The 60,948-nt window shown below is 47.2% G+C and overlaps 2 protein-coding genes and 1 long non-coding RNA gene across 6 annotated transcripts; 1 reads left to right on the top strand and 2 right to left on the bottom strand.

Annotated features, from left to right (window-relative positions):
- Nucleotides 1-227: 227 nt before the first annotated feature.
- Nucleotides 228-4,290, bottom strand: LOC311600681. The gene is made up of 2 exons (XR_014780310.1): nucleotides 4,158-4,290; nucleotides 228-2,156 (listed from the first exon to the last, which is right to left on the bottom strand). It is a non-coding gene; the product is annotated as an uncharacterized lncRNA (long non-coding RNA).
- A 769-nt stretch (nucleotides 4,291-5,059) lies between these two features.
- On the top strand, nucleotides 5,060-45,175 carry ZCCHC17 (zinc finger CCHC-type containing 17). 4 transcript variants are annotated; one of them, XM_084787672.1, is made up of 8 exons: nucleotides 5,060-5,188; nucleotides 9,930-10,050; nucleotides 18,003-18,060; nucleotides 27,596-27,696; nucleotides 30,007-30,098; nucleotides 37,053-37,153; nucleotides 39,087-39,232; nucleotides 44,222-45,175. In XM_084787672.1, the coding sequence occupies exons 2-8, from the start codon at nucleotides 9,985-9,987 to the stop codon at nucleotides 44,378-44,380; spliced, it is 723 nt and encodes a 240-aa protein (XP_084643798.1). In that variant the 5' UTR covers nucleotides 5,060-5,188; nucleotides 9,930-9,984; the 3' UTR covers nucleotides 44,381-45,175. The 4 variants fall into 4 exon arrangements, with proteins under 4 accessions (XP_084643798.1, XP_084643797.1, XP_084643800.1 ...); XM_084787671.1 differs by lacking the exon at nucleotides 9,930-10,050 and having other exon boundaries at nucleotides 5,112-5,188; XM_084787674.1 differs by lacking the exons at nucleotides 9,930-10,050; nucleotides 27,596-27,696 and having other exon boundaries at nucleotides 5,136-5,188.
- Nucleotides 45,176-45,518: 343 nt separating this feature from the next.
- Nucleotides 45,519-52,477, bottom strand: FABP3 (fatty acid binding protein 3). Its single transcript, XM_084787677.1, has 4 exons — nucleotides 52,324-52,477; nucleotides 48,772-48,944; nucleotides 47,003-47,104; nucleotides 45,519-45,788 (listed from the first exon to the last, which is right to left on the bottom strand). Exons 1-4 carry the CDS (start codon nucleotides 52,394-52,396, stop codon nucleotides 45,738-45,740), a joined length of 399 nt encoding a protein of 132 aa, XP_084643803.1. The 5' UTR covers nucleotides 52,397-52,477; the 3' UTR covers nucleotides 45,519-45,737.
- Between the last annotated feature and the right edge of the window lie 8,471 nt (nucleotides 52,478-60,948).

The raw sequence follows: 60,948 nt of genomic DNA, 5'->3' as shown, positions 1-60,948 counted from the left end.
AAGTGGGGGCCAGCCTGGGCTACAGTAAACTCTATTTAAAAACAAAACCCAAAACCAAATGAGCCAGGGCAATTAGTTACACCTTTAATCCCAGCAATCTGAAGGCAGAGCCAGACAGCTCAAAGTCAGCCTAGTCTACAGAGTGAGTTCCAGGATAGCCAAAGCTACACTGTGAGACTCTGTCTCCAAACAATCACCCAAAATACCAAAGTAAAAGTTCACAGAACTCAGGAAAAACCATTTACTTTCTTTTGCTGGTTACAATGAGATGAGAAGTCCAACTCAGCAGCAACAGTGGAAGGGACCCATAGGAGAGGTGTGAGCAGAGGGAGGAGAAGGTGTTGGTGCACTCACCAGGTCTACCCAGCATGCTCTGCAGCAACCCCTGAGCTCCATGACTGTCCACGTCCACAGGGACTGTTCCTCAGGGCCCTCTCCACCTGCTCCTTCATTCCCAGCTTTGGAGTTGGACGGATGGCACTGAAGTCCCTGCCCTCTCATCACTCAATGACCCACCCTGACCAGAGACTCAGATAATCATGGTTTACGGATTCTTTGCTAGGAACAAGGAGAAAGACCAAAACAGTACACATATGAACACACTCACATAGATATATACACACAGATATGTATTTTTAGTTTCTGTTATTATTATTGGCCTTCATGGGTGTTCCGGTGCACATGTGGAGGTCAGAGGGCAATTTCTGGGAGTCAGTTCTCTTTTCTCCACCCCCAAGATGCTGTCTGTTTTTTCTGCCTGGCTGCATACTCCAGGCTGGCTGGCCTGTGAGCTTGCAGGTGACTTCCCTGTCTCTGCCTCCCACTGCACAGTAGGAGTGCTGGGCCTCCATGTGTGGTTGTGTGTGTGTCTGCCAGGGCTGGAGGTCAGGCCCTCAGGCTTGCATCCAATTAGCTGCTGAGCCAGCTTGTTGTCATTTTTAATTTATTTGAACAAGATCTCACACTGTATATTGGGCAGCACCCACTGTACTCTTCCTACCCTAGGGTCCAGGTGATGAGATTATGGGTGTGCACTGGCCCATCCAGCCAAGTGCATTTTCTTTCTTTCTTTCTTTTTTTCATTTATTATTATGTATACAGTGCTCTGCCTGCATGTACATCTGCAGGCAGAGGAGGACATCAGATCACATTATAGATGATTGTGAGCCACCATGTGGTTGCTGGGACTTGAACTCAAGACCTCCGGTAGAGCAGACAACACTCTTAACTGTTGAGCTATCTCTTCAGCCCCACCAAACGCATTTTCATGGTTTATATTTATGTTTGTAGTCCAATACATTAGCTGCTGACTTTTTATTTTAACAATTAAATGTAAAATAGCTATCCTGCTGGTGACTGTCATAGTAAGAGCAGAGTCTGCTACAAGTACATATAGGAACAAATTAAAGTAGTGTGGAAAGAAAGTGCGGGAGACTGCTTTGAATTCACCTAAGCCATTCAGATGGCTGAGGGCCTAGTACAATGTCTGAGATATAGTGGATAGTCAGTGAGTCTTGTAGCATAAATACACAAATTCAAGTCCTGCACTAGTTTGACATGGGAAAATCACTTGGTTTTTGAGTCTTTAGTTTCCTCATAATGAGGGAGAAACTGTGAGCTTTAATCCTAGCATCTTGTGTAGTTTTGGTGGAAAACTTGAGTGGTTGACTTTCCTACAGTGTGTCTAGCTCCTCCAGGTGGGGGATGTCATTAGGTCTTGCCTTTGAAGGCCCAATTATATATAATATTCATTTATATTTATATTATATATATTTATGTGTTATCAGTATATAAATAAAAGCTGCAGAATGGGGCTGATGTTCCTATTTTAGACTCTGGTTATTTGATTGACAACACTGTTTTTCCTCCATCCTCTGACCCATTTTTGCTTGCAATGAAGTGTTAGTAAGTGTTTGACTGCATCTCTAATCCCAATAGATAAAGGGCCTGGAAGCACTGACTTCTCTGCCTGTGCTGTTGTCACATGCCACTCACTGGAGATGGCTCCCTGCAGCAGTCTAGAGAGGAAAGTGCAGTGTCTGTAGATGGAGTGTTGATTATGTCATGTTTTGGGCTGTCCCACTCTCTCTCGGATTGACAGTCTCACCATCTTGTTCTCCAACCAGTGGAAGTTGTGAAAGAGGTGACCGTTGAGCCTAAAACAATGGAAAGAACATTCTAAGATGTTTGGGTAACAAACTTACTCTCTCCCTCCCTCCCTTTCTCCGTCTCTCTCTGTGATTGAGGAGCCAGCTCTTTGCAAGGGTCAGGGTTGTGTCATTTTCTTTTATGGCAGACATTCAGTTGTGACTCCCTCTGTTTAAGCCTTGTTGGGTTTATTGAACATATGATGGATTTGATTTGCCTTTGGGCATTTGTAGCTTCATGTCATAAATCCTGGCACTGAAGACAGAGTAAAGCTCAGTGGAGCAGTGCTTGCCTTGTCTGCACAAGGCTCAGGATTCAGTCTCAGGAGAGACTGGAACTCAGAGAATCCATCTTCCTCTGCCTCCTGAGCACTGGGATTAAAGGTGTATACCATCACCAACATCACCACCACAACCACCTCCACCAGCACCAACACCAGAACCACTGCCACCATCATCACCACCACCAACCAGCTACATTTCTTACATTTTCAACATTCATAGAAAATACCTTAAATGGTTTTGGCCATGCATTTTTGCCTCTACTGATTTCTTTTTCTTTTTCTTTTTGGTTTTATTTTGTTTTTGTTTGAAACAGGATCTCTCTGTGTAGCCTTGGCTGTTCTGGACTCATTTTGTGGACCAGGCTGATCTTAAACTCAGAATCCTCCTGCCTCCCAAGTGCTGGGATTAAAGGTATATGCCACCATGCCCCGCTTAATTCCCCCCTTTGGGAATAGTTCCAACGATAATTTTCTATCAAATGCATGAATACCTTGGCCAGGGGTAGCATCTGACTAGCATGTGCAAGGCCCCAGAAGGAGAAAGGATAAACACCACAGAAGGAGAAAGTCAAAGGTGCAGCACCTTTACACCTGTGCTTTTACAGGAGCTCACCAAGTTGCCTTTCTGTCTGCTGCTCTGTGTGAATGGGGCTGAGTAGGTGGCTCAGCAGTTAGAGCAGTCGCTGCTCCTGCAGAGGACCTGAGTTTGTTTCTCAGCAGCCATGTTGGCTGCTCACAGCTCCCTGTAGTTCCAGCTCCAGGGCATCTGGTGCCCTCTTCTAGCCTCTCTGGGCACCTGCACATACAGACACACACTCAGACACCTGTGTGCAAACATGCATATGCATAATTAAAAATAAATCCTGTGAGGGGTTGGGGATGTAGCTCAGTGGCAGAATGCCTGCCTAGCGTGCAGGAGACTCGTGTTCAATCCCCAATACCACAGCAAACAAAACTCAGCGCTGTGCTGATGTGTTATCTTCTTGTATGTTTCACTTACCTTTCCCTCCCATCTTTTTGTGCTAGGAGCTGAACGCCCAGCCTAGTACAGACTAAGCCCATCTTCTCCTGCTGAGCTCTATCTACCGCAGCCTACAGTTATTGAACCAACGTTTATTGGGGCTGGAGAGACAGCTGGGTGTTTTAGAGCACTGGCTGTTCTTCCAGAGGACCAGGGTGTGGTTCCCAGCACCCACACGGCAGCTCACGGCTGTAACTCCAGTTCCAGGAGATCTAGCGCCCTCTTCAAGCACATACATCATGTACAGACATATATGCAGGCAAAACTCATATACATAAAGTAAAATAAAATGTAACCAGTGTTGGTTGGTTGATTAGGTTAAAGGATGCCTGTTCTCCACGCCACCAGCCCCGATTTAAACGGTGCTCTTAAGTTGTTTCAGTTTGTAGTTTCAATCTATGAAAATTTTTTCATTGAAAATTTAAAACTTTCCTTTAATCCCAGCACTCGGGAGGCAGAAGCAGGCAGATCGCTGAGAGTTCAAGGCCAGCCTGGTCTACAAAGTTAGTCCAGGACAGGCAAGGCTACACAAAGAATCCTTGTCTCGAAAAAACAAACAAACAAACAAAAACAAAAAAAAGAAAGAAAAGAAAATTTAAAACTTTCCCTGTATACCTCAACTCCTATCTTTTTTCCTACGCATGCATTCAGAGTACTAGTTTTTCTTTCTCTTTCTTGTGTTCAGGTCTGGTCCACCGAACTCACATGTCATCCTGTCGAGTGGATAAGCCTTCTGAGATAGTAGATGTTGGAGACAAAGTGTGGGTAAAGCTTACTGGCTGAGAGGTAAAGCTTCCTGTAATGCCATGTGGTTTGAAAGGATTATAAAAAGCTGGCGTTCCATTGGAATTCTGTGATGGTGCGTTTGTAAACGTCCATGGTGGCTGACATTCTTATTTTTAAATCTTGCCCCCGTCATCTGTCTGAAGCTTGAATCTTCTGGTTGTCTGTCCTGCAGTTTAGGAGAAACAGTATGAAGTACGGTGCAGGCGTGTGTGTAGAGGAATTTTAACTTAGAACATGGCTGCTCTGGCAAGAGATCACATCCAAAGACCCCCTAGATCTGTGTGATTTGGCTTGAATACAAATACACCTTTAAACTGGGCATGGTGGTGCACACCTGTAATCCCAGCACTCACGAGGCAGAGACTAGTCAATCACTACGAGTTCGAAGCCAGCCTGGTCCTCGAAGCGAGTCCAGAACAGCAAAGTTGCACAGAGAAACCCTGTCTCGACAGAACAAAAACAAACAAAACGCAAACACACCATGGATCCAGGAGACAGAGTTAGTTTGAGGCCAAGCAGAAAAATTTAGAGGCTAAGAGAAAAACCAGGTTGAGTAAATTAGCTGGGAGAGGAGTTTGAGCCAGAACAGCTCAGTTGAGCTAGCCAGCCCAGAGCGCAGTAAGAACAAGAAAGGACGAGTTTATTCTAAGTCTCAGAGGCTAAAAACGTTCGTGGACTAAGTTAGACTGGATGGAAGTTCCGACAGAGCTCTTCCTCCAGAACTTCCGGAGATGAGCGACCAATCCGTTTGCAGCATTTCCTTCTGTACCGCCCTCTGAACGCACTCTTGCGATTGGACCGTCATGATGACGTCACGAGGACGCAATTCTGGGATTGGAGCGCGGAGCTGGCGTCCCCTCCAAGGCGCCCGGTGCATTGTGGGTGAGAACGAGCAGAACCGTTTTGGCGTTCCTGGCGATGGAGCTGCTTCCCGGCTAGAAGCGCGCACAGTGAGTGTGTGGTGACCCCGCAGGGTGACTGTTGCGTACTGGAAGCCGCGAGTCGGTGTTAGGCCTGAGCCTGCCATTTTGAGCTGAGAACCCTGCCAGCTTGGGGGCAAGAGGGGTCCGGGAAAGAGTAGTCCCATGGCAGGCTGGAGCGGAGCTTTGGCATCTCTGGCCGCAGGACTCGGAACTGCACAAAGCCGATTCTGTGTCCAGCTCTCTGCTGGGTTTCCCAGCGACGGACTCGACTCCCGGCCTTCTGGCTTCCGTGCTGGCTTTGGCTCAGGAGGTCGATTTAGTTTTTGTTACTGGTCTAGCGGGCTTTTTTTTTTTTTTTAAAGGGTGTAATTTATGCCCCGATTCAGATAGCGATGAGGGAACTAGCCGATAGCTCCTCCAAAGCACAATTTTTGTGGAGTAATCTAAGATTCATGCTGAAGGACTAGGCCTTTTTGTAAATTATGGTGCAGAGGGTTGGGAGACACACTGAAGAAACACGGCCCCCAACCTCAGGGCGTGGGAAACGTGTTAAACAAATCTCACCAGTTGATTGGAAGACTAGTTAAGACAGTGATGCCTCATGCCGCGAGTAAACTAGTGTAAGCTGAAGGCTTTTCAGAGGAAACGGTGTCTGAGCTGTTGCTCTCTGATGGGACTATTCTTAATTAGGAGAGGGGAGGAAGGGAGACCTTTCCTCACAGAACAGCATGTGCGGTGGGCCCTGTCCCCTGGAAAGAGGATGACCCCCCTTCCCCCCCCCAGACACAAAGAGGCTTCAAGGGGGTGTGGTGCTTGTTGAGAGCGGGGGTCATGAAGATTTGCAGGAACTTGAAGCTTTTACTTTAAAATTAATAGGAAACCAGTGAGAGTTTCCTCTCTATGCCGGGGCTTGGGATGTGGTGGAGGAGGAGGAGGTGACTTTACTTCTCAGGCTTAGTGGGGTGGTGAGATTTGGAGACATGGGGGCATGTTTACTGGAGGCAAGCAAACCAGTTTGGGAGCACACACAGCAGTTCTGATCAGCAGTGTCAGTGAGCGCCCAGCTGGAGGTGGGACTGAAGACACTTTAACAGTATCTTGGCATAGCTGGGAAGTAAATGGGATAGGATTTGCTGATGGGTTGGATGCAAGAGAGGATTCTGCTCTTAGTCCTGACACTGGAGGCTGAGGCAGGAGGATTGCTACAAAATCAAAGCTGGCCTGGGCAATATTGTGGTTTTTTTTTTTTTCAACGCCCCCCCAAATTGCATAGAGAATCATATGTGGTTTGTGCCTGTGACCCCAGCCCTTGGAGGCAAGACAGAGGGTTTGAGTCTTGTTTTTGTTTTTTCGAGACAGAGTTTCTCTGTGTAGCCTTGGCTGTCCTGGACTCACTTTGTAGACCAGGCTGGCCTCGAACTCACAGCAATCGCCTGCCTCTGCCTCCCAAGTGCTGGGATTACATGCGTGGGCCACCACCCCTGGCAGAAGATTTGAGTTTTAAGCCAGCTTGTGGTACAGAGTGTTCTCCCCCCCCCCCCCCGCCCCCTTTAAAGCTTTTTATTTTCCTTTAAAAATCTTCCTTCCTTCCTTCCTTCCTTCCTTCCTTCCTTTCTTTCTAATTTATATGTGTGAGTGTCCTGGCTCATTTCATGTCAACTTGTGAGAAGATAAGGTCATCTGAGAGGAGAGAACCTCAATTGAGAAAGTGCCTCCATAGAGAATTCCGTAGGGCCCTTCCTTTCCTTCCTTCCTTTCTTTTGGCTTTTCCTTTTTTTCCGCTCAGACAGGGTCTCACTTTGCAGCTCTGGCTGTCCTGGAACTCACTAATGTAGACAAGGCTGGCCTTGAACTCAGAAGTCAGCCTGCTTCTGCCACCCAGGTCCATGCATGTCTTTGTACTTTGTGAATGCCTGGTGCTAGCAGCAGTCAGAAGAGACGTCAGATGTCTTGGGATTGTATTTGTGAGTCGCCCTGTAGGTGCTAGTAACCCTAACCTCAAGTCCTTTGCAAGAGGAACAAGTGCTCTCAACCTCGGAGCCTTCTCTCTAGCTCCTGCATAGTGAGATTCTAGCTGACAAAACCAGGGGCTGGGGATGTGACCTCTGGGTTCAATCCTTAGTACTTCAAAAAGAAAATCAAGACCCTCCCTATTTAAAAAAAAAACTGCTTAAGGTTTCTGTTCTGTGATAAAGGAACTTTAGGGCAGGTGTAGTGCTTTCACACCTTTAGTTGGAGCACTCAGGAGGCGAAGGCAGGTAGATATCTGTGATGTCAAGGCTAGTCAATGCAGTTCCAGGACATCCAGAGCTACATAGAGATAAGTCTGTCTCAAAAGAGAGAGCTCTTTTTGTTTTCTTTTGTTTTTCGAGACAGGGTTTCTCTGTGTAGCCTTGGCTGTCCTGGACTCGCTTTACAGGCTGGCCTTGAACTCACAGGGATCTGCCTGCCTCTGCCTCCTGAGTGCTGAGATTAAAGGCCTGTGCCACCAGGCCCAGCTGATATAGCTCTTTATAACCTAATTTTTTAGAAAAAAAAATATGGATGTTTTGCCTGAAATTATATATGTGGACCATGTATAAGCCTGGTGCCTAAGGAGGTCAGAAAAAAAGGCATAAACCTGGTTCCATCAGAAGAGCAGTCAGTGCCTTTACCTGCTGAAGCTCTCTCTTCAGCCCTCTTCTGCTCTCACAGCCTAATTTTGCAAGGAACAACCTAGTGTAGTACTCTTTCCATGACTTTGTGTGGATGAGGGGAACTACAGGGTCCACTCATCACAGTTGCGCCAGTGCTAGTATAGATTCTACAGTTCATTTCTGCTGCCCCAGTGCTAGTATAGATTCTATAGTTCACTAATTAGCTTTCCAAGGGTTGGAGGGATTAGGAAAGGTCTCTTAATAGAACCATTGAGTTCAAATTATTAACACCTGCTCTGGCATGGTAGGCCAGGGATGCTGGGCAAAGGAAGGCAAAATCTGGACATGAGACTACATAGCTGGGAAATCAGAGAGGTGGGGTCCATTTCTCAAGAACGTGCAGACCAGCCTCCATCCTGTGCACTATTGTTAGTGTGCACATGTTCCTGTGCGCAGGTGGGCATGCATGCATGTGTATGTATGGAGATGAGAGATTGACATCACATATCTCTTTCAGTTGCTCTCCACTGTATTTACTGAGATGCTCTCTCTCACTAACCCTGATGCTCCCTGATTCCACTAGATTTGCTGGCCACCTAGTAATAAAAAGAATGAAACCCACCCAGGTGTGATGTTTATCCTATAGCAGTTATTTAGGATGATAAGGTAGGAAGGTCACTTCATCTCAGGAGTTCAGCAGGTTCTAGAGCTAGCCTGGGCAATATAGTGAGACGGCATCTCAAAACAGTGGCGGTGGGCATGAGTCCAGTGGTTAAGGCAACCTCCTAACACTAAATGTGAGGGAATAAGGATGGAGAGGAAAGAAACAGTGGCGGTGGACATAAAGTTCACTGGTCCAGTCCTACGTAGCATGTACAGGGTTTTAGAGTTGATATTATTATAAACAAAAACTGGTCGGGAGCAAAGCCAAGCATGGCCACACATGCCTGTAATTCCAGCACGGAGGAGGCAGATGCAAGGTGTCTCCACAAGCTAAAGGACACCCTGAGCTACATAGGGAAACTCCTGTCTCAAGAAACTAGGCTAGGAAGATGGTTCAGCAGGGCAGGATAATTGCTGCGCAAGTGCGAGGGCCTGAGTTCCAAACCCCAGAGTGTACATAAGAAGCCAACACTGGTTCCTTGGATCTGTGAGTGTGGTGCTGTGAGGGAGGAAAGGGTCCACGGGGCTTGCCGGCCGCCTGCCTCGCTCCAGCGTGAGTGAGAGGCCCTGACTCGAGGGAATGGAATGGAGGGTGATGGAGCAGGAGCCTGACTTCCTCTGGCTCCGTGCACAGCAGCATACAGGCACGCCCATACACCACACACACTAATCAATATGCACAAAAGTAACAACATCCCAGACAAACTAGCCAGCCAACCAAACCAGCCCCCTACTTAGGCTGAAATTCCAGTAGCCTAGTGACTTTGGGTAAGTAACAGATCAGAAAGAAGTGACATCCAGGTTCCCAAATGACCCACAATTTGGTGCTGAGATGTGGATTAGAGTGCACGGTGTGGCCTAATGGCGTTACTTTTTGGAGAATATCCATGGGCTGTCTGTGCATTTCTTACTCTCTTTGTGTTTCTGGGCATGAACTTAGGGTTTGAGGCTGCGTGGTAGGCAACTTCTCTGCCACTCACCTCCTTATCCAGCCTCATTTGTTATTCCTTGTGTGTGTGTGATGTATATGCTCGTGTGTGTGTGTGTGTGTGTGTGTGTGTGTGTGTGTGTTTGTGTTTGAGACAGGGTCTCACTGTGTGTTTTTGGCTGTCATAGAACTCATGTAGACCAGGTTGACCTGGAACTTGCAGAGATCTGCCTGCTTCTGCCTTCGGAGTACTGGGATTAAAGGTGCACACCACCACCACCACCGCCGCCACCACTGGCCTCTTTTGAGACACAGTTGCCCACTGAACCTAGGGTTCAGCCTGGTAGGCTGTCTGGCCAGTAGGTCACTGACTTGGGATCCATCTCTCTCTGTCCCCTGCCACAGGGGTTACAGACATGTGCCTGGCTTTGTGTGGATCTGAACTTAGGTCCTGATGGTTGTGCAGTGGGCTCTTTAATGGTTGGGTCATCCTTTCTTCTCTAATACAGATGTCTCTCTAATTGTTGTTTCTTTCTGAAAGGACGTTTGAATTAGCTTTAGCAGAAGAGAAATGGAGGAGCCATAGAATATTAAGGATGAATTCAGGAAGGCCCGAGACCATGGAAAACCTGCCTGCACTCTATTCTATTTTTCAAGGAGAGGTATGTTTTGTACTTTGAAACTTCCCTTTTAGAGAGAACTAAGAGTGTGTTGTGGGAAACATCTGGGGTTATTCTCCTGTCCGTTTGAAAGTGTCTTGAATGGGAAGGCCATGGGCCTCCTCCAAGCTACACACTTCTGTGTACTCAACACCTTCGTTTTGGTGCCTCAAAGAATCTCTGACTTAGATTTTAAACTTTTTTTTTTTTTTGGTCACAAAACAGGTTTCTCTCCCAGGTTTTTTGTTTGTTTGTTTTATTTTAGCAGATGGGACTGTTATCCATTTGGTTCCAAAGCTAGAAATCTGGTCATTGTACTTGATTTCATCCTTTGACTTGGTCTTGAGTTTCCCTCTCTAGTTCCTTCATGAGTTCTAATTGTATCTCCAGTCTCCATGGTTACTTATGCCTCTGCTACCTCTTATCCGAGCTCTACATATTGTTTTGGTTTTTTTTTCAAGATAGGGTTTCTCTGTGTAGCCTTTGCTGTCCTAGACTCACTTTGTAAACCAGGCTGGCCTCGAACTCACAGCGATCCGCCTGCCTTTGCCTCCCGAGTGCTGGGATTACAGGCATGTGCCACCATGTCTGGCTCTACATCTCTTTCTTGGCTCTGACTGGAATTTCCTGCTTCTGTTGCAGCCCCTCCCCAATTTGTTCGTGACACTGCACTCAGAATAGCAGTTCAAAAACAGGTCATTGTTAGGAATGTGGCTCAGTTGGCAGAGTGCTTGCCCAGCATGCAGGAGACCCTTGAGGTTCATCCCAGCAGCACAGAAACAGGTGTTGGTGGTGCACGCCTGTAATCCCCTCTGAGGAGATGGAGGCGGGAGGGTTAGGAGTTCAGCTCAGGTTGCCGGCTTGGTGGCAAGCCCTGCACCTGCTTGCCATCCCTGTTGTTGTTTAGTTTTGAGACACGGTCTCGCTCTTTAACTTAGACTGATCCCAAACTTACTTTGTAGTCAAGCCTTGGACTCAACTTACAGCGATCCTCCTGTATTAGCCTTCCACATGTTGTAATTACAAGCGTGAACTACTTCACGTGGCCTAATATATGTTTTTATGTTACCATTAAGAAGTGAAGGAGGGTCTTTGCAGCCCTGGATGGTCTAGAACCTGCTATTTAGACCAGGCTGGCCTCTGTCTCCTGAGTGTGGGGATTAAAGGCGGATGTCATCACCACGCCCGGCCTCTTTTTGTTTTTTTCTTTGTTTTTGACACAGGGTCTCTCTAGGTATTTGAGCTTGTCTTACTTAGGATTTCTGTTGCTGTGGTAAAACACCATGACCAAGAGCAACTTAGGGAGGAGAGGGTTTGTTTCACTTGTACTCCATATCACAGTCCATACAAGCAATCAGGACAGAAGCTCAGTGTAGGATGCTGGAAATAGGAACGGAAGCAGAGGCCAGGGAAGAATGCTGCTTTTGGCTTGCTCAACCTGCTTTCTTTCCTAATTAAAAAAAAGAATTATTTATTTTTAATTTATATGCATTGGTGTTTTGCCTTGCTTGTATGTCTGTGTGAGGGTGTCCGATCCTGGAGTTACAACAGTTATGAGCTGTCATAAGGATGCTGGAAATTGAACCTGGGTCGTCTGGAAGAGCAGCCTGTTCTTACCTCCTGAGCTGTCTCTCTAGCCCCTCAACCTGCTTTCTTATACATCTCAGGACCGCCTGCCCAGGGGTGGCACCACCCACAGTGGAATGGGCCGTCATTAATCAAGAAAATGTTCCACACGTCTGTCTGATAAGGGGCATTTTCTCAGTTGAGGGTCCTTCCTGAATGACTCTAGCTTGTGCTATGTTGACACCAGACTAGACAATCTAGAAGTCACTGTGCAGGCTAGGCCAAGTTGGAACTTGTGGTTGCCTTCCCTCTACCTCCATAGCTTTGAATGCCTTTTTAGCAGCTCATGGTGTAAGGTTGTCCAGACATACTTTTGCATGCTTGTAATTCCAGCCCTGGGGAAGTGCAGGCAAGAGGATCATATCTGTCCATGTCAGCTTGGGCTACAGAGTGAGGGCCTGTCTTGATCAAACCAATTAAAAAACAAGCCAGGCATGGTAGTGTACACTTTTAATTCCAGAGTGGCAGAGGCAGGTAGATCTCTGAGTTTGAGGTCAACCTGGTCTACAGAGTGAGTTCATCGGCTAGTATTAAATGGAGGACCAGTTACGTTAAGATTGAAAACAATTGGGGGCTGGAGAGGTAGCTCAGCAGTTTAAGGGCACTGACTGCTCCTCCAGAGGTCCTGAGTTCAATTCCCAGCAACCACATGGTGGCTCCCAACCATCTATAATGTAATTTGCTGCCCTCTTCTGGCCTGCAGGTGTGCATGCAGGCAGAGCACTGTATACATAATAATAAATAACTTTTAAAAAAAAGATTGAAAACAATGGCCCAGTGTGGTGGCTCACGCCTTTAATCCTGCACTTGGAAGGCAGAGGCAGGAGTTTGAGGCCAGCTTGGTCTTCAAAGTGAGTCCATGACAACCAAGGCTAATACAGAGAGACCATCTCTTGAAACTGCCCCCCCCACCAAAAAAAAAAAAAAGATTGAAAACAATGGCCAGGTGTAGTACCTCATCTTTTCATCCCAGCATTTGGAGGCAGAGGCAGCCTGATCTCTAGTGTACATAGTAAGTTCTAGGCCAGCCAGAGCTACACAGTAAGACCCTATTTAAAAACAAACTCAGAAACAAAATTGAAAAAAAGAGATTGAACTCCTAAAGTGAGTTAGTGCACACAAACATACATATGTGTACACACACATTGCACACTATATGAACGCAGGTCGTTATAAATATCTCCATAAAACTAACTCCTTCCAGAGGGTAAGGAGGCTCTTCCTAGAAGCTCAGGAATCGCCCATGGGTAACAAATGGCCAAGCTGGCTTCTCAGTCTTCCAAGTCTGCTCCTGCCAGGCTCTAGCTGGGGTAGCAGGAGCTCACTGAAGTTCAAGGAGGAACCGGAAGCTGCATGAGAGAAGGCTGTAAGTGAGCGGTGGTGTGGAGCGGGCATTTGCTACTCTGTGGGTTCTTCTTTCTTCCACTCTTCTCCACCCATTTACCTCCCAACACTAGAAATGAGAGAGGAAAAGGATAGAGGGGAAAGGGAGAGATCCCTGAATAAAGTCAGGGTCAGAAAAGGGGTGAAGTTACCTTCAGATTAGGAGTGTCGAGCTCCTCGAGGCCAGTTTAATCTTCACCATCAGGTTATCTAATAATTTGCTGTTTACTTAATAAACTATGACCAACAGCAGCCAACAACCCACCTATTGGAGCTCTAGCATTTATATACCCTCTGAAAAAAACCCCAGATTTCCAGATGTCACAGCTGCAGAAACCGTCTGCAGCAGGAACTGTTTGCTAGAGCAAACCATAGTTAGCCATATCCCCACACCTGAGGTTAGAGCGAAAACGTTTTCTTACAATATTTCTGTGGTTTTGATTTTGGTTTTAGTTTTATGAGACATGGTTTCTCTGTGTAACTCCCTTGTCTGTCCTGGAACTCTCTTTGTAGATCAGACTGGCCTGAAACTCACAGAGATCTGCCCGCCTCTGCCTTTGCCTCCTAAGTGCTGGGAATAAAGGTATGTGCTATCTTGCCCGACTATTTCTGCTTTGTTTTTGCTTTAAAAAAAAAAATTATTCATTACATATACAGTGTTCTGCCTCCATGTTGCCTGCAGGCCAGGAGAGGACAACAGATCTAATTTTAGATGGTTGTGAGCCACCATGTGATTGCTGGGAATTGAACTCAGGACCTCTGGAAAAGCAACCAGTGCTCTTAATCTCTGAGCCATCTCTACAGCCCAAATTTCTGTGGTTTTTGTTTGTTGGTTTTGTTTTGTTTTTGTTTTTGTTTTGAGACAGGGTTTCTCTTCGGAGCCTTGACTGTCCTAGACTTACTTTGTAGACCAGGCCTCTGCCTCCCTGAATGCTAGGATTACAGGCTTGTGGCAACACCAACCACCCCCACTCCCCAGCTATTTCTGTTTTTGTTTGTTTGTTTGTTTTTTTGTTTTCCCCTGAGATAGGGATCTCACAGAGATCCACCTGCCTCTGCCCCCCAAGTACTGGGATTACAGGCTTGCTCCACCACACTGAGCTCTATTTGTGTATTGTTTTAAAAGATTTATTATTTATTATTATGTTTACAGAGCTCTGCCTACATGTACATCTGCAGGCCAGAGGAGGGTATCAGATCATATTATAGATGGCTGTGGGCCACCATGTGGTTGCTGGGAATTGAACTCATGACCTCTGGAAGAACAGTCAGTGCTCTTAACCACGGAGCCACCTCTCCAGCCCCTATTTCTGTATTTTTAAAGAAACTAAAATTCTAAAATTTTCACTGTAGCAGTGCATAGTAGATAGTAGGTATGCTTCTGTTATAGCGTTTATCAGAGTAACAGTTTAACTTCACTAACTGTGTATAATGATTTATCTTGGGCAGTCTGTATTCTTTTAATAACTGGCTAGGCAGCTTCTAATTTTTTTTGTTTTGTTTGTTTTGTTGTTGTTGTTGATATTGTTTCATTTTGTTTCTTTGAAATAGGGTTTCTTTCTTTCTTTCTTTTTGTTTTTTGAGACAGGGTTTCTCTGTGTAGACTTAGCTATCCTACACCAGGCTGGCCTCTAACTCACAGCAATCTGCTTGCCTCTGCCTCCCAAGTGCTCAGATTAAAGATGTGTGCCACCACAGCCTGGCTGAAATAGGATTTCTTTGTTTAGCCCTGGCTATCCTAGAACTAGCTTTGAGACCAGGCTGGCCTGGAACTCAGTGATCTGCTTGCCCCTGCCTCCTGCGTGCTGGAATTAAAGGTTTGTACCACCATCTCCAGAGAGGCATCTATTTCCACCCCCATCCCCCAGACAGGGTCTCTCTGTGTAGCCTTGGCGGTCCTAGTCTCACTTTGTAGACCAGGCTGGCCTTGAAGTCACCAAGATCCACCTGAGGCATCTATTTTTTAAAAGTTGTTTCTATTTCATACGCTCTGGCTTGGTACCTGGCACAAATAGCTGCTGTATACATATTAGCAAATGCCTGTGCCTCCAGCTGGTAGGGCCAGTTGTCCTTGAAGAAACTGGTCCAAATTATGTTGTAGCATTCATCTCTAATAGGCTTACCAGGGATGGGGGCATTGTGCAGTGACAGCGTAGATGAGAAAGAAGCCAATATCCGTCTTCTCCTCACCCTCTGAGATCTCGCCGCCAGTATCTATGGAGTGTGGTATAAGGAGAGCAGTGGGAGCCAGAGTTTGTCTTAGACTTCCACAGTCAAAAGAAATGCTTGAGGGTGATTAGTGTTGGCTAGGTAGAAATGTCATTGAGGTAAAATTTGAGATGCTCTCTGCCTGGATGAGCTCCTTTCTAACTTTGGCCCAGGAGCGCTGAGCCTCAGGCTCATCATTTGCATTAGGGGCAGCACAGGTTTCAAGGCCCACGCAGGCTCTTCTTTAAAGGTGGAAATTCATTTAGCCCAGGCCTGAGTTTCAGCTGAGATAATTTCTGAATTTCTCCCATCCACCCTCCTGTGTCACTTGAGTGATTATTCTTGGGCCCCAGGAAGACTGTGCCCATCTATGGCAGGTGTCATCCTGCTAATTTCCACTCTGATGGGAACCCTAGGATACACAGTGGAGGAGACACCTGGGGCAGGAGCCGGACAATACTGGAGAGCTGAAAGCCTCTCTTCTGAAGCGCACTAACATTTCCTTCTGGGAGAGGCCAAACTTAGGTCTTTCATTACCTCTGAAGACACTAAGTGAGCCTGCAGCCTCAGGAGTGGGAAGTTCTTTTGTCCTACTTTACAGCAGCAAGGTGGTTTGGGCCCTGACTTCCAGTGCTGCTGTGAAGTTTGTCAGCTAACTGCTTCTTAATAATGCCATGCTGTATGTGAGCTCGTCCTGTTCTTAGTGTCCTAGAGCAAATGCCACTCCAAGGGCTTTAGGTGAGACAGAAAGAAGACATGGAAAGACTTGGGGCTGGAAAGACGGCCCAGTGGGTAAGAGCACTTACTGCCCTTACAGAAGACACGGGTTCGTCCCCTGGAACCTGCATGGTGGCACATACTCATCTGTAACTTCAGTTGCAGGTGACCCAGTGTCCTTCTGTGTCCTCCCTAGACACCAGGCATGTGTATAGTGCACACACATGCATATAGGCCAAATATTCATTCATAAAATAAATAAAGGGTTTCTCTGTGTAACCTTGACTATCCTGGACTCGCTTTCTAGACCAGGCTAGCCTTCAACTCACAGCAATCTACCTGCCTCTGCCTCCCAAGTGCTGGGATTAAAGGTAAGGTGTGTGCCACTACCTCCCAGCGAAGTGAGTGTTTTTAAAAAAAGATAGCAGGCTAGAAAGATGGCTCAGTGGTTGAAATCACTGGCTGCTCTTCCAGAAGACCCAAGTTCAATTCCCAGCGCCCGTGTGGTATCTCACAACCATCTGTAACTCCAGTTCCAGGGGACACCTGTTTCTGGCTCTGTGGGCTCTGCATGCACATGGTATACTGACGTACATGCAAACAAAACACCTATACCGTACACATAATAGGAATAAAATAAAATTTTTTGTAAAAGTGTGAATGCCTTTAACCCCAGCACTTGGGAAAGCAAAGGCAGGCATATGTCTGGTTTGAAGGCCAGACTGGTCTACAAAGTGATTTCCAGGCCAAGCAGACCTACATAGTGAGATCCTGTCTCAGAAAACAACATGCAGAAAACCAGTTGTGGCTTGAGCATGCCTTCTCAGCACCTGAGGTTCTGAATTGAGTAATGCTGAAGTTTGGTGAAGCCGGAGACCTGGGGCTCCAGGGATCCAGGTTCTGTCCCTCCCTTCATTCTAGCAGCCTTGGCCTCTCTTTACTTCTGCTGTCTTGAGTTATAAGTCATCAAAACCTGTACACTGTTGCGTGCACATGGTGTGCTAGACTCCAGTGTCAGGCACGTGATGTACGCCTTTTCTTACCTATAGCAGCAAATGGAAACAACGGAGTGTAGGAGGCCACAGGCAGGACATGGTAAGTTAGGATTGGAAGCCACACCTCTCTCTGCAAAGCCCTCACTCTTTCTGCACACAGGACACTCCATGCATGTTTCTAGGATTGTCACCAGGACAACAGGGTGTCAGGTGTCTCAGTTGTCCCCTACCTCTGAACCTTACAGTTGTATGATGAGAAGGAATCAGGGCCGGCTCCGGTATAATTGAGACTGAGTTGCTGCTGCTGCTGCTGCTGCTGCTGCTGCTGCTGCTGCTGCTGCTGCTTCTGCTTCTCCTTCTCCTTCTCCTTCTCCTTCTCCTTCTCCTTCTCCTTCTCCTTCTCCTTCTCCTTCTCCTTCTCCTTCTCCTTCTCCTTCTCCTTCTCCTTCTCCTTCTCCTTCTCCTTCTCCTTCTCCTTCTTCTTCTTCTTCTTCTTCTTCTTCTTCTGAGATTTATTTATTTATTATGTATACAATGTTCTGTCTGCATGTAAAGACTGCACACCAGAAAAGGGCATCAGATCTCATTATAGATGGTTGTGAGCCATCATGTGGTTGCTGGGAATTGAGCTTATGACCTTTAGAAGAGCAGCCAGTGCTCTTAACCGCTGAGCCATCTCTCCAGCCCCTCAGCATCAGATTCTTATTGGTCACCTGTGTATGGCGGTAGCGACTGTGAACAGTCATGGGGATCTTTTTGAAGTGTTTCTGTGTTGTGACTATTTGAAATGTTAGTGAGCCTCAGGGCACTAGGGTCTCTCTGATTCCTTTTGTTGCTGGAGGTGGAGGGATGGAAGGCTCTAGAAAGAACAGTTTAACCTCACGGTCAGCCTTGCCTACACAGTGAGTTGGAGGCCAGCCTGCATTACCTGAGACCCTCTGTCAAAAATAAATAAATAAATAAAGAGAAAAAATTGGTTCTCAGTTGTGGAACATTGATTTCTTTTTCTTTTTTTTGTCTTTATAGGTTGCTATGGTGACAGACTATGGAGCTTTTATCAAAATCCCAGGCTGTCGGAAGCAAGGTGGGGGCCCTTAGCTGGAAACTCAGCACTTCCATTGCACTCATTCTGCTGTGACCCCACAGCGTCTTCACCATAGGACCTAGAGTGTTCAGATAGTTGCTTGTTTATTTTACTTTATTTTCAGTGTAGCAATAGGGACCCAGTTTTATTACATGAATGTTTGCTCTGGTGTGTGTGCTCTCTTGTGTACTGTGTGCATGCCTTGATCTTAGGCTTGGCAGTATCTACTAACTGAGCAGTAAATGGATGTTTGTTTTTAATAATTTATTGAATTTTGTTTTATGTACATTGGTGGTCCTACTGCGTGTGTGTCTGTGTGAAGGGGTCAGATCCCCTGGAACTGGAGTTACAGGTAGTTGTTAGCTGCCATGTATGGTCAGGGAATTGAACCTGTGTCCTCTGGAAGAGCAGCCAGTGCTCTCTCCACCCCTTGATTTTTTTTTTTTTTTTTAAATATGGACTAGAGAAACATGTATGTAGTGGTCAAAGCTTGTAATCTTGGCACCTAAGAAGCAGAAGAAGAAGAGATGCCACAAGTTAAAGAGCAGCCAAAGACAACATGGTGAGACTCTGCCTTAAAAAAATGAAACACCAAAACAGCAAAAAAAAAACAACAACAACAACAACAAAAAAAAACCCAAAACAAAAAAAAAGGAGCTAAGGAAATGGCTCTGAGAATATGAAGAATTGAGCCTGAGATGGTGGTGCTGCCTGTACTCCCAGCACTCGGGAGGCAGAAGCAAGCAGATCTCTGTGAGTTCGAAGCCAGCTTGGTTTACAGAGCTAGTTCCAGGACAGCCAAGGCTACACAGAGAAATACTGTCTCACAAAATCAGAGTGAGAGAAAGAGAGAATGTGAGGAATTGAGCCCATATCCGTAGCATGCCCAAACAAGCCAGGCACAGCATATATTCCTGTGCTAAGCCCAGCATTGGAGGGCACAGTGTGGATCCTGAGAGCTCACTGGGCTGCCAACCTGGACTAAAATGCAAACTTCCTGTTCAGAGGGACCATGACTCAGGGCGCTATACAGAGAGTGATGGAGGAAGACACCTGATGTCCTGCTGTGGCCCCTGCACACACACGTGCATCTGCACTCACACTGCCACACACGCATACACACCTCCACACACAAAAAGTATGTTGATATCAGAGACTGTAGCATGAAGAAAAGAAAATGAGTCTTCCCCGGGACAGCATCGCATCCCCATAAACCACACAGGAGAGATGAAGGCAGGGGTGCTGGAACTGGGGCTAGTCTGGAATACATGGTTAAACAAAACAAAACAAAAAAGAATTTTAGGGTCAGTGAAACAAAGCTGGACATCATAGCTCATGCCTTTAATTTGAGCTCTCTGGGGTCTGTGACAGGAGAATTGCAGTGAGTGTGAGGCCAGCTGGGCTGTGAGACCATGCCACAGAATCAACAACAGGGTCGGTGAGGTGGCTCAGAAGGTAAAGCAGCTGCCACCAAGCCAGAGGACTGCAGTTCAGTGTGCTGAGCCTATGCGGTACCTCAGACCTCCACATGGGTGTCTCTCTCACACACATAAAATTAGTAAAAATATTTCGTAACAGGAAACCAGTGAAAACTTAGAGCTGGGCATGGGAGCACACACTTTTCATCTTAGCATCCAGGAAGCACAGGCAGGGGGATCTCAGTGAGTTCCAGGCCACCCTAATCTGAAGGGTGAGGCCCAGGCCATCCAGAGCTACCTAGTGAGAGACCCTGTCTCAAAAATCTAATAAACCGTAAAAAAAGCATGCATGAAACAAGGCAGATCTCATTATCTACACGGGAAGATACTTCAAAGAATATGAATTTTAAAAGCCGCTGTAGAGTATTCACATGGCACATCTCTCCCTTGCCCTTGTGAAGAGTATGTGCCTGTGTCTCTGTATTTTAAATGATTGTGTCTGTTCAGACACCAGGGAACAAACTCCTCCCAGTGGCCTCCTGTGTGGAGTTGGCTTGCTGAGAGAAGGATGTGAGCAGGAGAGGGATTTTTCACTTTTTGGCATCTTTCACAGTTTTTTCTGTCAGAGAGCTGTGCAGATCTGTGTTTCCTCAAGGTGTCCCGTTAGCCTGGGAGACAACTGCGCTGTGTATTCCATCCTTGCATTAGGTGGCTACCACTGGCTTTCAAGCTGGCAGCCAGCAGCCTGTAGTTAAGTTCCTTGTTTTATGTTGGGGGACTTAGGGAGGTGGAGCTCACCCCACCCTCCAGGACTCACCCCTCTTTCTGCCTAAAGACAGATTTTCCTGTTCGTGTACCTGTCATGGCTGCTAGTGCCAAGTTCATGTGGTCATTTATGTGACACTTTGGGGACTTGGTGGAGATGGAGAGCCTGCTACATTTGAGCAGTCAGTTTTCACCTCACTTGTGTCTGTTCCCTGTCAGGCAGTGCCTGTGATAGTGGCTGACAGCTTACAAGTGGATCTGTCAGTGTGACAGCTGGGCCAGACTCACAGGGAGGGCCCAGGGAGCCAAGTAATTAGGGAGAAACGGTGAGCTTTAATCCTAGCATGTTGTATAGGTTTGGTGGAAACCTTGAGTAGTTGACTTCCCCAAAGTGTGTCTAGCTCCTCCAAGGGAGGATAGAGTTAGATCCTGGTTGGAAGGACCATTTATATATAATATTTATTTATATATATAAATAATCTGGAGAATGGGCCTGATGTTCCTATTTTAGACTGATTATTTGATTGACAAAACTGTTTTTCCTCCATCCTCTGACCCATTTTTGCCTGCAATGAAGTGCTGGTAAGTGTTTACTGCATCTCTAATCCCAACAGATAACGGGCCTGAAAGCACTGACTTCTCTGCCTGTGCTGTTGTCACATGCCACTCACTGGAGATGGCTCCCTGCAGCAGTCTAGAGAGGAAAGTGCAGTGTGTGTAGATGGAGTGTTGGTTGTGTCATGTTTTGGGCTATCCCCGCCTTCTCGTGGATTGACAGGCTCACCATCCTGTTCTCCAACCAGTGGAAGGTGTGAAAGAGGTGACGATTGAGCCTAAAACAATGGAAAGAACATTCTAAGATGTTTGGGTAATAAATTCTCTGTGTATGTGTTTCTCTATCTGTCTCTTTGTCTGTCTCTGTTTGTCTCTGTCTGTCTGTCTCTCTCTCCTCCTCCCTCTTCCTCCCTCCCTCCTTCTCTCTTCTTCCCTCCTTCCCTCCTTCCCTCTCTCTCTGTGATTGAGGAGCCAGCTCTTTCCACGGGTCAGGGTTGTGTCATTTTCTTTTATGGCAGATGTTCAGGTGGGATTCCTTCTGTTTAAGCCTTGTTGGGTTTATTGAATATATGACGGATTTGCTTTGCCCTTTGGGCATTTGTGGCTTCATGTCAGAAATCCTGGCACTGAAGACAGAGTAAAGCTCAGTGGAACAGTGCTTGCCTCATCTGCACAAGGCTCAGGATTCAGTCCTGGAAGAGAGACTAAAGCGTCCTTGTGTTGCATTTGGAGTAGAGCGACCTGTGTCCACCACGTGGAGGCGAGCTGCCCTTTCTGCCTTTAGTACAAAGGATAGTGTAGCTTCCTGATGCAAAATAGGGACATATGTTTATGCTGTAAGGACACTGACTCGTTCAAATTCCATTTCTGTTTTAGTTGGCTCCTTACTTATTGGTTCCATGTCCTTGGAATTAAACAACTTTGAATCAGAAGTATTTGGGGGTAAAAGTCTCAAGCCTAGATTGGTGGCACATGTGTACAGTCCTGGTCCTGGGCACTGCAGCAGCAAGAGCCTAGGCAGAGGCCAGCCTGGGCCCAAAGCAGGACCGAAACAGTACATGTGAAGAACACCTGCAGATTTATTCTTGTCATTGTTGCTAAGCTACAACAACTGCTTAATGATGGGACACTTTTGACAGATGCTTCACTGGGCAGCTTTGTTGCCATGCAAGCACCAAGTATTTCTATGCAGTGGACCTCTCATAGCTGTCTCAGCTACTTCTCTGCTGCTGTGCTAAGAGTCCACAACCGAGCTAATTTATAGAAGAAAAGGGTTTATTTGGGGCTTACAGTGTCAGAGGGAAGAGTATAATCATTTTAGTCTGTTGACAGTTTTTCGCTGTTTATTCTGCGAAAAATGACAAGTGTATCCTGGATCAACAGACTGTCATGCACTGGGTGGTGGAGGTGACACAGGCCTTTAATCCCACCACTGGGGAGCAGATGCAGGCAGACCTGTGAGCTCAAGGCCAGCCTTGTCTACAAAGTCAGTTTAGGCTCCACACACAGAGAAATGCTGTCTGGGAAAAGAAAGAAAGAAAAGAAGTGCAAGTGTTCATCTATAATACTGTCTTCATAAAAACAAAAGCAACTGAGGGAAGAAAGGGGTTTTTTTTTGTTTGGTTTGGTTTGGTTTTTTGTTTTTTCAGCTTTTTGAAACTAGGTCTCTGTGTATAGCCCTAACTGTCCCATAATTTAACTCTGTGTACCAGGCTGTCCTCAAACTTCCAGATTCACTTATCTCTGCCCCCTTAGTCAGTGCATGTGCCACTACCATCTTGCCAGGAAAGGATTTATTTCAGCTTACATCTCTCAGGTCACATTCTATCACCAAGAGAAGTCAAGGCAGGGATGAAACTGAAGCCTTGAGAGTGGCTGCTTTCTTGATCAGCCTGCAGTCTTACAGTGTATAGTGCCATCTGTCTGGATCTATAAGTCAGTCTTTGGCAAGGGGGTAGGGTGCTTGCTCAGTGTTCCCTCTTCCAAAGTGACTCTGGCTGGTGTTGACATTAAACTAACCAGCACAGACACTGTACCCATTGGTAGCATTTCTCATTAATTCCTTAACATTTTAAAGGTACATTTTAAGCATTTCTAGTCACACTACATAACTTTGTACTGTACTTTTATTTTACCATGGAAAATGATGGTGTGCACAGTACTGGACCCAACCTTACTACGAAATGCATCCCTGGCGTGTTTGGCTGGCTCTTCTGGCAATTGCCCAGGGTTGAGGGAATTGGCTGTGCTTGTTTCGGGTGTTAGTTGCTTCTAAATTCCGTTGTCATGCATTCTGCCACAATGGCAGCATGCATCCCTGTCACCCAGTTCCCAGGTGGCCAAGGCGTTGTGTAGATGAATTTTCTGGGACTTCTAGTTTCATCCTTGGTTAGGATTGGGTGGATCAGATGTTGGTGTTTTGTTTTGCTTTTAAAGATGGGGTCTTCTGCACACACCTGTGATCCCGGCACTTGGGGTGCCAGAGGCAGATGGATCGCTGTGAGTTCGAGGCCAGCCTGGTCTACAGAGTGATTCCATGACAGCTAAGGCTACACAGAGAAACCCTGTCTAGAAAAACCTAAGGAAAAAAGAACAAAAGAGATCTCTATACATAGCCCAGGCTGACCTCAAGCTCTGACCTCTCTCCCAGGTCTTGGATTGCTACTTAGCTCAGTATACATCCCCCTAGACTTTGTAGATGTTTTTTTTCACTTTCCTCTGCTCAGTATATACCCCTAGACTTTAGATGCTCTTTTTCACTTTCCTCTGGCAGACTCATGCCACCTGCTGGTCAAGCTGGGTATCGACAGCATTTTGTAGGTAGGTGTATTTTTGAGACAGATGACTGACATAGGTGATTTCTTGTGTCTCTCTGAAGCAACCAGTTTCTATGGTCAGCAGGATGGAGTGCCTAGATTGACTAGACTCTGACTGGACCCACAGCTGGGGATTACCTTGGAATATAGAACGAAGCTTGTTCTCTAAAGGAATTCACCTTCAACAGTCAGGAAGGGGATAATTTTTAAATTCTTTTAAGAGGCTGGAGAGGTGGCTTTGTGGTTAAGTGCATGGACTGTTTTCCCAAAGGATCTAAGTTCAGTTCTTAGCACATCAGATGTCTTACACTCACCTGTGAATCCTGCTCTTGGGGTATCTAACACCTCGTTTCTGCAGGTACCTGCACTCAAACACGTGTACAATGTAAGAATAATTTAAATTTGTTTTTGTTTTTGTGCTTTATGTTTTTGAGACAAATCTCTCTACACATCCCTGGCTGTCTTGAACTGCTAATGTAGACCAGGCTAGCCTTGAAACCACAGAGATCTGCCTGCCTTTGCCTCTCAAAAGCTATGCCTAGCCAAAGTAGAAACTATTTTAGTTGCATAATTTTAATTTATTTTCCTAGTGCTACCAATCAAACTCAGGACCTTACATGTTAGGCAAGTGTTTTACCTGTGCTACCTTCCACCCCAGGCTTACTATTTTTGATAGTTATTGTTAAGTAACTTCTAAAAGTTAATTCTAAATTTAATAATGTTTCTTTTTTTTTAATGTATGCATGCTCTGTCTGTCTGTATGCCCAGAAGAGGGCATCAGATCCCTTTATAAATGGTCGTGAGCCATCATGTGGTTGCCAGGAACTCAGGACCTCTAGAAAGCAGCCAGTGCTCTTAACCACTGAGCCATCTCACCAGCCCCTTTAATAATGTTTCTTATTTTTCTGATTTCACCAATATTGATTATTGCTTTCTAAACATTGTTGCAATTTATTATGTTAAAAATAGCACTTTGCAAAAACAAACAAAAAACCAAACTCTTTGGAGCTAGGTGAGGTGACGCATACCTGTAATCCCAGCACTCGGGAGGCAGAGGCAAGTGGATCTTTGTGAGTTCAAGGCCAGCATAGTCTACAAAGTGAGTCCAGGACAGTCAAGGCTACACAGAGAAACCCTGTGTGTGTGGGGGGGGAGGACTTTGCTACTCAGTATTTGTAGCATAGGCCTGTAATTGAATCAGAAGGCCTAGGCTACACAGTGAGACCATTTTTTAAAAGTACTTTATATATATATATATCTTTCAGTTAATATCAACTCTAATTTTTTATAACTAATTTTGTTTTGTTTTTTTTTTGAGACAGGGGTTCTCTGTGGAATGGCCCTGGTTGTCCTGGAACTCTCTTTGTAGACCAGGTTGGCCTCAAACTCACAATGATCCCCTTGCTTCTGCCTCCCAGAGTGCTGGAATTAAAGACATAAGCCACCATGCCCAGCTTTCTATAACTAATTTAGTTGCTTTCTTTTCCATTTGACATCTGTACCACCATTGACCAAGATGATGTCCAATTATTAGTTATTTAAGTAAATTTAGAGTGTTTTTTTTTCTTTCTTTTTTTCTTTTCTTTTCTTTTCTTTTTTTTTTTTTTTTTTTTGATATTGGCTTTCAATCTGCAACCCAGGCTGTCTCAGACTCACTATGTAGCTCAGGATGGCCTCACCTTTGTGACCCTCCTACCTCAGTTTTTTGAGTTTTGGACTAACAGTGTAACCCACTGTTTCTTTTTTCTTTTCTAGACAGGGTTTCTCTTGTAGTCCTGGCTGTCCTGGACTCGCTTTGTAGGTTAGGCTGGCCTCGCACTCACAGAGATCTGTCTGCCTCTACCTTTCAAGTGCTGGGATTCAAGGTATGCACTACCATGCCTTTTTCTTTCTTTTTTTGTTTTTTTGTTTTCTTCAAGACAGGGTTTCTCTGTAGCCTTGGCTGTCCTGGACTCACTTTGTAGACCAGGCTGGCCTTGAACTCACAGTGATCCGCCTGCCTCTGCCTCCTGAGTACTGGGATTACAGGCCTGCGTCACCATGCTCGGCATAGCTTAATTCTTATATGAAAACTTTTTTCTTAGATTTATTTATTGTATTCTTTTATGAGTATTTTGCCTGCAAGTATGTAGAACATGTGTGTATCTGGTGCCTTCAGAAGTTGGAAGAAAGCAAGAATCCCCTAAGAACTGGAGGTAAAGATGTTTCTGAATCATCATGTGGTGCTGGGAAATCAAACTTTCCTCTGGAAGAGCAACAAGCGCTCTTTTAAAAAAGTTTTTAAAAAAGATTTATTATGTGTACAGAATTCTGCCTGCATGTACACCTGCAAGACACAAAGGGGCACCAGAGCTCATTATAAATGGCTGTGAGCCGCCATGTGGTTGCTGGGAATTGAACTCAGGACCTCTGGAAGAACAGCCAGTGCTCTTAACCTCTGAGCCATCTCTCCAGCCTTTCTTTCTTTCTTTCTTTCTTTCTTTCTTTCTTTCTTTTTTTTTAAAATTTATTTTATGTATATTGGTGTTTCACCTGCATGTATGTCTGTGTGAGGGTGTTGGATCCCCTGGAACTGGAGGTAGAGAAAATTGTGAGCTGCCATGTAGGCTGGGAATTGAATCTGGGTCCTTTGGAAGAGCAGGAACAGCTAGTGCTCTTAACCACCACTCTAGGCCCTGCCAAAAGTGCTCTTAACTGCTGAGCCATTTCTTCAGCTTCAATTCCTACTTGTTTGTTTTTTGAAACAGGGCTTTTCTGTGTAGTTCTGGCTGTCCTGGAACTCCTTATGTAGACAGGCTGGCCTTGAATTCAGTCAGAGAACCCATTTTCCTCTGCCTCCTGAGTGCTGGGATTAAAGGTGTGCGCCACCACCACCACCACCACCCAGCTACAATTCTTACATTTTAAAAATTCACCCATGGGTTTTTGCCTCTGTTGATTTTTTTTTTCCCCTGTGGGAACAGTTCCAGTGATAATTTTCTATCAAATGCATGAATACCTTGGCCAGGGGTAGCATCTGACTAGCATGTACAAGGCCCCAGAAGGAGAACGGATAAACACCACAGAAGGAGAAAGTCAAAGGTGCAGCACCTTTACACCTGTGCTTTTACAGGAGCTCACCAAGTTGCCTTTCTGTCTGCTGCTCTGTGTGAATGGGGCTGAGTAGGTGGCTCGGCAGTTAGAGCAGTCGCTGCTCCTGCAGAGGACCTGAGTTTGTTTCTCAGCAGCCATGTTGGCTGCTCACAGCTCCCTGTAGTTCCAGCTCCAGGGCATCTGGTGCCCTCTTCTAGCCTCTCTGGGCACCTGCACATACAGACACACACTCAGACACCTGTGTGCAAACACGCATACACATAATTAAAAATAAATCCTGTGAGGGGTTGGGGATGTAGCTCAGTGGCAGAACGCCTGCCTAGCGTGCAGGAGGCTGGGGTTCAAACCCAACACCACAGCAAACAAACTCAGCGCTGTGCTGATGTGTTATCTCCTTGTATGTTTCCCTTGCCTTCCCCTCCCGTCTTTTGTGCTAGGAGCTGAACGCCCAGCCTAGTACACACTAAGCCCATCTTCTCCTGCTGAGCTCTATCTACCGCAGCCTACAGTTATTGAACCAACGTTTATTGGGGCTGGAGAGACAGCTGGGTGTTTTAGAGCACTGGCTGTTCTTCCAGAGGACCAGGGTGTGGTTCCCAGCACTCACATGGCAGCTCACGGCTGTAACTCCAGTTCCAGGAGATCTAGCGCCCTCTTCAAGCACATACATCATTCATGTACAGACACATATGCAGGCAAAACACTCATATACATAAATAGTTTTGGTTGATTGATTAGGTTAAAGGGTGCTATTAATTTGTTGTACTTTGTAGTTTTAATCTATATAAATTTTTCATTGAAAATTTAAAACTTTCCATGTATATATCCTATCTTTTTCCTACCCATGCATTCAGAGTACTAGTTTTTCTTTCTCTTTCTTGTGTTCAGGTCTGGTCCACCGAACTCACATGTCATCCTGTCGAGTGGATAAGCCTTCTGAGATAGTAGATGTTGGAGACAAAGTGTGGGTGAAGCTTATTGGCCGAGAGGTAAAGCTTCCTGTAATGCCATGTGGTTTAAAGGATTATAAAAAGCTGGCGTTCCATTGGAATTCTGTGATGGTTTGTGTGTAAATGTTTGTGGTGGCTGACATTCTTATTTTTAAATCTTGTCCCCGCCATCTCTCTTGATTTTGGATCTTCTGGTTGTTTGTCCTGCAGATTTAGGAGAAATAACATGAAGTCTGAAGTGTGGTGCACGAGTGGGTGTAGAGGAATTTTGTTTGTTTTAATGTATATGAGTACTCTAGCTGCAGGTACACCTACTTGCCAGAAGATCACAGTATAGACAGTTGGGAGCCACCATGTGGGTGCTGGGAATTGAACTCAGGACCTCTGGAAGAGCAGACAGTGCTCTTAACCTTTGAGCCATCTCTCCAGCCCGAGGAATTTTAATTCAGAACATGGCTGCTCTGAAAAGAGATCACATCCAAAGACCTTCTAGGTCTGTGTGATCTGGCTTGAATACAGACGAGCCTTTAATCCAGGAAACAGAGCCAAGCAAATCTGAGTTCAAGGCCAGCCTGGTATAAAGCAAATTTCAGGTAAAGAAAAGTTTAGGTCCAGTCGTGGTGGTAATGCCTTTAATCCCAAATAATGAAGGTAAAGTTAGTTTGTAGAAGGAAGCACCCATGTTTGAAAGTGATGTCCGATTGAGTGGCAGAAAAAGTGACAACTCAGAGAAAGATTTAATAGAATAGGGTACGCCCAAGTCTCTTGAGAACAAAGATGAAAGGGAAGCTACTTAAGGGAGCGACACAGAGTGAGGAGAGGGGAGGCAGTTTTACTGGGAGAGTTTAAGAGAGAGGTTGAGTGAGAGAACAAGCTAGACACAGGCGAAGACAGAAGGAGCCAGAGAATGAGAAGGAGCCAGAAGATTGGAGCAGATTGCTGGAGTTAGTTGAGGCCAAGCAGAGCAATTTAGAGGTCAAGAGAAAACTCAGATTGAATAAGTCAGCTGGCAGAGGATTTTAAGCCAGAACAGCTGAGTTGAACCAGCCAGCCCAGAACTCAGAACAAGTAAGGGTGAGCTTATTTTATTAAGCAGTAAGTCTCAGAGGCTGAAAACATTCTAAGCCTAAGATTGAACGGAGGCCAGCCTGGTCTACAAAGCAAGTCCAGGACAGCCAAGGCCAATACAGAGAGACTCTGTCTCAGAAAAACCAAAAAAAGAAAAAGAAAAGAAAAGGACACAAATGACAATAATTTTTTGTTTTGTTTTGTTTTTTTTGTTTTTGTTTTTTGAGACAGGGTTTCTCTGTGTAGCCTTGGCTGTCCTGGACTCCCTTTGTAGACCAGGCTGGCTTCGAACTCACAGCGATGCACCTGCCTCTGCCTCCCGAGTGCTGGGATTAAAGGCGTGGGCCACCACGCCCGGCAGTAATTTTTTCCTAGAATTGGGCACCACGGAATGGGACAGGCAATGCAGGCGTAGGAACGCTTGCCCTCTGTGTTCTACCAGGGAATGGCAGGCAGAAAGCCATGGAAGCAATTAAAAAGCGAAAAAATGTTGAGTGCTTCACTGTGTTATGTTCTGTAGCCTTAGGGCTGACCCAGAACTGAGCATAGTGTAAAGTTAGTGTTCAGGAGGCTGAGGCAAGAGGGTGTATGTGTATGTCAGCTGTCAGTCTGCCTGTCCGCACATGCAGGCCACAGTATGTGTGGCGATCAGAGGACAGCTTGCTGGAGTCTTTCCCTCTACCATGTGGATCCTGGGGATTCAACTCATGTCATTAGGCTTGGCAGCAGGCACCTTTACCTACTGAGCCATCTCACTGGCCTCTGGCCTCTATTTCACCTCCTATATCTCTTCTGCCATTAGGTCTGCTCTTTCTACTTCTTGTACCCACAGTGTTCTTAGCTTAGTGCCTAGTCCATTTGAGGTTCATATTTGCTACGATGTTTACAAGTTGGACTCTGAGGTATTGCAAATCAGTGGGCAGGTACTTGGGTTTGGAAGCTTGGGAATATAGCTTGGTTGGTAAATGCTTGCCATGCAATCATGAAGACCTGTTCAGATAACCAAGCACCTAAGTCAAAAGCTAGGTATGTGGGTGGTACATGCCATAGTCCCAGAGGAGGTGCAGGTAGAGGAGCCCAGGACTTGCAGTGATGGCTGAATGGGTGAGCTCCAGTTCTCAAAACACAAGGCAGGGGTTCAGGGGAGTGAATGACTCTTAGGTTAACGTTTGGCCTCTATACCCACATGCACCCACATGAACACACACACACACACACACACACACACACACACACACACACACACACGGGTTTCGGTGACTCTTCTTTTGTCTTTTTCAGATGAAAAATGATAGAATAAAAGTGTCCCTCTCCATGAAAGTTGTCAACCAAGGAACTGGGAAAGACCTCGATCCCAACAACGTTATCATTGAGTAGGTAAAGGGTTGGGAAGAGCTGGCACCCAGCACAGGTACAGATTGTAGTAAATTAGACTAGGTCGGGCTGCTACCATTGTAGGCTGTGACATTAGTGAGTAATGCAGCATTGGTGGGTGACCTTTGTTTTGTTTTGTTTTTTAATTATTCTTCTCTCCCCCCACCCCTTTCTCTCACACACACACTGATAATAATAAGTGAACCCAACACTTTTTTAAAGATTTATTTATTTATTACTTATACAATATCCTGCCTGCATGTGAGCCAGCAAGCCAGAAGAGGGCACCAGATCTCGTTGTAGATGATTGTGAGCTACCATGTGGTTGCTGGGAATTGAACTCACAACCTCTGGAAGAGCAGTCAGTGCTCTTAACCACTGAGCCATCTCTCCAGCCCCCTGACCTTTGGTTTTTATAGGTATAGAATGTGCTTTTTGTCAGTTTTGACACAGGGCCTCGCTGTGTAGCCTGGATGGCCTCAAACTCTCTGTACTCTTACCTTAGTCTCCCACACGCTGAATTACAGGGGTGCATGCGCCACGCAGCCTACTGTGTAGAGCTGAAACAGTAACCAATCACACAAATCTAGCGTCAGGTGTCTCATCAGCAGTTTTGTTTTCTTCTTCTCTCTTTCTGCTTCTGCCCTTCAGCTGTTAGCAGCAGGTGCTCATGAAGTGCTGTCACTTGCCTGCCCTGTGAGATTCTGCATTGGCTCTGAAGAAAGGTAGAGACGGGGTAGTGCTAGATTCCCAGTCTGTGAGCACAGCACCATCCGTTGGCTCTCCTGACTTTTCAGAATGGAAGGTTTTCTCTTGCTCTAAGGATGGTGTCTGCACATACAGGAAGCTTTCCATCTGACTCAGTCCTGTATTGAATTCATTTATTGGGGAGCCTTGGGGGGGGGCAGTCAGAGGACAGCTTATAGGAGCAGTTCTTTCCTTCTGCCACTCAGTCTTGAGGCTAGAACTTAGGTCCCCTGACTTTATGGCAAGTGCTTTTGTTTTGTTTTGTTTTAAGGGGAAAGGTGTTTGTTTTTTGAGACAGGGGGTCTCTGTCTCTGTCTCTGTCTCTCTCTGTCTGTCTGTCTGTCTGTCTCTCTTTTCCTTCTTCCCTCCCTCCCTCCCTCTCAGGAAGGAATGTTTCAATTCCAGAAAACGGCTATTACCTTGTGCCCTTTATTGATTTGTTGTTGAGACAGGGTCTCTCAACATAAGCCCTGGCTCTTCTGGAACTTACTATGTAGACCAGGATGGACTTCGAACTCATAGAGATTCACCTGCCTCTGCCTCCCAGGTGCTGGGATTAAAGGTTGAGTCAGCACACCTGGCTCTTTATTGAATTTCTAATAAGAAATTGCTTATTCTTTGAGACCCCTTGCTGGGAGAGGGTTGTAATGGCTCACTGGGTAAAAGCACTTACTATGTAAACTTGCCAATCCGTGTTCATTCCTGAAACCCATGTAAAGGTAGAAGGAGAAACCTAACTACACACACACACACACACACACACACACACATACACACGATCCTTTGAGAGACGTATTAACTGTTTCAAGCCAGTAAACTAAATCACACATTTATTTTCAAGTTAACCATGTTATTATTTGTTGGTTTTGATGTAACCATCATGTTCCTTCTCTCTGGCAGTGACATCACTGATTAACAAATGAACCAGATGTGGTGGCACATTTCTATAATCCCAGTATTTGGGAGACTAAGGCAAGCCTGAGCTACATAGTGAGATCCTGGCTTGGGAACACACACACACAGAGTAATGAGTATAACTTGAATGAGATCTTTATTGGAGAAAAAAAAAATAGAAGCGCTTACATTTATCATTCTGGGGGAAATTGCTTTAGCTATGAGGGAGTTTTATCTGAAAAGAAGGGAGGTAGCATTTGCTGAAAAGATACTGTGCACATCAGTGCCTGTGGTTCTCATAGCAACCTGTGAGGTGAGGATGCTCTTCCCTTTCACTTCAGAGTTCTAGTTTGCAGCTGGAGATGAGTAGCCTGTGGCTGGGTCAGATACATTGATGTAGGACGCGGTGTTAAAGCACATCCCTGCTCACCACACAGTGCCACTGTGTGGGACCCAGCTGCTCATATTTCTGTACCTTAGTGTCTAAGTCGTGATGTATCTGTAGGGCTGCTCGTTGGCAAAACACTTGTTACAATGGTAATCTTTCATAGCTTCACTCAGAAATGCTAAAGTGTGGCATTTATTGATTACATTGCAATAAAATCACCTTTTCTCTAAAGAACCCTATGTTTTGCAGACTAAGAAGCTGAGAAGTTCTTGGAAGCTACCCTTACAATAGCAAACTATAAAACAAGAAAGACAGCACTCTGGAGGCAGAGGCAGGTGGATCTCTGTAAGTTTGAGGCCAGCCTGGTCTACAAAGTGAGTCTAGGACAGCCAGGGCTACACAGAGAAACCCTGTCTCAAAACAAAAAACAAAATAGCAACAACAAAAACAAAAATGCATGGGAAAGCATAGGAAGGGAAGGCTTTCTGCTTGCAAGCAGTGTAGTCTATTTCTAGTGAAAGTCAGGTGGCTGAACTTGGGATGAACTGCACACATAGCAAAGAAAGCTTCATGCAATGGCGGCGCGATCGCAGAGTTCAGAGTTAGACTTCCATCGCAGATTCTGGGCTGTCTCCAGACTAGTACATGATCTTAAGCAGATTTTTTTTCCCTCAAGACAGGGTTTCTCTGTGTAGCCTTGACGTCCTGGACTCACTTTGTAGACCGGGCTGGCCTCGAACTCACAGCAATCCGCCTGCCTCTGCCTCCCGAGTGCTGGGATTAAAGGCGTGCGCCACCACGCCCGGCCCTTGAGCAGATTTTTAATCTCTATAAACCTCAGCTTCCTTCCCCCCCCTTATAAAATAGAAATAATGAGACATAGCTCAGAAATAACAGAATGAGGGCCATCGAGATGGCTCCATAGGTGAAGGCCTATGAGACCCACCTCGTAGAAAGAACTGACCCTTGCAAACTGCCCTCTGACCTCTCTACACATGTATGGTGGCACAAGTGCATGTGTGCACACATAATAAATGTAGTGAAATAAAAATGACAGGAGAGTTTAACAAGAGACTTATTAGCAGTAGCCATCTTATTGGTTAGTCTATCATAAGCAGTATAGATAGCTACTTGTAATTATTATTTTAAGCACGTCCTTGCTTTTCCCAGTACTGAACTGGCACACTTTCTCTTTGAAAGAACATATATAGGCCATGAGCACAAGTGCACAAGGGCCTGCCTTACCCTCTTTGTCTCTTGTAGCCCCTGATGTCTAGTGTTCTTTTTGTCACATTCATTTACTATCTATTCATTACAAGGCAAGCGTGGATGCTATAGCTTGATGAGGGCTTTATTTCGGGTCTTCATGTTCAGAGAGAAGGTGATATTTGAGCTAGGTGTTAAGGAATGGATGTTGTATTTTCAGAAAACAGGAGGAGGAAAGGTGTTTGGGGCAGTGAAGACTTTAGGAAAGGCACAAGAAGAAAAGCAATAGCACATTAGGGGGCCCTGTGGTAGGAGTGGTGACTAATAAAATCTGTGCCCCCTCTAGCCCCCAGCCTGCCCCCCCTACTTGCCCCAGCCGAGATATCCTTTCCTTATTATGTTCAACATCCTGGTTTCCAGCTAGTACTAGTTGGCCAGCCTCTTGTTTTTCTATCAAGATCTATCTTGGCTTCACCTTCTTTTTTTGTTTGTTTGTTTGTTTTGTTTTGTTTTGTTTTTTGTTTTTCGAGACAGGGTCTCTCTGTGTTAGCCTTGGCTGTCCTGGACTAACTTTGTAGACCAGGCTGGCCTCGAACTCACAGCGATCCACCTGCTTCTGCCTCCCGAGTGCTGGGATTAAAGGCGTGTGCCACCACGCCCGGCTTGGCTTCACCTTCTTGAAGCAGGTTCTCTATGCTGCCTGGCTGGCTTCAGACTCACTCTGCACCTCAGGCTGGCCTGGGACTCACAGAGATCTGCCTGCTCTACCTCCCTGATGCTGGCCTGACCTCACCTTTCAGCATCCTCTAGTAAGTGCTGTTTGTGAGGAGAGGGTTAAAGGAAGTTTCCAGGAAAGCATAGCTGACATAGCACTTAGGACTCACCCTAAAGCCACTCACATGGCTTTGGTGTTCCCCTCTGCTAGGCTATCAGCTCCTGGGAGTAACAAAGAAAGTGCTAAAAAAAAAAAAGAGAGAGAGAGAGAGAGAGAGAGAGAGAGAGAGAGAGAGAGAGAGAGAGAGAGAGAGAGAGAGAGAAAGGAAAGAAAAGAAAAGGGAGGGCTGGAGAGATGGCTCAGAGGTTAAAAGCATTGACTGCTCTTCCAAAGGTCCTGAGTTCAATTCCCAGCAACCACATGGTGGCTCACAACCATCTAATAAAGAGATGTAATGTAGGTAAAACACTGTATACCTAAATAAATAAATCCTTAAAAGAAAGAAAGAGAAGGCTCATCTTTTGTTGTGCTGTGTGCTGGGGGCTGAACCTCAGGCCTGTGCATCCTGGGCATGTGGTCTTTGTGCGTTTGCTCCTGCCACTAGTTTGGGCACTGGTGCATACTGCTCTAGCTAGCTGAACTGAAAAGAAAGAAAAGAAAAAAAAATTAATCTGTGTGCTGAGTAAATTGAATGAAAAAGCACAGAACCATGGTGACCACTGAGGAAGTCATCACTGTGATGAAGCCTAGCCACCACAGTGGCCATGAGTCAGACAGTGAGGGCTGACTGTGCAGTGCTTGTCAAGTGGGAGGTCTGATTGGGCGTGTGCTGCGATATGTTTAAGCTGCAGCCCAGGGCCACTTAAAACAAGGACACCTGGAAACCTAAGCATGTGACTTACTCTCTGTTCTCAGATGCCTGTCTTGGTTTTTGTCATTCAGACTTTACTATGTTCTGAAAGGGCCCATTTCTATAATTCAAAGCAGATAATTGGCTCTATGTATATTTTGATTTTTCTAGGGCAAAGACCAGACATTTGCAAAGACCTTTTCAGAACTTAAATTACATGCTTGTCTGCACTGTCCACTTGGGTAGCTTTGAATAAGATGGGGCCTTTTAAATATAAATTAATTAACCCTAGCTACTGCGAAGGCAGCTTAGTGAGACTCTTGTCTCAAACTAAAATGTGAAGAGAGGGCTGGGGATGAAGCCTGTGGGTGCCTTGCTTGCCTGGGATGTGAGAAGCCTAGGTTCAATCCCCAGTATCTCAAAGAGTAGAAATAAGTAAGTGAAATTTAATATCTTTTTGGTTTTATTTTATTTCCATTTTTATTTTATCTGTATAGGTATTTTGCTTGCACCATTTGTGTCTGGTACCCTCAGAGTCTAGGAGAAACTGTCAGATCCTCTGGAATTAAAGTTACAGATGATTGCAAGCCACTATTTGGTTGCTGGGAATTGAGCCTCAGTCCTTTGGAAGAGAGCTAGTGCTCTTAAACACTGAGCCTTCTCTCCAGCCCTGTGAGATTTACTATCTTATTCCATAGTCACACCAGCTACATTTTAAGTGTTTAGTCACAACGTGGATGAGTTTCACAAACACCAGGACTATACAAGAAGTATCCTGTGTGTGTGTTTGTGTGTGTGTGTGTGTGTGTGTGTGTGTCTGTCTGTCTGTCTGTGTCTATGCTTGTGTATGTGTGTGTAGATACACCTTTTGGTACTGAAAGGTGAAACATGGGCGTTTTGTATGCTAGGCATTTGTTAACACTGAGTTCACATCTTGGGTACATTAGTACTTTTATTTTGAGACAGTTCCTTGCTAAATTGCTCAGGCTGGTCTTGAACTTGGAACTTGTGAAACTCCTCCTCAACATTCTGGGATTATAAGGGTATACCGTCACTGCCAGCTACAGTAAAAAGAAAATTGATCTTGTGCTGTTAGCATAGAGTGGTGGCTCCTCTGGAGTAGGGCTGACTTAGGAACAAGCATGAGATGGCCGTCAGGTTGGTTATTGTTATCAGTCCCAGTGCTAGTTATGTGGGAACGCTCAGACACTGGAAACCAGAAGAGCTGTGTACTTACATAAGTGTGTGTGTCTTTTATACTGGAGCATATGCTCATTAGAAGTGTGCTAGGAGGCTGGGCATGGTGTCACACACCTTTAATCCCATACTTGGGAGGCAGAGGTGAGCAATCGCTGTGAGTTCAAGGCCAGCCTGGTCTACAAATTGAGTCTAGGACAGTCAAGGCTACACAGAGAAACCCGGTCTCCAAAAACAAAAAGGAAGTGTGATAGGAATGTAAACGCCAATCACCCGTGGCCTAGGGGCTTGGGGAAGACTTGAGAGAGAGGAGCCTCAGAGCATTTGGGAAGAATTGTGGAGGTGGAGTAAGAAGAGCGAGGCTTCAGCTCAAAGGCAGAAGTTACTCATTGGCCAGGGCCTAAATGAAGTAAAGAGGAGGCTGAAAGCCCCAACACCACGCTCTTGTAAAGAACTCGGGCTTGATTTTTAGAAAGCCTGTGAAGGTCTTTTAAACCCATGAGGGATCTGCTAAGGGCTGTAGGGTCTTTTTTGAATAGTGAGTAATTATACTCTCTCTTCTTGTTCCTCCTCCTTTTGAGACAGGGTTTCTCTGTGTAGCCTTGGCTGTCCTGGAATCACTCTGTAGACCAGGCTGACTTCGAACTCACAGAGATCTCCTGCCTCTGCCTCCCCAGTGCTGGGATTAAAGGCGTGTGCCACCACTACCTGGCAGTTTCAAATGTCTTTCCTGTACATTATTGAGAGGAAGTCTAGTCTCATTGGTAATTATTATTTCAAATCCTCATTCTGAATGAGGGGGGAAAGCTGTTTCATTGTCTTTTTCTGCCCAACACTTTTTTCTTTCCGTTTTCTTTGCCAAAAACAAAACAGAAAACCAACAACCAGCATTACGTAGTCATATATATGGCCACATCTCTAGAAGGTGCCTGTGGTCAGGATCTCTTTCATTCCAGGCAGGAGGAGAGGCGGAGGCGGTCCTTCCAGGATTACACTGGGCAGAAGATCACCCTTGAGGCCGTCCTGAACACGACCTGCAAGAAGTGTGGCTGCAAAGGTGGGCAGAGGCCTGACATCCCATCGCTCTCGTGTGGACCCTCCGCCGGCTGGAAGGCACCATGGAGTTTAGTCAGTGTGATTTTTAGTTAACTGCTGGCCACACTCACTCATACGGCCCTCCGGCACACTTATCTCCAGGCACAGTTACTGTTCTAAGAGATGTCATGACTTGGAGATACATTCCTTAAGGATCTAAATCGGACGCTTTCCGTCCATCCCTATCTCAGAATTAAGTTCAGAAGGCTGATGCAATGCCCTCTCCTAATAGAAACAGAGACTGTCTCTTCCTTTTTGCTCCATTTTCTCAGGTTTCTTCTAGTCTTACTCAAATATTAAAAGCTTTTTAGCCTGACTTCCCTTATTGGAGCTATAATGAGAGAGACTGCTGTCTTCACATTTTCAGTGACCTAAATTTGTCACCTCCCCATCCTTTCTTTCCATCCATCATTCTTTGTTCATTTTTCTGCAGTGACGGGTAGCAGATTTGTGTCCTGGTTGAATTCGTGGGGTTTTGTTTTGTTTTTATTTTTTCTAGGCAGGGTTTCTCTGTGTAGCCTCAGCTGTCCCAGACTCACTTTGTAGACCAGGCTGGCCTCAAACTCACAAAGATCCACCTGCCTCTACCTCCCAAGTGCTGAGATTAAAAGTGTGTACCACCACACCAGCTTATTTTTCAATTTTATGTGCATTGTTGTTTTGCCTGCATGTGTATCTGTGTGAGGGAGTTACAGACAGTTGTGAGCTGCCATGTGGGTGCCCGTATTTGAACCTGAGTCCTCTGGAAGAATAGCCAGTGCTCTTAACTGCTGAGCCATTTCTCCAGCCCCAAGTTTGTGGGGTTTTAAGCCCCTATTTTTAATTAACAAGAGAGAGAAGGAGACTGTGACAGTGAGAAGCGGTACCCAGTGAGGAAATTGTGGCAGCCTCCCTTATATCTGGAAAGCTGGGCTGTGTCCCTTTTCCAGGCCTCATCTAACTTTTGGGCTCAATATACAAACACATTTATACACAGCCCTGTAGTTACTCCATGCACTTCTTTCCTTCTCTTGAATGAAGTGTCTGGAAACCCTCTTCTGGTCTCCTTGGGTACCTGCACTCATATGTACATACCCACACACAGGTGCACACGTATAACATAATTAAAAACAACAGACAAACCCAAATAAATTTCAAAAACAACCAAAGGGACTCTCTTATATTTTTGGTTGTGAGTCTAGCCTTTAACGGCTGAGCCATCTATCCAGTCCCAAAGGGACACTCAGTAGCATCACACAGGCTCAGTGTGGAGCCCCTTTACTTATATCCACCTGTTGTTCCATAAAATAAGAAGAATAACAAGAAATAGAATTTGACCCAGCCAGCAAAGGTCTGGTTGAAGGTAGCTGGCTTTGGTGCATCAAAAACAGCACAAGACAGGGAGACATCAAACCTGAGCTAACTGTACACTTTGCTGCTGTGTGATCCTGAGCTACTTAACTCTGGGCCTTCGTATCTGATGCAAAGGCAGGGCTTGAATTTCATCTCGAAGGCCCTGGCCAGACCTGACAGTCTGAATTCTCAGGGTCTCTGGGCTTGAATGTGAGTGCCCACTTCCTGCCAGCTGTCTTTCTTTAGGGCTTGGCCTGCAATTCAGTTCCCTCGGTTAAACGTTACGCTCTCTGGAACAGTGGTTCATTGTCAGGAATAAGTTCCAAAATAGATCTTTAAAAATTAATAAGCCCCATTGCTAAGGGAGGGCAGCACAAGCCTGCTTGCTCGTATCTTTTGCCATTTCCAAAGCTGCACCAGCGTCTCCAACTGCTCTAACACCAGCTCTTGCCTGGGTCCGGTTGGGTGGGCATTGCTACCTTGAGGTGGCAGAAACACAACTCCCAATAAGCAGAGGAGGCAGTGTTTTTTTACCTCCCTAGCCTTTGTGTTCTTTTCTGCAGGCCACTTTGCAAAAGACTGTTTCATGCAGCCAGGTGGAACCAAGTATTCTTTGATCCCTGAGGAGGAAGAGGAAAAAGAGGAGGCAAAGGAAGAAGGAGTTGAGAAGCCTGACGCCACAAAGAATTCTTCCAGGAAAAGAAAGAAGGTAAAAGCTGGCTTGCTATTATTTATCACATTTCTGTGGGTATTGAGGTACAAATGCATTTTGTAAGCATTTAGAAAAAACAAGCTCTTATAATCATTCCAGAGAGAGTTGTATTAGAAATTTTGGCGTATTCTAATCTTTTTCCTAGCTAACAATATAAGTAAATGTATATCTATACATATAATATAAAATTATAGTTATTGTAACTTTAGTTTGGTTCCTATTTTCTTCTTCTTTTTTTGTTTTTGTTTTTGTGTTGTTGTTGTTGCTGTTTATTTGAGACAGGGTTTCTCTGTGTAGTCTTGGCTGTCCTGGACTTGCTTTGTAGACCAGGCTGGCCTTGAACTCACAGCAATCCACTTGCCTCTGCCTCCCTAGTGCTGGGATTAAAGGTGTGCATTTTTCTTATTTTTAAGTATCCTTAAGTGTTCATAAAACAAAAACAAACAAAAAACAACAAAAAAAAAAACCCTTGATGTTAGCTGGGTGTTGTGGTACAAGCCTGTGTCTGTGATCCCAGCACTCAGGGAGGCAGAGGCAGGTGGATCTCTGTGAGTTCGAGGCCAGCCTGGTCTACAGAACAAGTTCCAGGACAGCCAGGGCTACACAAAGAAATTCTATCTCTAAAATGAAAAAACAAACCAAAAAACTTGATGTTAAAAGCCACATAGTGGCGGATCTCAGAGTTTGAGGCCAGCCTGGTCTACAGAGTGAGTTCCAGGACAGCCAGGCAGGGCTACACAGAGAAACTGTCTCAAGAAAACAAAACAAGCAAGCAAAAAGCCACATAATGTTTCACTCTATGACTATAAGGATTGGTTGAGTTATTTTTGAGATAGGTTCTCTTGTGGCAGCACTGGCTGCTCCTGCAGAGGACCTGGCTTCAGTTGCCAGTACCCAATGGTGGCTCACAACCACTTTTAGCTCCAGTTTCAGGGGATCTGACACCCTCTTCTGGCCTCCTTGGGCACTGTACATATACAAGTAAAAAATAATCTTTTCAAAAGAAGGGCAGGGCCTGGAGAGATGACTCGTTGGACAGGAGCTTGTTGCGCTCGCTCTTCCAGAGCGCCTGAGTTCAGTGTCCAGCCCCCATGTCAGGTGTCAGTTACAACCACCTGTAACTCTGTCCCCAGAGAAGTCTGACACCTCTGGCCTCTGTGGCCTGCACTCACTCACAAGCATACATTTAAACATAATTTCAGAAAACAAAATATCTTTAAAATAAGATTACTGAGTCAAGGGAACCAGGTTGACAGCTCACACCTGTAATCCCAGCACTCAGGAGGCAGGGGAAGGTGGATTGCCACAGTTCCAGGGCCAGCAGAAGATAGGTAGTGAGTTTGGGCGTTTAGGGATGCAGACTGTGACGCCGCTTGAGGGGGGCAAAGTCTGGTGGATCTCTGAACTGGAGGCCAGCCAGGGCTGCATAGAAAGACCCTGTCTCAAAAGAAAAGAAAGAAAGAAACAAAAGAAAACAACTAAAAATATATTGAAGACTTTAGGGTTCTTGGGGCTGGAGAGTTGGCTCTGTGGTTAAGAGCACCTGTTGCTCTTGCAGAGGACCTGGGTTCGATTCCCAGCACCCACATGGTGGTCCACAGCCATCCATAGCTCGAGTTCCAGGGGATCTGATGCCTTCTTTTCGTGGGCACCAGGCATGCACATGGCTCACATAAACACTTGTAGGCAAAACAACTGACACTAAATATAATAAAGAAATAAAATAAGGACTCTTAAGGCTCTAGATAGACCGTATCAAATTGTCTTCCAGGACGCACTTGCCTGCTCCCATCAGTGGGTGAGAACTGCTGTCTCTTGGAGTTGTCTTCATTTGTTGCTGAGAGCACAGTGATTCCTAAAGCAGATTTTATTGTGGTACAGACAGAAAGATTTGTAGCATGCTGTGCAGAAAAGAGGGAAAGAGCTGTGCTGTAGTTTGGTCAGCCAATAGATGCTTTCCTAACTTGTAAGATATTTCTGTGGTCGGTTATTGAGTTTGTTTTGTTTTGGTGGTGGTTGGTCCATGTTCCCCTTGCTCTGTTGTTGTTGTGGTTGTTGGGCAGTGAGGGAAGAACAGGGTCTCTCACTATGTAGTCCTACTTTGCCTGGAACTCTATTTGTAGACCAGGCTGTCCTCAAATTCAGCGGAGATCCATCTGCCTCTGCCTCTTGAGTGCTGCTGGCATTATAGGTGTGCGCCACCATGTCCAGTTTTTTTTGTTGGTGTTGGTGGTGTTGGTGGTGTGTGTGCACATGTGCATGTGTGCGTGCGTGTGTTTAAGATTAATTTTGATGGCTACACAGAGAAACCCTGTCTCGGAAAAAAAGATTAATTTTTACACTGAGTCCCACCTGGCTTTTAATTTTTTCTGAGATAGGGTTTCTCTGGGTAGCCTTGGCTGTCCTGGACTCACTTTGTAGACCAGGCTGGCCTCGAACTCACAGGGATCCGCCTGCCTCTATCTCCCGAGTGCTGGGATTATAGGCGTGTGCCTTCAGTGATCCTCTTGCTTTAGCCTTCTGAGTGCTGGGATTGCAGGTGTGAGCTTTTTAAAGATTGGTTGAGTGGTCATTTTGTGTCACACATTACAAGCTCTAGGAGTGAAAGGCTCTGATGTAATCTTTCCCCTCGGTGGGTTCTTCACATAAAGATTATTTTCATTCTGTGTGTAAGGATCCGTTAGAAGAATTAGCCACGTAGCTTGAAAATGGTTGATTTGTATATTCTCTCCGTATCACTAGCCTGGGGTCTCCTGAGTACTTTAGACTTTGGCTTGAGTCTTTCTAACATAATTTGAGTAGTTTGAGGTCCCTGGGAACTTGTGACTGGCTGTGTGAGTTAAACCTTAACTACAGTTCTTTCCTTTGCTGAGTGGGGCTGTTATGATCTTTGGCAGTGTTCCCTATAGGATGATGCCCAGCTCCTCAAAATAGAAAGCGGTGACAAGTCAGTTCCTAACTGACACTGACTTTTGGAGATGTGGCCTCACGGGCTCAGACTCCTTGTGTAGGTGAGCTGATGCTCCTGCCTCTGTGCAGGGCGCATTCTTCACAACACCTGGCTGTGACTCTCTTACACATGCTACCATGATTTCTGCTCTCTCGGGACGGGAGGTTCTTGTTGTTCCTGTTTGTTTATTTTTTTAACGTCTATGGGTGTGTGTCTGGGAGCCGTGCCTGTGCCTGGTGCTGGCAGAGCCCAGAAGAGGAAGTTGGCTCCCCTAGAGTTACAGTTGTGAGCTACTGTGTGGATGCTGGGAATTAAACCTGGGTCCTCTACTAGAGTTGCCAGTGCTCTTAACCAATGAGCTGTATCTCCCAGCCCCAGCCCTAATCTCTTTTATGAGCTCTCTCTGACAAGACACACACATATAGCCACACTTTATGTTTCTGCCCTTGTGTTTATAAAAATGTGTTTTAACAGCAATAATATCCTCCTAAGAGAGAAGCCATATACTTTTATTCTGTTCTCTATCGCACATTCATCAATTCCTAGTGTTGTACCCAGATCGAGAGACCAGATTGAGGCAAAACACTGTATACATAAAAAAATTAATAAATTTTTTTTAAAAAGAAGAAAGAAAAGCCTGATGTACATATGTCTTCCAAAGAATGCGAATAGCTGACGTGGTAGTACGGTCCTACAATTGCAGCCCTGCAAGCTGAGGCAGGAGGATTCAGAGTTCAAGGATAGAAGTGTGCTGCATGACCCTGTTTTAAGACATCCTACCCCCCAAAATACTTGTTTTTCCTGTTGTTTTGACTGTTAGAAAGGTTGACCTAAACTTATTTATTATTTTTACTTATTAATTTTTAAACAGTGTCTCTCTCCATTGCCCTGACTGTGTTGGAACTCACTATGTAGACTAGGCTGACCAATAATTCATTGAAATCCATCTACCATGCCCAGCAAGTACTTTTTAAAAATGAGCCAGAGCCGGCCGTGGTGGCACATGCCTTTAACCCCAGCACTTGGGAGGCAGAGGCAGGCGGATTTCTGGATTAAGAGGCCAGGATGAGTTCCAGGATAACCAAGGCTACACAGAGAAACCCCGACTCAAAAATAAAACAAACAAAAAAGAGAAGATGCTTATTTTTTAAAAAAAGGAAACGCTGGGCTGGAAAAAAAAAATACCTTGTGGTTAAAAGCACATGTGCCGCTGGAGTTCCTGGAGTTTGGTTCCCAGAACCCGTACTGGTTTCTCACAACCTCCTACAACAAACTCTAGCTCCGGGGGAGTCTTCTGGGTATTAACTCTGTGTGTGTGCAAACATGTTGTCATCTATGTTGTAGACATCAGCACACTTTCAACATGGTTCAAACAGGATAAAAGTCTACGATACAAGCCCAGCATAGTGATGCATACTTTTTTTTTTTTGGTTTTTCGAGACAGGGTTTCTCTGTGTAGCCTTGACTGTCCTGGACTCACTTTGTAGACCAGGCTGGCCTCGAACTCACAGCGATCCGCCTGCCTCTGCCTCCCGAGTGCTGGGATTAAAGGCGTGCGCCACCACGCCCGGCAGTGATGCATACTTTTAATCCCAGCAATTGGGAGGCAGGTGGGTCACTGTGAGTTCAAGGCCAGCCTAGTCTACAAAGTGAGTCTAGGACAGCTAAAACAAAACAAAAATCTACATTACAGGTGCCATGCGTCTTAGTTCTTCTCATTTGAGATTTTGCTGCCTTTTATAGCCTGGCTGGTGTGGAGCTCACAGTATACACTCTACCAAATCTGCCTCTGTAGAGCTGGAATTACAGGCATGTGCTACTTTGCCCGGGGGTTTTTTGTTTTGATTTGTTTTTTCTTTGCAAGGTCTGATGCAGTCCTGACTGACCTTGAACTCCTGATCTTCCTGCTCCCACTTTGCCAGTGCTGGAATTTCAGGCATGCACCACACAGCTATATTTCACCTGTTGGTCACCTCCTGTGGTTTTGATATTAGAGATAGACACACAAATGTTGAAACTGTACATTTCCCTTTTAGGAAAAGAAGAAAAAAAAACATAAAGACAGGAAATCATCTGACTGTGATAGCTCTGACTCTGAGAGTGATGTGGGCAAGAAGGCGAGACATACATCAAAAGACAACAAGGCTACAAAGAAGAAGAAGAAGAGGAAGAAACACAAGAAACACAGGGAATGAGGGCGGAGTGGGCCCTGCAGCCCCCGGCTCCTAAAAGACTCAGTAGTGAGAAAGGGGCCCCCACCCCACTGACTTCGTCCCCGTGCTCTCAGGTGGCTTCTCCTCATGCAGCAAGCAGATTGGGGAGCTAGAGGGCAGCTCCCAAAATGTTTTTCCTTATTGCTCCTGGTACCTTTGCAAGTGACCCCTGCGGCCATTGCATTCATGCACATAATTTCCTCATTCAGCCGACGGTTCTAGTCTCATCCCCGGCTGCCACTGCCAGAGTCCTTTGCAAGAGTCCATGCTAAAGCCACAGGTGCCACTGTGGAGGGGAGCCTGGGAGCCTGGCTGTGGCCAGAGAGCAGCCCCACCGTCCTGCTATCTGGACCAGTTGTGGGTGACTTCTCCATTTCCTCATCCAGGGTCTGTACCATGGCCGTTACCAGTCTTTGCAGTGACAGCTGAACTAGAAATCTGCAGCCATGGTCATTGCTCTGCTTTCTGTCTGTCACTGCGGGAGTGATTGCTTCCATTTCAGGTCGCTGCTTAAATTCCTGGCATAAATGGAACTGTTTGTTTTAAACTTTCCAGAAAGCCGTATTCCCATAATCCTTCCTGGGTAACTTACAGACTTAACACATCAGTTCACAGAAAACACTTAATATGTTATCCGAGACCCTGGAAAGTGGCCAGACTAAGGCCACTGGCAGGTCACAGCTTTCTGGAGATCACTTGTAAGGCCCCTCTTTCACAGTGAGGACTTATTTTTTCTGGGTTGATTAAAAAACAAAACCAAAAACAAACAAACAAAAACCCAGTAAGACTCTGTAACCTTGGGGACTTGCTGGGCATTAGCAGTCACCTCCCTCCACAGTGGTCCACACCTGACCCCTATGTCCTAAGCCTGTACTCCTGATGGAGGGCAACCACAGCACACCACAGAGTGCTCTGTGCAGGATGGCTGTGGGGTAGCCACTCAGTGACAGCCAGTGAAGTCATCTGACCGTGGGCAGGTGAGTGTGAAGGCGCTGTGCATGTCCTGTAGTTCCTCACGGGTGACCTGAGACTGCACTCAGCTTTGTATCAGCTGCTTCCCAGGTGACCTGCAGGCTGTCATTTCCTGTGACACAGGAAAGGATGACAAAAGGCAAGTGGCTGGCTTTGGCTCTGCTTTATTGACCTCAGAGCACCCTTTGGATAGTTTTAAAAAATAAACCACATACACAGTGGGAACTGGATCCAGGCTGATGCCCCTTATCTCCAGAAAAATCCCAACCAAAGTGTATCTATACAAAACACCAGAAGGAAAAAAATGAGGCAACGAGGTGCTGAGTGGAGGGGTAGCCAGTTGGCAGATCGGTGACGAGCAGCCAGGTCATGCCTTCTCGTAAGTTCGAGTGCTCACCACATTGCCATGGGTGAGAGTCTGGAAGGAAAGACAGAGTCAGATGGGGTGGAGCAAGGAAAGGAACGCTGCCACCTTCTTCATCCTGGACAGCACCTGAACACTTGCTGTGTGCCAGGCGAGTTACATTCCCCTCCCCCCATACAAATCTTTTAAGATGACAAAATTACCATTTTAGAGACTTTGGGGGGGGGATGGGCCCTTGAAAGAGGAGGTAAATTGGTCAAGATTCAGCGCTTTCCGGTTTCCCTTTTGTATTTAGCACTGGCCAAAGGTGGTGCCTGGTGCATAGCAGACAGGCGAATAAGAACATCCAGACCCTCGAGAAACTGCTCATCTGCCATCTTTTTCTCCCTCCCCTGACCACCTAGTATTCTGGCACGGTAGAGCCAAGCCATGGCCACACCATAATCTAGCTGCCCAGTGACTATAGTCCTGTTTGTTAGCCACCTTCAAAGCTAGGCACCTCACCCCTAACCTGGTAGGAACCCCAGGCTCCTGTGACTGTGCAATTAGCAGGTCCCACTGAGCTGACACTGCTCTCTGTGCTCCTGGTGCAGGCCTACAAGGCAATGTTCTCCTACTGAGGCTTTCAAACTTGTCCCAAAGCAGGTCTGCGGGCCTGGTTCTATCACCTGTCTAGACAATAGTTACTTTCAGGAAGCTAGGAACAGTAGACAAATGGCAAGCCAGGAGGGGGCCGCTCCCCAGCAGTGTCCACCAGGCACAAGCCTACTGCAGATGTCTGCTTTCCTCCAGGAGAGGACAGTGGCAGCTGCTCTAGAGAGCCTGGGATCAACTGGTCCTGCTTCCTGCCTCTGCCTGGGGAACAGCAAGCAGGAGGCTGTGGTAGGTACCCGCTGCGCTTTTCCCAGTTGGACAGTGGTTTTGGCTGTGAATACACTGGCCTCCCAGCAGCCCTCAAGGTTTGTGTTATTACTGGAAGCCAGGTGGTGGTGGCGGCACACGCCTGTAATCCCAGCACTCAGGAGGCAGAGGCAGGTGGATCGATGTGAGTTCAAGGCCAGCCTGGTCTACAAAGTGAGTCCAGGACAGCCAAGGCTACACAGAGAAACCCTGTCTTGAAAAACAAAAAAGTAATGTGTCCAAAGTCAAACAGCCTTTAGGCTGATACTTGAATGGTGTCATGACTCCACCCCTGCCTCCTGTTAACAGCTCCTCTGGCCTCCAGGAAGGACCTGAGCTAAAGAAGGCCCCACCACTGCCCGTCTTACCAGGATGAGTTTCCCGTCACTTAGCTCCCTCGTAAGCGTCGACTCCTGCCCGTCCCACTTCTGCACGTGGACAAGTTTGCCTCCATCCAGTGTCACGATTGACTGTGAAAAGAGCCAGAATTGAAGGGCAGGACAAGTGGAGCAGGCCAGGAACCTAGCCAGTAATGGTGCTAGGATTAGCATTCAGATAGCCCGCCTCCAACATAAGTACACAGGGTTCCTGCTTTGTGGTCGCCTGGCAGGGGCAGGGGCTCAGCCTAGAGGCACAAGCCCCAAGGGATGCTAATGCTGAGGTAGCTCAGGTGGAACACAGCCCCAGGTTCCCCTCAAACCCATCCTTCCCTCTGAGACTGGCCAAAGAGGAATCCTGAAGAATTTTCTAGTCCTGTGCACGTCAATGTCTAAAAGGCCCTTGGGCTTTTCCCTTTAGTTTGTATCATGTGACACCACCACTCCTGCTCAACTGGCAAAAGAGTAGCAATCCCAAGGACCAGGTGTCCTTGGAGTTTTTGTCAGCTCTAGTTTTTAGTGACCATTTGGTCCCCAGTGTCACCAGCCTATCTAAGCTAGTTTGTATCTGGCAGATCTCTCTTCTCTAGGAATTTGGGAGCTGTAGGCCAGAAAAAGAACCAGGCAGGGTTTGTTAGGTAGGAGCCCAGAGGGGTGATGGCTGAACATGATCATGTCTCTTTGCTGTCTATGTTCCATCTTACGGAATCATCCTTCCCCATTGGCTTTTCTCAACTGAGCAGTTAATTTTTGACCCAGACATCCCAGTGGACCACTGTTGTATTTAATGTGCGATCTGGTCCCACAAGAAGGTGGCAAGTTTAAGGATTTAGGTAGGGGCATGTAGTAGAGCAGCTGCCTCCATACAGGGTAGGCTGTCACTCAGGATACCATCCTCTGCTCTATTGCTAGCCTGCCGTGTGGTCCTGAGCTGGGCTTTAGCTCTCCTGCATCTTCAAGACTGATACCTACCCTGTTCTTTCTGGGGCCAACTGTGGGGAGGAATCAGCTGAAGCAGATGAATTTTAGGGTCATGATGCATAGGATACTAGGAGAGGGACAACCTATAGATAAAGATGTCAATAGCTCTTCCTCAGTGCTGTGCCAGGCCCAGAGCCAAGGAGGTTTGGAGCAAGCTCCCAGGATAGCCACCATGAGGTAACTAAGCAACAACCGGCAGTAGGTGCCCCGTCCCATACTCTGGAATAAATACTTGGAGAGACTACAAACACCTTCAGCATTCATGCTGGTAAATGCACGTCCTTGAGCTTAGCTCTACCTGTCAGCTGCTGGCTCTGGAAAGTGTGTGTCAGTGTCGGTGGCCTAGCCTGGGAGCTGCAGATAGGGCTCAGCCTTTTGTTCCCTGCTGCCTCCTTTGCTAACAGAGTCCGGATGACCTCAGTGCAGGGCACTGACTTCTGGGCATCATTCCTAAAGCATTTCAGGTCACAGCCATGGCTGTTCAAGTCTTCAGAGCTACAGCATACCTTGGCGGACAAGGTCACCCAGCTGAGGCTAGAGACACAAGGTCAAAAGAATATCTTGGCTCTGCTGCCCACACCAGTGGTGGCTGATAGATCCTTCTCATGAAGGTGAGAAGAAAATAAGCCAGAGCTTGTACTTAACCCCAGGGGCATCCCAGCCCTGAACCTTACTGAATCTATGACAGTCTGGCCCTTGGAGTTCAAAGTGAGGAAGCTAAGAGAGAGCCGGCCTCTTAGCCTACAGTGCCTCAGTACCCTCCACCCACTTTGACCTACCTTGACCTTCCTGTCATCTGCCGTTGTCTCATCGAATTCCACTCCCAGCTGAAAGCAGATCTCTGTGTTCTTGAAGGTGCTGTGTGTTTTAATGATGACATTATCCCCGTTCTTCTCGATGATTGTGGTAGGCTTGGTCATGCTAGCCACCTGCCTGGTGGCAAAGCTCACACCTAAAGGGCAGGGACAGGTGGTTGAGAATCTATTAGCTAGAGTAGAGAGGCACTGACAAGCTCAAAGAGAAGCCTTGGGCCTAGGCATGAGGAAAGAGGACCATAGTGGCCCGTGTCTTTGAGGGCCATTTTCTCATTCATTCAGTCTTTTCCTAAGCTCTGCAAATGTCAGACTGGTGTGAAATAGGAGGAATGTTGAAATAGGAGGAATGTTGATGCCAGGGAAGGTCAGCAACAGTGGGCATTAGAGTAAGGTATCAAGGGGTATGGATCACATAGACAGCCCCTCGCTCAGTCCTATCCCTGGAAGGTTTCGTTGATGTGAACACTGAGATGAAGTTTGAAGTTGCTACGCACTGTGACACCTCCAGAATGGAGCAACTGGTGCCTCTGGCCTCCTGAACACTGAGACCATAGACTGTAGAAAGAAGAAACAGTCAACTGCCTTCTACGGTCCCGTGGACAAAGACTGTCTACCAATTTCGCCCTGAAAACTGAGATTTGAGTGTCCTGCCCTCTGTGGCAACACTACAGCTTCAAAGCCTCCTAGTTACAAGTAAGTACAAGGGAGTTTTGTCTCCTTCAGACTTAAGAAGGCTGACGTGGTAGCGACAAGGGGTTGAGTTGAAGTCCCTGGGGGAGACTTCTGACATAAGCATTGGACCTGAGCCCTAGGCAAGGGGCCAAGCGTCCCACAAACAGGTGAAGTACGCAGATCCCTCAGGTCAGGCCTTCTCTTTGGGTTGTAGCTTCCCTGGAATCTTCCGTTGTTGACTACCTGTGCTCTGGTCCCAGCTCATGCTGAGCTGTTCTCAGCAATGAAGCAGGAAGCAGGCATATCCACCCAGCCGTGTGCATTTGCCTGAAGCTACATGCATTGTACAAGCTCTACATGGGTTGCCAAGTAATGCTTGGAACAGCTCTAAGTGTAGGCTTTATTACTCTCCATCTATAGATGAGGCTTAGAACCTGTGCTGTTATAAGCTGGGCGTGGTGACTCCTGCCTAGAATCTCACTCAGGAGGCAGAAGCAGGGGGGAATACCAAGAATTCAGAGCCAGCCTGGGCTGCACAGCCCCAGAACAGAACAACATGGACTACAGTGAGACCCTCTATCAAAAAGACCAAATAAACAAATAGTGCTTTGTGACATAGCTTCCCAAACTGTCTTTTAGTCCCACTGTACCACCCGTAGAATATACTGTACCATTAAAGCCACCATTCCTGTAGCCCCTTAACTAGGCTGGGCTGCTCTGCTCTGAGAACCTTTGGTTCTGTAGGATAAGGCTTGGGGGGCTTTGGCCTCAGCAAGGAGTGGTATCTGAGTGAGTTGGGCCTCAGTAGTGAACCAGTGGTTTCCCCGGGCCCTACCCACAGGTGTAGGGTGCTAATGAACCCTACTGCTGAAATTGGGGTGAATCTGTACTGTCCTGGGCTTCAGCCTGACTACATGTGCAGGTTAAATGGAATCTCAGTCCCCTAAAAGCTGCTCTGGGCTGAGGGTCGAGACGGTCATGTGCGCAGCCTGCTCAAGACCCTGGTTTCTATCAGCACCCAAAAAACAACAGCCCAAAGACACTGAGGCAAAAAGGAGGTTGGGAAGGCGGCTGCAGCTCAGGGAGGGGGTACTAAAGCCAGGCATCAAAACTAGCTGGGCATGGTGCATGCCTCTAACTCCAGTGCCATGGAGGCAAGAGAACCTGGTCTCCACAGGGAGCTCCAGGACAGCCACACAGTGAGGCCCTATCTCAACACAGAAAGCCAGGCCATCTGCCTTCCTGGAGAATGCATGCTTCTCGGGGTAGGGGTAGAGTAGATGCCGATAGCATCTCTGGCTGGGGGTGTGACTTGGCAGTCACCGTGCTTGTGTAGCATGTGCAAAGGCCTTGCGTCCCAGCCCCAAACCAAGAGGACAAAAATGCCCATTTCAGAGAAGAGCCAGAAGTAGGTGAGAGGAGGCTACGCGCACACTCCACCCCCCACACGTCATATGCCAGCCCTCCTTCTGGAAGAAGGAATGGAATCTAGCTCAGCCATGACCAGCCCAGTTTCTCTTGTCTCAACCTAGTCGACTCCACAGGAAGGGTCTTTACCTGAGCCCAAGACAAGAAAGGAAGGGGTGGGGCCATCTTGGGTGAATTCTTGGAAAGAATTCTAGGTAGTCCTAGCTTTTCAAATACTTGGAAGGCTGAGATAGCAGATTACAAGTTCAAAACCAGCCTGGGCAAGTTAGTGGGAGCCCGTCACACAAAGTATAAGAGGTTGGGGGAGGGGTGACTCAGCGGTAGAGTGCCTGCCTGGCATGCCACGGCTCTCTCTAAGTTCAGTCTTGAGTATTGACAAAAAGAAATCCTGGGTTTTCCTATCAGGTGGCGAGCATGTATATCGTGTTGTTTTCTTATCTAGACAAGGCATGGGGCTCTATTTTCTTTCTCTTCTCAAGACAGGTTTATCTGCTTAACCTTGGTTGTCCTAGAACTCACTCTGTAGACCAGGCTGGCCTCGAACTCAGAGATCTGCTTGCTGCCTCTACCTCTTGAGTGCTGGGATTAAAAGCCAGCGCCACCACCACCTGGCAATTTTCATAGCTCTTACTAACAAGGTTCTTGGAAGCTTTATTTTTCCCCATCCCGAAACCACACTTCCCCTTCTCCGCTCTTGACCTTGCTTCTGGCACCCTTTGCTGTATACCAGGCACCAGCTTTCTTCTGCCTATCCCTGGCACAGTATAGGCGTTATTAGACTGGTGTAGTAGGAAAGCCCACGTGTGGTGGTCGTCCTGCCCCATACCCTACCAGCAACGTCTCTGGCATTGATGCGGGGGCTGGTTGCACACACTACAGGTGAAGGTCAGACTGAGAAACAGGGCACCTGCACGGAGGGGGAGAGACTGTTGCTGATTGATTGCCCACGTCTCTCGTCACCTCTTCCTATGTTCCCTTTCGGGATTCAATTTCTAGACCACCATGCTTTCTTCTGCTGCCAGCTTCCCGCTTTCTTTTCTTTTACTCAACTCCCCTCTCACCTCCAGATCACACACATCCTTCCTAGAAAGCGCCTCCCAGCCCGGACCTCTGCAGCCACAGCTGTCCTCTGCAGCCACAGCTGTCTCTGCTTCTCGTCCCCCTCCCCCCCCCGTCCCCCCTCGCCCCCCTCCAGTTGCGTTGCTGGCCAGACTCAGACCATGACAGCCCCTTCCAGGACGCTGGGGGATGGGGCGAGGGTGCTCGAGCCCAGGATACTCTCGGTGCCTGGGTATTCCTTGCCTAGACTGGCAGGGAGGGTACGGGAGGTGCATGAACACTCCAGCTGGGGCTCAGTGCCAGGACCAGTTTTAGGGGCCCTCCGCATCCGGGATCCTGCGCCCGCGTTTTGCTCACCGAGTGACTTCATATAGTCATCAAAATTCTTGCTGTCCACTAGTTTCCAGGTACCGACAAAGGCGTCCGCCATGGTGCGATGAGAGAGAAGGCGTCCAGGCTCTCAGAACCGCGGCTCCTGGCGGGAGAGCCTCTTTAAATAGCCCTCGCATCACATGATGAACGTGGTCCACACCCCTTGCTCCCGAAATAGGAAGCCGGGGCTTGCATTCCCTCAAGGGGCTGGCGCCCATCCCCCAAGCCCGCCCGGCTCCTGCGTCAGCGCCGTCCGCGCGGCCCTGCCTGTGCCACCTAGCCCATCCCTGCCCTGGCTGTGGGGCGCTCCCAGACACCCAAGAAGAGCACTTCACAGCCACACAGAAAAGAAACTCGCCCCTGCGCTGGTGCCACGCTGGGAAAATGCCGCCTGACCCTTATGCCACCTCTTTTTTAATTCTTTATGGTTATACACTTATTGTGTGCTTGCAAGTGCAGGCTCGCTTATTGGGTAGGGATATCGTAACTCGCGGGAGTCACTTCTCGCCTTCTACCGTGTGTGTCCTTGTTATCAAACTGGGGTTATCAGGCTTGTCGGCAAGTGCCTTTACCCAATAACCCATCTCACTGGCCCTGGGTCCATGGGGGATCGGAGGGAAAGAAGCGGTAACCACAAGTAGAAACGAATTGGAGCCCAGACAGAGCGCGTGGTCAAGGTACTCCTCCCGGCGGGCGGGGTGGACACGGCGGGTGGCTGAACTGCCCAGTGCCTCACCTGCTCTGAGCTGAACGTGACCTTGCTCCCCTCGTGCTAGCCCCACACGTGCTAGCTCCTCCCAGCGGAATGTTCCCTGCTGGTGCCTCCCTGCCCGCCGCCGCTCCCTGAAAGCGCTTCAAGCTTTCCTGACCTCTGAGCTTGCGCTGGGGTCGTTCTTCTCTCACTTAGTGAAGAAACAGTCTATTCAGGCGGTTCTCGTGGCCGCGGAAAGCTTAACTGCCAGAAAGCTGTGGCCCTCTGCTGGAGTCAGTCTTTCCTCTGACTTCTGCCACTAGCCTGCTTGTCACCTTAAAGCACTTTATTAAATATGTCCCATTTTATTGATGATTGTAGCCTGCTCCAGGCTGTGATCACACTGGAACTTTTTTGTTTTGTTTTGTTTTTCGAGACAAGGTTTCTCTGTGTATCCTTGGCTGTCCTGGACTTGCTTTGTAGACCAGGCTGGCGTAGAACTGACAGCAATCCGCCTGCCTCTGCCTCCCGAGTGCTGGGATTAAAGGCGTGCGCCACCACGCCTGGCATATTGAACTTTTTATTGGTAAGTGGTAGTGTCCACCTTTTCACAAGCGAGTAAAGGAAGTTTAGTGGAGCCCATTCCGTGGTTCAGCAGATTTCTGGTTTTTTGCAGGTTTTTGTTTTGTTTTGTTTTGTTTTTAAGATCTATTTATTTATTACGTATACAATGCTCTGCCTGCACGTACACCTGCAGGCCAGAAGAGGGCATCAGATCGCATCATAGATGGTTGTGAGCCACCATGTGGTTGCTGGGAATTGAACTCAAGACCTCTGAAGAGCAGTCAGTGCTCTCAACCTCTGAGCCATCTCTCCAGCCCCCAGATTTCTGTTTAATAATTACCAAATCAGCATCTGGATGTGTAGCCCAGGTTGACCTTGAACTAAAGACCCTCCCAACACAGTCTCCTAGGATTACAGCTACGTGCTGCTGGCCCGGCTTGATCCAACAGTTCTTAAGGCACCTGGAGGCAAGAAGATCCTGAGTTGGAGGCCATCCTGAGCTATGTCGGGCGGGACCCTGCCTCAAAATAAGTATGCTCCTGGTTTGTGCTGACCCTGCTTTGGAGAAGAGCGTAGAGAACAGGATACAGGCTAAAATAATTCTCTTCTGGGAGCGTCATGCAGCTAGTGACTATAGGAGGGGACCTCTCCTGACTTGGGGACTCAGAGGAAGAGGGGCATAAAGGAATTTCTGGGTGTTGGAGGCTCTACCCAGGAGGGAGTGGCGCGCATAGAACTTCAGCCTCGGCTGGGCAGTGGGTGCACGCCTTTAGCTTGGGAGGCAGAGGCAGGAGGATCGCTGTAAGTCCAAGGACAGCCTGGTCTGCAGAGCAAGTTCCAGGACAGCCAGGGCTACGCAGAGAAACCCCGCATCAAGGAAAAAAGAAGAGGGCTGGAGAGATGGCTCAGTGGTTAAGAGCGCCGCCTGCTCTTCCAGAGGTCCTGAGTTCAATTCCCAGCAACCACATGGTGGCTCACAAACATCTACAATGAGATCTGGTGCCCTCTTCTGCAGATAAAGCAATCATATGTAATAAATAAAATAAATATTTTTAAAAAAAAGAGGAAGAGGAGGAGAGGAAGAGGAAGAAGAAGAGCTTCAGTCTCTAGAACTCTAGAAGGATAGTCGTTCTGAGGCCTGACTATTATACCTGCGGTGTGGCAAGGCCTTCTTCCTCGGCCTCTGTTTGTCCATGTGGAAGTCCCCCTCTCCCACCCCTATGCTATTCCAGGAAGGAGGCCAATGAGGAAGAGTCCTCTCATCCCTCCCTACCCCGGGTCTTGATTCCTTTGGAAAGCCCAGTTGCCAGCAGGCTGAGAAGCCTAATTCTGCCAACCCTGCAGGGACAGGCCTCAGGCCTGGGCCTGGAGCCCTGGTGACTTCAGCAGTAGAGCAGGTGCCAAGGGAGGGAGGGCATGGGATGCTTTCTGATTCAAGGTCACAGGCTTTAGGCGAGGAGCCTCTTCTCTCAAGGACTGACAAGCCAGGGACCCAGGGACCTGAGCAGTCTATCTGCACGGACAGTGTAGTACAGTGCCCGGGAGCTGGGGCGGCTGACAGCTGCTGGCAGAAAGATCTGTGTTCTAGTCTGATCACAGCGGGTATCAGCAGAGCTGGGTAGCCTTGAGCAAATTCACGTAAGCCACTTTAAGTCAGTTTCATCTTTGAAATGGGGGCTATGTGGAGATCATACACTTAAAACTCTGGTTTTATTTTTTATTTTTTAGTATTTATTTATTTATTTATTTATTTATTTATTTGGTTTTTCGAGACAGGGTTTCTCTGTGTAACCTTGGCTGTCCTAGACTCGCTTTGTAGACCAGGCTGGCCTCGATCTCACAGCGATCCGCCTGCCTCTGCCTCCCGATCGTTTGTTGTTTTTATTTTTGGAGACAGGGTTCCTCCATGTAGCCCTGGCTGTCCTGGAACTTACTTTGTAGATCAGGATGGCCTCAAACTCACAGTGATCCTCCTGCCTCTGCCTCCTGGATGCTAGCACCATCCGAGCAGCATGGAATCTTGCATTGATAACTTGAGTTGTAGACCAATTACCAGCTGGGCGTGGTGGCACACACCTTTGATCTCGGCACTTAGGGAGGCAGAAGCAGGAGGATCACCGTGTGTTCGAGGCCAGTTTGGTCTACAAAGTGAGTCCAGGATGGCCAAGGTTACACAGAGAAGCTCTGTCTTGAGAACAAAAACAAAACAAAAAAGACCAATAACCTACACTACAGCTGCAAAGCTCTGGCCTGGGCCACTAAGGTCAATTCCTAAGCCACATTCTCTTTCCTTCCACCAGGATGATGATGATGATGATGATGATGATGATGATTACTGCTACTACTACTACTATTATTATTATTATTTCTGTGCATGATATGTCTGTGCGCTTCAGGCATGGGTGTCACTTGACACGTGTGAGGAGGTCAGAAGACAGCTTTCAGGAGCCTGTGCGCTCCTTTTACTGTGGGTTCTAGGAAGGTCCTCACAGCAAGTGCATTTACCCACTGGGCCATCTCGCCAGACCACTACCCCGTGCCCTTTTCCCCTCCCTGTCTCATTTACCCCCAATACTAGGAATTAAACAGAGGACCTCACCCATGCTAGGCAAATGCTCTCCCGTGAGCCTATGTCTCCAGCCCTCCCTCATTTTTGTTTTTTAATTTGAGCAGGAGGATCTCACCAAGTTGCCCAGCCTGGCCTTGAGCTTACTCTATAGCCCAGGGTAGGTTGTGAACTTTCCATCCTCCTGCCTCAGCCTCCCAGGCTTGTACCGCCAGCTTCGGCTCATCCTCCCTTCATTCTCTGAGTACAGGCATTTTCCTCACCCTGTGTGCTCTCTACACCAGAGGCCGGGGGTGGGGGGCGGGTGTGAGTCATGCCTTTTTTTCTCACCCTTCTTGCCTTTAGTAGATCCAGATGTGGCTATAACATCTGGCAGGCAGCAGGGCCTCTCAGGAGCAGCATCTCCCCAGCCTTCTCCCGGTGGTGGTGTTGCTGTTCTGTTTCCACAGCAACCACAGGCTGGGTAGATGACGATGAGGAGAGCTGAGTAACCAGGAGTGGGTCCTTGGGGAGAGGGACCAGGCAGAACACTCTCATCTACAGCTGTTTCCTGGGCCCTCCCTGCCATCTGGATGCCTCCATGTAGGAGTGTCCACTAGCTTGGGGGAGAACCGAGAGGTAGAGGCTAAAGAAAGAGGTTGGTTGAACCGGGGCTCCACCAACCCAGAGACGTGGAGACCCTCCTTCTGTTCACCCCTACCTAGTCCGTACAACAAGGGTTTTTTCTGGCAAGGGTGACAGGCTGTCTGTCTCTGCCTGATAAGGAGTCGGTGAACCTTAGCTCTTTCTCTACTGCCCTGCAACCCCTCTTAGTGAACGGTGTGTTCGCTTTGGAAAGAGGCCTGCCTCATGCATCCCAGACCTGCCCCTTACTATGTAGAAAATGAGGCAAGCCCCTTGGCCCCCCAAGTCTCCTTCCCCTTCTATAAAGGAAGGCCTTTGACTTCTCAGAGCATGGATTTAAAACAGAATTAATGGGCGGGCGTAGGAGTATAGCTCACTGACAGGACATTTGCTTAGCCTCTGTGAAGCTCTGGTCTTGAGGTTTATGTTGGAAGACATGGCAAATTAACAGAAACACATAGGGATCCCAATGCGTTCATATTCGGTGAGTAGTAACTTCCTTTATTTATCCCTTCCACGCCCTCGAAAGGATATATAGGATTTTTCACTGAAGTATATAGTGACCTTCAAGTACTGTGGATCAGTTCCCTCATCTTTGCATTTAAATAGTCTCTCTACTGCTGTCACATGGGCATGAGGGCACGCATGCGCACAGGCGGACATGCGCAGAGTAGGGGAACACAGGCACGGAGGTTGGGGGGAGTGTTCCTTCTGCTACTAGGAAGTCTATTTCCTTGTTCCTCAAGAGTTTGAGACTTCTGGGCCTGAGAGGACAAGTGATGACAAAGGCACAGGTGTACTCAAAGCCAGTGTACTTCTGAGAAACTGCCGCCTGTGGCAGGTGCTCCCTGGAAAGAGAACAGTGCATTCCCTATTCAGGGAGACCCAGCTCAGAGAAGAGGGACACCGTGTCTTCTAGGAAAACAGCCTGTGTCCTTGGTGGCTCACAGAAAAAAAAAATCCGAACTCGTTGGCCTGCTCTCTCTATCTCAACTCTGTTCTTTCTCTAGGTAATTAATAAAATTCTGTCCTGAGAAGAATGTTTAGGGGCTGGAGAGATGGCTCAGTGGTTAAGAGCACTGGTTGCTCTGGCAGAGAAGCTAGGTTCACTTCCCAGCACTCACATGGTGCCTCGCAACTTTCTTTTCTTTTCCTTTCTTTTTTTTTCTTTTTGGATTTTTGAGACAGGGTTTCTTTGTGTAGCCTTGGCTGTCCTGGATCTCTTTGTAGACCAGGCTGGCCTCGAACTCATAACGATCTGCCTGCCTCTGCCTCCCGAGTGCTGGGATTAAAGGCGTGCACCACCACGCCCGGCTCTGCAACTTTCTATAATTCCAGTTCCAGGTGATCCGACACCCTCACACAGACATAACATGCAGATGCAGGCAAAACATCAATGCATGCAGAAATAAAAATAAAAATGAATACATCATTTAAAAAGAAGAAGAGTACCCGGCAGAGAGTAGGGCTCGTATATTGGGTAGACGAATGCTTGGAAGAGTGAGGCAGCAAGCCAATGACTCTAGCTACTGTCAACATGGATTCAGTTACTCCAAACAGCATAGTCCACCATACATGTAGTGTCATGAGCCTTTTGGTTTTTCATTTTTAAAATGCGTGTGTGTGTGTGTGTGTGTGTGTGTGTGTGTGTGTGTGTAAGGACAACTTTGAGGGATGTCCACCTTGTCGAGGCAGTTTCTCTTGCTCTGCTGTGTACTCCAGGTGAGCTGGCCTGAGGGCTGGCTTCAGGTTGATTTCTCGTCTCTTCCTCTATCTCTTTGTAGGAAGGCTGGGATCACAGACGAACTCAGGTGGTCAGACTGCAAGGGGGGCCATCACCTTAGCCCTGCGGGAACTCTCCATAGTCACAGAACAAAAGAAAGTCAGAAGGATGCATTTGCCAAACCGGAGGGGGCGTGACACAGCAAAAGGGAGAACTGTCTACTGTGCCTCAGACTCTGGCTGATGGCGTTCTTCGGTGGACGCGGGTGCTCAGCTGAGTGAATACATTCCAAGAGTTATTCCCCCCCCCCCCCTGGTAGTTACAAAGATGTCAGGGACTAAAAACAGTCCAAGTTAATTTGACCTCTGGGTCTGAGACATTCCAGCTCCCCACAGCCACCACATTCTCACCCGGTGGGTCACCTACCAGCAGAGTCTTCAGCACAGGTGTGGCTTTTCAGGGAATTTCAGCTCACATACCACTGTGGCTCTAGGGGCCCTAGAGTGAGACTGTCGCCTCCCCACATCTGCTAACGTATGTACCAGCTGGGTGACCCCATGACCTCCTCCCTAGGTCTCAGTGTATTCATCTGTAAAAGCCATCAAGAGCCCCAACAAGCTGGCCCCTCTGAGCACTCAGAAGACAAGCCAGGGCCCATGGGGAGTGGGGAACAGACCATCTTTCACACTCCCTTGTGCTAGCTGCATAGCATGTGACCCCTTGCTGAGGCCCGTGACTACCTCCCCTGGCTCTCCCCAGCCCAGCCCCTGACGATGTCCTCCCCCTCCCCCCCCCACCGCTCCCCACCCCACTCCTTGCTTTGCAGGGAGTGCATGCTTCACTCCTCTGTAGGCCTCCTTGCTCCTCCTGCCCCACCCCATCCTCATTTAGTTAAGACGGTTTCTCAGCTTAACTCTCCCATCAGGGCATTTATCCTGCTTTGATGGGCTCTATGGCTGTCTTAGCTGTCCACTGGAGGCCGTTCTGCCGCCGGGTGGGTCTGTGTTCCTCCCTGCTGTACAGGGTCTTCCTGGCAAGGGTTTGTATAGCCGAGGCACTAACCAGAGCAAAGCAAACTACTGTGCTCCTGACTCGGCCCCTTCTTCTTTTCTTTTTTGGACTAGCCAGATGACTCAGCCCTTACAGATACTGGCTGCCAAGTCTGATGGCCTGAGTGAGTCCCTGGGACAAGAACCTCTGACCTCTACACATGTGCTGTGGTACATGCTTGCACATACATACAGAGACACTACGTTGTTTATTATTATTATTATTATTGTTATTATTATTGTTGTTGTTTCGTTTCGTTTTGTTTTTTGGTTTTTCGAGACAGGGTCTCTCTGTGTAGTCTTAGCTGTCCTGGACTAACTTTGTAGACCAGGCTGGCCTCGAACTCACAGCGATCCGCCTGCCTCTGCCTCCCGAGGGCTGGGATTAAAGGCGTGCGCCACCACCGCCCAGCTGTTGTTGTTGTTGTTATTATTATTATTATTATTATTATTATTATTATTTACTATTACTGCATTGAGCATGGGTGCATGCACATACATAAGGGGTGTGTGTGTGTGTGTGTGTGTGTATGCACCAGTACTCATGTGGGGCTCAGAGGACAACTTTGCGTGGTCAGTTCACTCCTTTTACGTCTACCTGGCTTCTGGAGACCAAAGTCATGTCATCAGACTTGCTGGGCAGCAAACACCTTTATCCCCTGAGCCAGCTGACTGGCTCACTAGCCTTCTTCAGCGTTCTCTCTGTTCGAACCTCTCAGCTTTCCTCCTGTCAGCAGATCTTATCTCTTGTCCTCCTTTCTCACTCCAGGCCCCAAGCCCCAGGTTTTCCCAGGTGAGAACTGCCCTTTGGGCTGCTCAGCCAGCCTGGATCTCAAAGGCAGCTTTCTTTGGGGGAAGAGGGTTGTTCCCGGAAACCAGGTCTCTTAGGCTTGTGTCTGTCACCACGCTCTCAAATGGAAAGATTTCCTTTGCAAAAACTGAAACCCCTGACCCTGGGCTAGCTAAAGTAAACAGAGAGGCCGATTTGTGCCCAGTCCTGACTGGGACATTCCTATGGGCACCTTTCCCCTCAAGGCTCACAGAACATAGTGGAGGAAGGTTCAGGAAAAATGTAAGAGCCAGAGAGAGAGTGGTGCAGAGTGCTGTGAACCACCATCTTCTGGACGTAATGTGGCCCTTGAATTTACAAATACAAGACCAGGACAGTCAGCATCCCAGCGTGGCTGGGAGAGGGGCACATGGGCCTCTACCCTGACATGAGGAGCCAGTAGCTGCCATTGGTGGCTGCTGGGGAAATGAGGAGTCACTTTTCTTTGGGGTTTGGCAGCTGGTGGGTTGTTTGTGCTGAGGTGGAGGGCCTAACATCCACAGGCATGCAACCAGCACTACCACTAACTGAACTCTGGGTTATGAAGAAGAAAAAGAAGCCATG

This window comes from Acomys minous (genome assembly GCF_964271855.1).
Source record: "Acomys minous genome assembly, chromosome: 6".
NCBI lineage: Eukaryota > Metazoa > Chordata > Mammalia > Rodentia > Muridae > Acomys > Acomys minous.
The sequence above is the reverse complement of the archived record's forward strand: the minus strand, read 5'-3'. Positions and strand labels throughout refer to the sequence as shown.

Excerpts from the sequence above, each read along its gene's own strand:
- FABP3 (XM_084787677.1), bottom strand. The coding sequence starts at position 52,396 with ATGGCGGACGCCTTTGTCGGTACCTGGAAACTAGTGGACAGCAAGAAT. Across the intron at positions 47,105-48,771 it reads CAGATGACAGGAAGGTCAAG|TCAATCGTGACACTGGATGG; the intron begins GTAGGTCAAAGT and ends CTCTTTTCACAG. Across the intron at positions 45,789-47,002 it reads GTGACGGGAAACTCATCCTG|ACTCTCACCCATGGCAATGT; the intron begins GTAAGACGGGCA and ends CTTTCCTTCCAG.
- ZCCHC17 (XM_084787672.1), top strand. The coding sequence starts at position 9,985 with ATGAATTCAGGAAGGCCCGAGACCATGGAAAACCTGCCTGCACTCTAT. Across the intron at positions 30,099-37,052 it reads CCCAACAACGTTATCATTGA|GCAGGAGGAGAGGCGGAGGC; the intron begins GTAGGTAAAGGG and ends CTTTCATTCCAG. Across the intron at positions 39,233-44,221 it reads CTTCCAGGAAAAGAAAGAAG|GAAAAGAAGAAAAAAAAACA; the intron begins GTAAAAGCTGGC and ends TTTCCCTTTTAG.